Here is a 65,781-nt window from a genome sequence, read left to right on the forward strand (position 1 = left end):
CTCGTCGGTGCTGCGGCAACGCTGTCCTCCCGCGAGTGCGGGAAGGACTCAGGTCTACCACTAGCACTCTGGGCTCCCCCGGCGTCTTGACAGGGTCAGCTTCCTCCAATGCACCGTTCAAGTCTCTCGGAGTCACATTTTGGGCCCTGGTCTCCTATGCGGGTGCCGCCGCTCTTGTCGGAGTGACAGTGTGAGTCGGCGTGCTACCCATTAGGTCCAGGAGCAGCTTCAGCTTAGCTGCATCAACCACATGTCCCATGATGGTGACTTGGTCGGCGGGCAGCGGTGTATCTTGTATTATTGGCATCCCGTACGCCGGTTGAATTACTCGGCGGTGGGGTCGCACAACCTGCACTGTGGACGGTATCATCTTGGCAGAATTCGGTTTCGTCAGTCACAATTGCTTCTGGCTGTTTTGACATCTTCTTAGCTTGTTGGGTGGGTTTTGTTTTTGTGTTTTTTTTTTGTTTGGGAATGAATGTGACTAGCTTCTAGTATCTTTTTCCCACAGACGGCGCCAATTGTTCCGGGTGTAATTCCGAAGCAGTTATTTGCTACCACTCGTGGCTTGTAGAATGATGTCTTTGATTGAATCCTCCTTTCGGTCTCCTGAAACAATGAACAAACTGAGGGCTCGGCTTTGTACCGAGCGAACTCACTCCGACGCTCAAGTCAGTAAACTTAAAAGGATTAAGTCGTGTGTTACTTGGCGAAGTATATATTGTAGAGAGATAAGGAAGATATTACCAGATTATGAGGTGTTTAGGTTATATTTCGGATCCTTTCCTCAATGAGGGTTGAGGAGTATTTATAGACTTTCACCTTTTGTCACGTAGTGGCCAAGTGGCCAAGTGGCTAGCAGGTGGAAAGACTGATCTACCCTCGGCCGAGGGACCCATGGCAGGCCGGCGGGCCCTGTTGACTCGCCGCCGAGGGGTCTTGGATATGAGTACGCGGGTATGTGCCCCGGCTGGCTAGTTGTCCCAGCGGAGACCCAAGAGACAGGCCGACAGGCTGCGTCGGTTAGGCTGTCTAAGTCGTTGACTTGCTGTGGATATCTTTGACCTTGCTCAATATGTTGACTCGGTCAGCGGGTGCAGAATATGCCCCATCAAAAGGATTACGCGTCATTTTTCCTAGGAGGCAAGATTCGCATATACCATATGATTGAAAATCAAATGGTTTAATAACATTAGTGGAAACTAATCTTTTGATGCGATTCTCGTTGATATGACCCAATCGCCAATGCCAAATGTATGATTTATTTGGATCACTTGATTTGAGTTTCTTCGATTGTATATTATAGATGTCTTTACTTGGATTAGAAGTTTCTAGAACATAAATATCATTAATATAAGAGCCTCGGCCTATGACCAAGTCATTTCTTGAAATAATACAACAATTGTTTTTAATGGCAAAATTAAAACCCTCTATGTCTAACATAGCAATTGAAATAATGTTCTTAGAAAGAGAAGGTACATAAAAACAATTATGCAAACACAACTCAAATCCATTTGCTAAAACAAGCACACAAGTTCCCTTGGATGTAGCCGCTACCCTAGCTCCATTCCCAAGACGGAGATCAACATCGCTCTTACTCAGCTTTTCCACGTTTCTTAGCCCCTGTAAATGATTACAAAGGTGAGAACCGTGAATCGGTATCTAATACCCACATTGTGGTGGAAGTAAAATTTATATCAATAACATAAATTTCAGAAGGAATTTTACCGAGTGGAATAACAAGTCCATCCCTAATATTTCCCAAATATATGGGGCAATTCCTCATCCAATGTCTCATGCCATGACAATAATGGCATTCATCATCAACTATGGCTCCTTTGGTAGTCCCACTAGCCATCTTGTTTCCATTGTTGAATCTTCTACCTTTCTTTCCCTTCCTTTTGAACCACTTTCCTTTAGTTGCAAGAGCTTGCTTGCTAGAACTCCCACTAGTTTCGGCATCCCTTTCTTCCAAAGATAAGGATCTCATAGATTTAGCGAGATGGTCTTCCCGAGACACATTTACAAAAGATCTAGTCATAGTAGGAGGTATGGTGAAAGTAATGAAATTAAGGTTTCCATCGGAACCGAATCCAAAATGAAGCTCTCTAGTAGTATCGAGATTGTGGTTGGAGCAAATATCGTCAAATAAGTTATGACAAGACTCAATGGTAATAGGTGTTGTTGCATTAGTAGGATCCATTGCGATATATAAACTACAAACATGGAGGTAAAGGAAATATTAACATTTGTCATTTGATCAAACTTGCAAACATTTTTAAACAAGTTTTAAACATTTATATAGTGACCTCCACCCAACTATTATAAATGATCCCGAGATCCAAATTCATATTAACTCGGGCACGGTGAGTCGATTCATCCCTTATCAATATAACTCGGTGGATTAACTCTTTAATCGATTCTACTTCTAGAACTCTTGGTCGATAAAATTACTCTAATATTTATCTTTAGCCCGGAACACATACGACTATGGTCACGAATACTTCCGTTGAGCTCAATCCAAATTTCGATGTAATAACTTCTTACTACCCACTTACCCAACGTAACAAGTTTAGCACCCCGGTGAGCCGAGCCTACTTCCTTATGAAATTGGGATTCATGGTTTCTACTATTTGGTAAGACTAATTCTCAATTATTATTTAGTGAGAGGTCTTGTCAATTTATTATCTATCACGTTTTGAGTGAACTAAAGCGGTGAACTACGATAATTATAATTGACACGGTCGATGACTCGATAAAATAAAATGCATGTTTAGTTATGGCGATTTAGCGATGCATGCAATCATATAAATAAATGCTAAACATAAAGCATAAAATCCTAGTATGGCCTTCCTAAAAAGAAAATTTAATTAACTATTACAAATTCGGAAACCAACTCCATTGGTCCCTTGAACTTTACATGGCATACATTCCAAGGCAACACCGTCTTGTCGGAACGCCTTTCCAAATGGCACCGTCTTCAAGGATCTCCGGAATTACAAGTAATAATTAAAAATTACATAATTTCCTATTATACATTTGTAATAAAAATTAAATCTATTAAATTACAAAACGGTGATACAAGATCACAATAATTACAACCGAATCGATATTCCCATACATTCCGGGTAATACCAACTAAAAACTAAGGCCATACTAAGTAAAATTACATAATTCAAAAATTATATAAATCAAAAATATGACAATCATAAATAAAATGCAGCATTAAAATATGTATGAACATGCTTAGTTTTATGCAAAATCGCCTTTAAAGAGCTAATATCGTATATTTTTCTCGGTTTTATGGATTTGAATGATTATTAAATATTAAAATCATGAAACATTTCATAAATCACATTTATGTTCAAGTTAATTACCCTAACCTTTTAGGACTCAAAATTTAGTCTTCATAAAAATTTCGACAATAATTCAACTTGAATTTCTAATATTGTTCATTTGGACTCAAAATATATATAATAAACTCCAAATTAAATTAAAATAATTTCAAATAATTTCAAAATTTGAAATTTAAACTCTTGAACATTCTGGAATAATTCCATGACATTCATAATGTTCAAAACTTAGGTTAAAAATTTCAAAAATCTTTCGAGAAAAACATCGTTGCGGTTTGTCGAATTTGACAAATAAAATCATTAAAGCATAAGAAAAATAATTTAATCAACTTTTCACTTTTAGATATGATAAGTGGGATAAATAAGCAACATAGGACATTTTTCTTAAGTCATGAAATATGTTTTAGCATTATAGGCTAATTTAAGTCACTATTTATTGAATTTTTACTAAAAAATTCATAAATCATGCAAAAGGAGTTCAATCCATCTAAAATTTTTACACACACTGAGTAAAAATACATGTGACAACATATAAAATTTTCATGACCTGATTCGAAATTTAACTCATATTAACCTAATAACCCATTTAAATTCAACTTTAACTTATAAAATTCAAATTTTATGCAAAATGACTTTATTTTACACGAAATTTAACATGCAATCAGTAGATTATATTTCTGAAATCATATTCAAAAGTCACTAAAAAATTCGAAGTTTAACTATTTTCCGTCCAAAATTGACATTTTTCTCATAAAGATCACATTTTAATGTCAATAATATATATAATGAACAATAAAATCCATAAATCATCCTATATGACCTAAAATCCATTTAGGACCAGAAACTTTTAACATCCAAAATTATTTCGTGATTTATCTTCATAAATCCTAAATAACAAGTTTTATTTGTTAACTAATTAACTCGGAAAAACAAACCCGATTTTGCATGGAACAACCTTGTGCTCTGATACAACTTGTTGGAATTCATTAATCTTATTTGATTACATATTGAATATGTGAATAATTTATTTAGTCATAAAATTAATTCAAGATCTTATGCATGCAAAACAAATACAAGAGTAAGGAGAAAATCGGTTCCTTACATTTGATATTTCGGATATATGGGCACTAGTAAGGTCACCTACCTTAGCTAGTTCTTGAGCTTTCCTTATGGATAAATAAGATTCAAGTGTTGAATCTCTCCCCAAGGATTGTACCAAGATAATACCCTTAATAGTTTAAATTAATATGAGACTAGTATTAATAAAAACTACCTTAAAAATTGACACAAAACAATTGTATTATGCTCTTGAATATTTCGGTCAAGAGGGAGGATTTTATGAGCTCTCCTTGTTCTCTCAAAAATGTAGAGTAAAAGGAACCACTAGTAAAAATATAACATGTATATTTTTACAACTTATAGAATGAAAAATATAAGAGAAAAACTCCTCTTTTTCTCTTTGGGAAACCGGGTAGCTTGGTAGGAGAGGGGCCAATGCATGAGCTTGTTTTCTTCCCAAGAATAATAGGTTTGCATGGCTATCAAAATGGGTCATCCTTGTTTTTCTTTTGAATAAATAAATTAGACAACACAAACCTAATAAAAGGGAAGTCCATTTTATTTTTGTCATTTGTTAATTGTGACATATGTGACATGTTACTTGACATGTTACATTATAATGTACTTTTTTAACATATTAAAAATCATCATATAATTAAATATGTCACATACAAAAATAATTAGTAATTCATAATTACTTGTACCAAAATGGGTCATATAATTATAAACTACAATAACTTGCATTTATAATAAATTATTCATTCTATTTTTAATTGTTTCATAAACAATAAATTAATCTAAGTAATAAAACAATTCGATTACTTAGACCGAATCTTATTTAATCAAATTACAATAAGACACGTAATTTTACTCACAAAATCACTCGTCAATTTTAAGGAATTTAATTAACCCGTATCGTCATACGATTAATTAAATAATCAATTAAGAGCATTACCCTATAGGTATGACCTTAGGGGATCAACTGGTCACCACCGTCGTACGACAGTAATGTCAAACTCTAGTCAGCCAATCATTACCGATATGTGTGGACCAGTTGACTAAGAAATATTACTTTCCCTCATGTATTCTTAATATGAGATTTAAACATGTGATCTCAATATGATCAACAATGTGATCGCATTATTGCCGGGGACACTCCAACACTACCGACTCAACTCCCTCCCGGGCTCATGACTCGGACTCTCCTATACAATACTCTAAGACCCTAGGAACGCGCGCCATCCCCAAGGTAGTCGATTAATGCTAGGAGTCAATAAGCATACGATAAATTCCCGGCCTTCCCAACCCTTTTCCCAAAGGTGAAGGTCAAACTTGTTCCCAAAGGCACCCTCTTTAGATTCTCCCTCCCGGGTTCAGCCCAAATAGGCCAAGGATGTAAATGGGTGGTCAACCTAGGACCTAACCAATTCCCATTGGTGGACAAGGGTCATCAATCAACCAAGCTCCCAAATTACAACATTAACAAAACAATTCCAAAGGTAAACCCCACCAATATTCCTTTAATGACTAATTTAAATGGAATCAATCATGTTAATCACTCATGTAAGTGCCCAATCGCACCCTAACAAGGGTACTACTCACTAATCATGGCTATTTTAGCAAGACTACAAATAAAGGAGGCAACTTTAACCATAAACATGATGATTAATTGATTTATACTACTAAGCATGTAATTGGCAACAATGAGATGATATTAAACTAATCAAACTTTAATCAAAACGAAATTAGGCAAAAAGATGGTAACTTTAACTTCAAGCAAAACAAATATTCAAAAATAGAAGAAACATAAAGAGAAGAAAATGAAATCAAAAACTAAAACAAGAGAAAAATAAGAAATGATAAAGGAAATATATCAACAATTATAAGGCAAGAAAGATGATTGAATTGAATAATTAAAAAAGATGAAGAACAATGTTCAAACTTGTTCCCCAAATATTTCTCTACCAACTCACTTTTTGATCTAAAATCTAGTATGGAATGATTGTGTTTTCTGAAAATAGGGTTGGGTATTTATACAAAAGGGTCCATTAACGAAATTACAAAGGTCGAAAATCAAAGAAAAGCCCAAAGGACCTCTATCCGGCATTGGGAACGCCGGCCGCCTCTTGGGAACACCGGATAGAGGCATGAACACCGGATGGAATCTATGAACTCCCACAAGGCTAAATTTAGCACCGGATGAAGGTTGGGAACACCGGCCTGGAGTAGATACGCCCATAGAAGTTGGGAGAATTACAAGACGGTTCTCGATTTCCGCTTTGCTCCTTGCAAAAAGGTCCCGTCTCCGTATCACCTCTCACTTTCACCTAGAAAAGTGTGAAATAATATTATAATCACGCAAGGCCGTATACAAAATGGATAAATGAAAAATCGACCATGGACTTGGCTAAATTAGCTAAAGAGTGTAACATAATGAAGACAAAGTGAAGGGTTTAAGGCCAAAAATGTAGGGTGATAACATAGTTATCAAATCTCTCCACACTAAACCCTTACTCGTCCTCGAGTAAGTCCAAAATCAAATTGCAAGGTAATACTACGGTTAAATATCAAAAGTGTGTGCACAATATAAGCACCACTTAATTATTCAACTACATAATCCGATCGAGAATTAGCGCACTCTACGCCCTTTCAACTCACGTAGTTGTGCTTATGAGGTAAAGCACGACTCGTAAGGCAAGTAAGGTCTTGCAAGGAAAATGCAATGCATCCATCATGTAAGCACACAAGAAAGTAATAGAATGCATCTAACAAAAAAGATGGTCCACTTTCCTCATCTAAGTGGCCGAGTTTTGATCTCAAAAATATGGTCTAGGTCGGGAAATACCGTCTCAGAGTCTCAATGGAGGTGCCAACCCCCTAAGCGCGGCCCAGGCAACCCTAATGTGTCCAATAAAGCTCAAGAAACGGATTCTAGAGCGGGAAAGAGGAAATAGGGACTAGACCTCCAAGAATTACAAAACCAACACAAGATTCAACCAAGATACCCATGACTAAGGGGACCTAAGTCAACGACATCCTCACGGTTTTCACTCGTCTCTCATTTGAATTTCGGGTATTTTTGTACAAAAAGTAACCAAAACACTCTCCTCTTACGACTCGTGAGAACGTGCCCGCAATCTAATGTATAAGACCGTCCTATGTCCAAATGAGATGCAAAATGTAACAATGCACAAATCATGAAATAAGGGTTGTAACGGGGCTAAGGAGTAGGACGAAACGGGATTGGTGCAAGCACCGTTTGGACATGTGGAGTTCAAATCAAGAATTGTCGACACGTCACATCCCACTTCTTATTGCAACACATGAGACACGTCTATGTCCTAACATAGAATTGATTACCAAAACTATGCAAAAATTGCATAAACCCAACTTAAATTGGAAAAACTTGAAAATACTCCTCTTATTTCAACAAATGAGCAACGTCTACACCCTAACAAGAGTTCGGTTTCCCAAAATCAAGCAAAAATTGTGTAAACCCGACTCACTTTGGAAAAACATCAAATTGCCTCTTTATTTAGCAACGGCTTTTCCTACCCCTTAAAGTGATGAGGAGGGGTATTGCTTGCCTTTTTCTCTTTTTCTAAAAACAAGTATTTACAATCACAACTTCTCTCTTTTTTTTGGATTTTTCAAAACTTTTTTCATTTTTCTATATTTTTTTTTTTTCATTTCAATGTCAAAACTTCTTGTTTATATACAATGCCAAATTCCGACTTAAGTGGATATGTAAACTATCCACCATTATGACCCAATCACCTCCTAAAACACTATTACAAAACCGACCAATTCTTGATCAAGGAAAGGTGTTTATGGAATGTAGTTGATTTAGTGGGTTTGCCAAATAGAAAGGTTAAAACTCAAAGAGGGTGAATCAAAAAGGGAGATAATGGAAGGGACAAAACAAGGTTACTTGGCTATGTGAGGTTAATATGCATGTGAAAACAATTTTATTTCATAACTTGTGCACAAAAATAAAATGCAAATCATGGTCTAAGGACGGAATGACACACTTATGCGTTTAGACATAACACGTCCCGCGAGGAGACCTACTCACAATCCTAAATGAGGGTTGGGTATGAATGTACCAACCTTAGGAGGCTCTAATCCTCACATATGAGTAGCTAGGTCGAGACTTAGGTCTAGCCTACGGTCGATCAATGGTCTCACAGGGCGGCCTAGACTCGTTAGCCGGGTCCCAAATTTCCCGCGGCTAACCTATGGACACTGGTGCAAGCCACGGGGAGGGGGAAGGCACGATTGGGACTTGACTCATCCTTGGGGTATATTATTCCCAACTTTGACCACATTTATGCATATTTATATACAAACCGATGCAGATGATTCTAATCTAAGACAAACACATATGCACATGTTATAATGCATGCGGAAACTGAAATGAACATAAGATAAACATATAACTAATTGACTAAACCTAGCAGCACGTCAACACCAACACAACAAACCAAAAGTTCCCAGAAGGAACATCCAAGGCACCAAAAATCTCATCCTCCTTCAAACATACAAGATATATAAAGAAAGAACAGTAAAGGAGTAAGAGATTAGAATAAGTTTACCTAGCGAGTCTTCTAGCTCCTTTTTGCCTCAAATGGTCAATGTCTATGCCAAAAGTTAGCCAACAACAAGTGTATGTACAATGCAATATTTTTGAATTTTTTTAATTTTTAGTCATTTTTTTTGAAATTTTTCATAAATATTTACAAGTAAATATATACAAATATTAACAATATGCACAAAGTGGATATTTCCCTCCCCATACTTAATATTGACATTGTCCTCAATGGAACAAAGTATAGGGAGTGAATACGAAAAAAAATAACATATTTTTGGATTTTTCATATTTTCAAAAATTAAAAGCATATTTTTTGGATTTTAATTTTTTGAAAAAGAAATACATGTTTTTGGTATTTTCAATATTCGAAAAATAAGAACATATTTGTTGTTTTGAAATTTAATGTTCTCTCCCCACACTTTTTTATTTACATCGTCCAAAGAGGAACCCATGTAGGGATTAAACCAAATTAAAAGACATGTTTTTGAAATTTTTTCGTTTTTTCAATTTTTTTTTTTTTTTTTTTTGGTATTTTGATTTTTATCACATGCAATGAACGAAGTAATCTATATGCTAAATGGAGTACAATGCAAATCTATCGTATATAAATGCAACTAGATAAATTACAAATGCAAACTAACTAATGCAAAACTAGCTACATGGATGTATGTTTGGAGAGCTAATTTAAATTAACTCCTATTTGGATTTGAGGGAGTTTAGATATTGAAAGTAGAAGCAAGAGATCATGTCCAATTCATGAGTGTCTCTAAGAAGACAAATAATCATCTAAAGTGCACAAGAATTAGTCAAAGTAATCCACTTACTTGAGCCCACAAGAGTTAGCAAGACAAACGGCAAAGGATAAATAGGTTAAAAAGTTGAATTTTCCTAGTTGCATGTGCCGTCCACTATGGGGATATGTGATAAAATATTAAATAAATCACTAAAAAACTACCTAGTCTGCCAGCTATAAGTATTCATTTCACCATTTTCCCATAGTTCTCTCTCTTCTTTTACTATTCTTTAATTATTTAACACTGAACCTAAAATTGCCTCTTCATCTTCCATCATCTTCGTTACAAAATTTTAAAAAAATAAACTCCAATTAATTCTATCTTCCGTGAAACTCCTTTCTTCTCCATCGTTGTCGGCTTCACTGTGCAGTTTCGAGAGTCGTGTCGCATAGAGCAGTATTCCAGGCGTCCTAAGTGTCGTATCCGGCGAAGTGTCGTGTCAACACCCGACACTGCACCTAACAGAAGTGTCGACGCAACACTGGTTCATGGATTAACGAAAATGTGCAAAAGCTCTATTTGCCTCTGTCATTCTATGAGTCTCTTCCTTTTTGCGTATGGCATCGCCACTCTCTTTGGCAGCATCCACTAATTCGGAAATTAATTTGAAAGCCATATTTTGACCAGGACGTTTTTGGGTTGCCCCTAATAACCAACGAACGGCAAGTGCTTTTCCTTGTGTGGATCCTATTTCAATGAGAACTTGATAAGTCGATCCGCTCGGCATTGCATCATTTAAATCTCCTAAAAGAGGCATTGGAGGACTTTGAACATGCTGTAAAACTTGACCTGGATAATAAAGAAGCTAGTTGTGAGCTCCTTATTATGATTGACAAATTAGTATTGAATCCTAATGGGAAGCAAGTTTCACATCCTTTTGACACTTTGGGCACTGCAAAAAAAAAGGTAAGAAACCTGTATTTAGTAATATTGTGGTTGAAAAGCATGTTGCACCTTCAGCTTCATATAATACCGCATCAATGATGAATGGTGCGGCAGTTTCTGACCAACATGGGATCGATAATATTTCAGACATGACCATGATTTCTACGGATTCCGGCCACAGTTGTGAGGCTAAGCAAGATTCTATGCATTCCAACAACATTTCTGACAACAAATGTGAGGTTAACCCACCTTTGTAAGCGGAGGGTAACACCACAAAACCTTCTAATTATACCTTCTCCAACAAAAAACAGGTTCAAAATAAATTATGTCTTTCCTCCCAAAACTATGAGAATCTGTTGCTTGGGAAGGAACTACACTTTTTCCACCCTAGATCGATGGCTTTCTTGAGGGTTCGTCCCCTCGTCTCGAAAATTTTTATCCCGACTGGAACTCTCCATGAAGATATACTTCAAGGGAAGCAACATCTCCCTCTTCTTTACCTTTGTCTCAAGAGCAAGTTGGGAGTTGTGAATCTACACCCGTGCGTGATTCGGTGGTCCACGAGGACGTTCTTCTCCAAATTGACAAGAAGGTACGCGTATCGTCGGACTCCTTCCTAGTTAGTAAAGCCTCATTGGTTCAATTTCAGTTTCTCGCGGTTAGGATCCAGCAAGAGTTGTAGCCGTAAAATGGATTATTCTCATAGCCGAAGTCGACTAGTTCGAGCAAGTGATAACTTGAGGAAAAGATATTTGGTTTCTATCGACCATTCAACTTTTTTTTGCAGGTTCACGAAGAATGTCGCAGCGGTTGGAAGGCATAAAAGAATTGAAGCTCACTTGATTCAGTTTGATGACCATTATCATCCGCCTTTCATTCGTCTTTCTGTTTCAATCAAGTGCAGATGTAATTTTAGTTCGTTTAGTTGGTTGTCTAGTAGTTTAAGGGACTCTAGTATTCCTACGTTTGTATTGTAACTTGTTTTATTTTAATTACAGTTCATCGTTGTCAAAATAAAAATAAAAATAAAAACTCGACATTGCATGAAAGTATGTACAATAGAGGCACTCTATCTGTATGATAGTAGCAAATGAAAAGCACTTATTTTGCTCTTCATCTATATTCTCATTTAAGAGTACAAAGTGATTTTACATCTACAATAAGTCAATAACATATCTCTTTTACGGTCCGAATTTTTTCCATTACCTTTCTCTCCATTACCTATCCATTACTTATAAATGGTTAGAATTTCGCTTGGGGTCAAAATGGAGGGATCAGATGCATTCAAGACATTTCATCTCCACCTCAATTTTTTCACCATCACAAGTAAATCTAGGCCGTCGATTTATTCTCGAAATTAAATCGCATCCATTGATAAGTAATGGAGAGGGATAGGTAATGGAGAGGATCCATTGCCGCTCTTTTGTATGCTCTACATTCATGTTTTGGTTTCTCCGTTTGGTTGGGGGAAGTTGGATTTGACTCATTCAAGTGTTTGATTGAGGACATTTTGGAATGAATTCTAATTCTACCACAACCTCTTATAATCACATATTCATCTTCCCCTAAATCCCCCCTTCCCAAATACAGTTCTAGAGTGAATTAAATAATAATTAAAACACGAATTATTATGTATGCGATTTTAATCCATTCCCTTAAGATATTTCATTTCATTTCAATCCATTCTGATCACGAATCATCTTGAAAGAGATGAGTGCCTTACTGCCTCTCCTAAAAACTTTTAAGAGTAAATACTCTCTCTCACAAGCTCTTATTTAGAGGTTGTTTGGTTCAGAGCGTTGGAATGGATTGGAATGAAGTGTGATACTATAGAGGTATGGAGTTAGAACCCTATACTTGCTCATATGTGTTTGGTTCGATCCTGAAATAGATAGAGTAGTAGTAATAAGGTGGAATGAAGTTTAGAAAATTCGGGTATAAATGGGTATGAGATTTCAAAGGGTTGGAATAGAGTTAGAATCCATTACAAAACCTCCAACCAAACGCTAAAATAAATCGAATCCATTTCAATTCATTTCAAAAATTCTATTCAAACATTTCCTACCAATAACTCTGTTTTTACTGAGCCATGAGAGGCCTAACAAGCCTAAAAGCCCAACTTGATTGTTTCAAATCCAAAACACAAATTGTCAAAAGCCCATTAAGCATCTTTAACCCTTGTATATAAATCAAATAAAAAAATTAAAGCAAAAGAAATAGAGAGGATCCAAACTCGCAATTATTTTTCCCTTTCTCTTCTTTTCAACAAATCTTAGGTGGTAGGAGTATCTTTCAATTTCCATCCACCACCACAACCACCACCCCCACCTCACTTTCCAATTTCTTCTTTCATTTGACTTCAAATCCATTTTACCAAAAAAGGATTAAATTAACACATAAATAGTAGTTATGTTGTTTGTCACTCTCAGGTGAAAGTTTTAAGCTTGCAAGGAGGATATTTACAAGGTCTGTCATGAATCATGATGACTTGATGAGTCCCTCGCAGATCACATGTCTCTTTTTTTTTTTTTTTTTTTTTGCAATTTCTATGATATCTGCTTTTTTTCTTATAAATATTGTTTTTTCTAGCTCATATTATTAGTTTAATTGTTAAGTTCTCTATGTTATTAATTTAAAAATCACGCATTCGCACGAGATCTACATTAGTTAGACCAAGAAAAACTTAGGGGTGTTTGGTTCTAAGTATTTGAATGGAGTGTGATATGGTAGAGCCGTAGAGGTATGGAGTTAGAACCCCATATTTATTTGTAGTTGTTTGGTTCGATTCTATAATAGAAAGAGTAGTAGTAATTGGGTAGAGTGGAGTTAGAAACAGTAATGTGCATCTTTTTTAAGCTGATTAATCCCAAATAAGTAGTTTTGTATATGGGCCACAAATATATGAGGTAAAAGGATTCCATTATGGATAGTTTGGCGTGAATTGGAGGGAGTAATTATCGATATCTAAGTTTGGTTTTGGAGATGCATTGTGGGAACAGGTCAATTAGCTGGATGAGCTACTTTGGTTGTCTCAGACTCTTTGGATTTAAATGGTCCTAGATGGAGCTCAGATCTTATTGTCTGGTGGCTTTATAGCAATGAATATATGGAAGTTTAATACACAGTAGAATGTATTGTCTTCTTTTAAAAATATTGGTCAAATTGTTATTTGTTTACTTTTCCCATTTTAGTTGTTTCATTCATTTGTTTACTTTTCTATATTGAAAAGACTTTTGATTAGTAATTTAATAGTCCAATTGCATTATTTCCCGCTTGTCATCCAATACCACTCTACCAACAAATGTCCTCTTACCCCTTCTTGTTCTTTGTGTCAAAAGTAAAGGTAAACAATTGGTCGGCACAGACCATCTAGCAAGTGAGACGGTAACTTAAGAAATGACATTGTGTGAATAATGTGTTTTTGGACGAGTCTTATGTGAAGGAGTGATCTTATTGTTCATTGACATTGGATCCTTCTACTTTTTGGTTCTTACTCACCACCATAATGAAGCCATCTTCCCAAACTTGTTTACTTCCATTATCAATGTCCAATGTTAAGAGGCGGGCACGAGTATGTAAGGTAATATGAAGAATCAGAGTAACATAGTTGGTTATGGTTACACCTTTATTGCTCTAGTGGGTTAAGATGACTTTAATACGTGCCTAGGTAAGAACGTAGCTAAGATTTGAAGTTAGATGACGTTTCCAATTGTTCAACATTTTACGCGTGAATGTTTTAGGTGTAAAGGTAGCTATAATAGCATATTTTGATATTGACAGGTTTCAAATCCAGATCATGAGTACCATACGTTTTTCAGTGGCTACTTAGCTAACATGTGCATTCTATTTCTGTGGAAATCAAACAAGGTGGTGCAGAGAATTTGGCTATAGCTGAGAAGTATACAGGCAGCATTTCCTGAATATTGGGATTTGGGAAGCCATCAAGTTAACTAGGCTACACTTTCATACACTGAAATGCACAAGCCAAAGAAAAGAAACCTTCCTTCACCCGAAAAGTCAGTGAGTTGGTCAACACATCTTGACGGCTGCCTACCTGGACTTGTTATACCTCTTGGCTCGCGATTCCAAGCTGATGTGTCGGAATGGGAATGCCCGTCCAATGAAGCAAGCTCAACTAGCTATCCAGATACTTCAAAGTGGTTAGGTACAAAATTCTGGCCGCTTAAAGACGAAAATACCCTACAAGAAGGAGATCAAGTTGGCAAAGGAAGACCTGATTCTTGTACATGTCCTGCTCGCGGATCTGCTCAATGCATAAAAAAACATGTGTCCGAAGCAAGAAAGAGGTTACAGTTCGAACTGGGACCTACTTATAAGAGTTGGAAGTTCGATGAAATGGGTGAAGACGTTGGCAAGTCGTGGACGCCAAAGCAGAAAGCGACTTTTGATCATCTTGTAAAGAATAATCCATTGTCAGAGGATAAGAGTTTTCTTAAACCGGCTGAGAGATATTTCCACTCTAAGACGAGGAAAGATATTGTTAGTTATTATCTCAATGTTTATGTTCCTAATCGCATAAGAATGCTAACTAAACCAGGATGCAAAGTTGTGGATAGTGACGATGACCAGGTTGTGGAAGCGACTAACACCGTGAATCCTTTGAAAAGGCCGCGACCTAATCATGTCGATATTACACAACTTGTGAGGTCTCATTACCTGACTGGGAAAAGATGATATAGTTAAACCATTTTTCTGTTTCCAAATTTAAGGTTTGTGCATTTCAGAGCTTCAGACGGTTCCTCTGTTTGTTTTCCTTTTTTTTTTTCCTGTATCGTCGATGATGACAATACTACCCCAATGACAAAGTGAGGTCGTTTCGGACAAGGTAATGAAAAGTGATGTACTTTTTGTCGATAAGTGCTTAATAACCACTAATTTACCGTATTAAAAGAAGGGTAATGTTAAATACAGTTCATTGGGTTGTATTCTAGATTTCTAAAATACCAATACCAATACAGGTGCTATAGTTTGCTGGGATCATTTTCTGACATTCGGTTTCTCATGTTAAGACCGACCATATATGCTCACAGCAAACCAACCCGAATGACCGTGTTTGTCAGGTCTACGTGTTAGCAGAAGCGTAAAGACAGGCATCGATTTGGCGAAAACAAAAGATAACCACTTAAAACAGTTCATGTAAGGAAATCATCTGACCTACATATTGACGCTGTTATTCTAAATGCAAAATGCTCCAAAAATATAAGACATTATAATCTTAAGAGAAACTTGAAACAAACTACAAGTGTCTTTACAAAAAGGATGATACACTGATACCGGAAGGCGGAAACCCCTTGATCGCGTCTAAACTTAAAAAATTATGCCTACATTCAGTACAACTTCAGCACACTTCTAGCCAACGAATGCGATTTCTTCAACCTACTTTTTCCTAACCTATTTCTCCTTCGGCTCCTCAGAGGCGTCAAGTAGAATCGCAGCAAGCCATTGTCGACATTATTAGGAGTCGGTGAATACCTACCACTTCGACTCCTTTCTAAAACGCCGTCATCTAGTCTTCTTTTCACAATGGACATGGAATCCGTTCTAGTGGTAGTTCCATTAGTTGATCCAACAACACTAGAAGAGCCACGAGAGCTCGAAGTACTATAGCTTCGTACTAGACCTCCCTTATTACCATTCCTGATCATTTCATCGGGTCTTGGACCGTCTCCTCTCGTGAGTTCCTCTTCCTCTTCCTCTTCGTCTCCAAATTTATCCCTTTTTCTCCTATTTAGTGAACCCCAAAAGTTCCACAACTTGCTCCACTGACGACATTTCTTCTCATCCTTCCCGACACTACTACTAGACACAGACCCAAGATCCTTAGAAGCCGTCTCATAGCTCTCCGAGCTGTCATCCTTCAAAGAATTCAACCTCCATTCATTCAATTCCTTCTCAGTAATAAGCAATTTAGTCCCATTGAAAAGACCAATAGCAGCAGTCGGAGACACCTTAGCATTCGACAACAAACCTTTATCCTCCGACATCACCACCACATCCGTCTTAACTGAACTACAACGATCAAACCCATCTCTTCGCCTAACTGACGAATCCTTCTCATCCCCCCCATTACTCATCCTAACCTTCCCTTCACCCAAAACCCGATCATCAAACCCATAAACCGTAGCCATAGCATTCTCTATAACCGAAACAACAGGAGCATTCCCATTCCCACGATTAGACAACGCCCTCCCACCACCGCCACCAACCAAATACCCATCCCAAGACGCCCTAGGGGCGTCAACAAACTCGCTCTTACTCTCATCAGCCGACCCCCTACCTATATCAATCGAAAACCTAGGGTCCGAATCACACGACTTCCTCCCAAATGCACCACAATCAATCGAAGCACGACCTAACACGACACTACCTCCCCTAGTGTCTGTATCACACGACCGCCTTCCAAAACCGTAATCGCCTACCTCCGATTGAGTATAACTCAATCTCCTCCCTCTCAAATCCTCCACCCTCAACTCCCCCAAACTCTTATCACCATTACCATTACAATTAGAAGGTCTAGTAGAGCTACTACATTCCTGTTTTTTCCGCCATTTTCGCAATTTCTTACTAAAGACAGAAGCTGCACCTAAGAAACTACCGGCAATATCCTTGAAATCCTTTCTATTATTAGAAACACTAGTAGATTTCAACTCAAGATCTATAAACTCTTTCATAGTCTTTCCTTCCTCAAATTCATTAATTTCACCTTCATTTTTCCCCAAATCCGAAACCCTAGGAATCGCAACTATCGCTTCCGGGACACTCTCATCATCATCCTCATCCTCGTCCTCGTCACCTTCATCATCAACCTCAGGAACAGGCCACGTCATCACAACATTCTTCGATCCAATCACCTCATCACCACTACCATTATCATCCTTCTCTTGATCAAACAAAGCCGAAAGCGAACCGGCACAACCTCCGACATCACAAGATCGACGACCAGGCGCTAAAACGACGTCGTCACGGTTCTTCCCCGAGAAAGTCTTACACCGCCGTAACTCCGGCGCGGCGGCACTTGCGGCGGATAATGTGGAGGATGACGTGGAGGGAGCGAGGAAAGAGAGGCGTTCGTGAAGACAAGGAGCGCAAAGTCCGGTAGTTGTCGGAATGTCGGGGTGGCGGCGGCATGAAGTAAGACGGCGAGGTTTAGGGTTTTGCGACATTTTTCCGGTGAGGGTAATTTGGTAATTTTACATTTAGGAGGAATATACAAGGAAGAGTGTGTGTGTGGTAAGAGTGGATGCGTTAATATGTGTGAATGTTTATGGGGAAAATGAGAATGGAAAAAACAGTAAAGATTTGGGAGTGAAAAAAGGGAGAGTGATGTAGTTGGAAGAGTGACTGCATTGGATTCGTCACTGTCAATTTTTTTACTAGATTCGGTCTGTCGATGTTTTGTAGACGACAACAACTTGCACATGTTGTTATGAGAAATCGTCTCTCGCTAAGTTATGGAATATACTCGGTGGTGAGTAATTCAGTATGATACTTCTGTATTATTTTATAAATGTTATACACTCGTTTATTTCAAACTATTTATCTACTTTTTAAAGTCAAACTAGTTAAATACGGAATATTGATCTGGATTAATTTATAAAATTTTATTGTAAAACTAATATATACATTGTGTTCTACAAATAAATTTCGGAAAATTATAATTTTAATAAAAAAATAATATATAATTGGAGTAAATGAGGTGGAATTGTTGTTTTATACTCCCTCTTATTCTCCAAGTTCTTCCACAATTATTTTTGAGGAAAATTTAGTGGTATGATGATATGTGGATGTGAATGAAAGTAAAAGAGAGAATGTGGGATCGTAAATAATTTTAACCACATATGATAGACAAATAAAGAAAGTGGAAAATCTTTGTGACTTTACCGTTTTACAAAATGTGGAAGATCTTAGAGAATATGAATGAGTAGTCCATAAAACGTCAAATGGGTAGATTGTACTCATTGTAGTACTGGATTGGAGAGATCGAGTAATAACTAAGTAATACACCGTCTCTTAAGATACATACTCCCTCCATTCAACTCCACTTTACAAGTTTCTTTTATCACGTTTGTCAACGTAGCTTTTACACGATAAATATCATTTGCTGCGTATTTGCAAAAATTATAAAAGTTAGATATTTTTAATGTACTCTTAAAGACGAATCAAATAAGATCTCACATAAATATATTTTCGCTTATGTATCGAGAGAAAATTAAAGTTGAACGTCCATTTGTAAATAGTGCGCAAAATAGAAAGTTGCAAAGTGGAGTTGAATGGAGGGAGTATAGTTTACATACTACTCTAGTACTCTGTATTTGTTAGTCATTTGTTCATATTTTTCTTATTTGAGTTCCACTTATGTAATTATGTCTCAATTTGTTGGTTCTTGTCCCAGAAGCTAGCGTACAAAAACATCAACCGAAATAGAATAAATTACTTGTCGGTCTCTCATAAAAACGAACATATTCATCTTAAGCTTAAAATAAGTTGAATTGTACCCTATTTAACGAAATACCAAATACTATTACATCATCTAATTATTAGACAATTTTAAGTTTAAGACACATATATCCGTCTCAAACCAGTATTAATTTATTCAAAGGAGGAATAAGAGTCCAAGAGTGTGTTTGTTTATCAGTGGAGTCATGTCTGAGTTATTTGCTGTTATGATGTTATTACACGGAGTAATGGTGTAGCACGTACAAGTACTACAAGTTAGTTTTTCCGTGTGACTTTGGTGTTTGTATTTTAGAATCATAGTGCATCGGTCCCATATTCATTTGTCTGGATTTAATAACTCAATAAATCCATACATAGAGATTTACAGAAAAGTATTGATTTACGCAGTAATTACCTATTTATGTGACTCATTTATAATAGGAGTAATAGTTTACTCAGTAGCTTACCCTACTTGGTATTAGGATTGACCCTAAGCATGTATCATGTTAAAGGCAAAAGTTTTTGACACAATGGTGTAAAATGTTTAAAATGGTCACATTTGATCATAAAAATGGTTCAATTAGTTTCACTATAGACGGATATATCCGTCTAAAGTGAAAGATGGGTCAAATATAATAAAGTGGTTACATTTTTGGGCCCCACTATACAACTTGTTGCTTGTCTTATGTTTAAAGTGGATGGATATTTGATCCGTCTATAACTATAGACGGATATCTCCCGTCTATAAAGAGAATTTGTAAAAATGGTTATATAAGGCCCCTTTAAAACCTTCAGATGGAATAGACCGTCTAAAAGACTGAAATGAGAATTTGTGATCTATTGTTTTGTCTCGTACCGACTCGTTGTATAAAAAGTGTTAAAAAAAACTCGTATAAAAAGTATTTGAGAAAAAAATTAAGTAAAGCAGCTTTAAATAAATACTCCCTCCAGTCACTATATTATTCCCATTTGATATGGGCACAATACTTAAGAAAAAGTATTAAAATATGAGTAAAAGAGTTGTGTGATGTTGGTGAAAGGAGAGAGGGATGAATTATTCGTAGTTAAATAAAGAATTGTGGGGCCAAAACATAAAGAAAAGTAATACGTAAAATAGGAGTAAAAGAGGTGTGAGATTTGGTGATAGGAGAGGGGAATGAATAAAATAAGAGTAAAAGTTTCTAAAAATAGAAAGGGGAACATTATAGTGACTGGGAGGGAGTATAGAATATCGAGTATATAACATGTGTAGATAGTAGGAATCGAACCCCATATGGCCATATCCCTTAGACAATACTTCACAGTTCACACTACTACCAACTATGTCATGGTAACTTGGCGTTATATCTATATGATGAGTTGGTAGTTGCTACTAGAGTGGAGTTTGGCCAGGTATGGGCCGAGCTCAAGCCATCACACCTTGAACTAGTCCCATGGAAATAAGCAGACAAGGTCACGTATATTTGAAAATCTCTTATTGCGTACTAGTATAGATCCCGCGCGAATGCGATTTTTTAGATAGGAATATTAAAAAAGGGATGTGCTTTTTCACATACGACTTTTACAATATTACCCTTGTCATTTTTATTCCCTCACCCAATTAATTTTCTTCTCTCTTCCCTCATCTCCCTTCACCAGTTCAGTTCACCATTTCCGGGTCACATCCGCCGATCAATCCCCGGCAAACGTTGCTCCAAACAAACTACGAAGTATTAAAAAATGCATGAACAATAATCAAGCAACAAAATTAAATTCATTAGTGTACGTTCAAAGGCTAAGCAATCATCCATTTCGTTAAGAAGCGGTTCATAATCAATATCAGTACATATGTTCATCGTCATCATCATCGTTACTGTCGTCGTCGGAGCAAACATCGCTCTGGACGAACTAAAAAAAAAAAAAAAAAAAAAAAAAAAAAAAAAAAACATAACAGCAACATAGGAACGATGCACTCCCGTCATCTTCCTTCCCCACCATGACACCAACACCATCCCTGTCCGAACCAACACCCAGACCAACCACTCTATCCTCTAGCCGTTCGACCACCCACTGCAGTCCAGCAGTACCCCCAACCGACAACCCGAATCCGACGCAAACCAATCGCAGCACTCCGTATTTAAGCCGTCCTCTCACAATTCACATTGCACCACCGTCATCGTACCACCCCTAGCCACCGCGCCCAGAGCAGCCGTCAACCACCGTTCTTTCCATCACCCATAAACCCTAATTAATAATAATTGTTTTGCATATTAATTTCACTAAAAATTAAACCTAATAATTTTAATAAGACGTGTACTTAATAATTGCTAAAAACGAAAATTACTTCACTAGTGAAAAAATTACAATTCATTATTCAAGTTTTTAGATTAATTAGATTGGATTTTAGGGAATTTGTATACCTAAGAGAGAAATTTGATAATGATTAGGGAAAAGGGTATATTATGGAAATTTTATGAAAAAATGTATGCAAAAGAGTAAAATCCGTATGTGAAAAAGTAATTCCGTTAAAAAAATAACAATTATACAACTGATATTTAACTCAATTTGAAATTTAATTGTAAAATTTATTATTATTAATGTTTTGCATTATCCGCGGGAAAAGGGAAAGTTCATAAATATAATATAATGAAAGCCCAATTACAGATATGATATAATAAAAGCCCAATTACACATCTTATATAATGAAAGCCTAATTATAACCACATTCATTTAGGCGGGAAAATTTGGGAGATTTATTATTCTTTTAGTATAAGGGGAATGTCTTTTAACACATTTGAGGATTGTAGTTTACCTGAATCATCAATATATATTATTTAAAGTGTCTGATAAACAACATATTTAAATTAGTAGATTTGAGTCCAAAGTTCACAATTGTTATTTTTACTCTTCCAAATTAAAAAAAAAAAAAAAAAAAAATCACGAAAGTATGAAAAAGACAATTTTCTCTTCCGTAAATTTTTCAACCTTTTATAGCTTCGTATTAAGGAAAATTAATTGTTATTGAACATGTTAGTCAAACCTCTCAACCAAATACTAAAATACATCATTTATAATGGGTGTTGCTCTTTCATGTACATGATTTACTTAATCATGGACATAATTTCCCATTTTATCCCTCTCATTTTAACACTTTCTTTTACTTTTCTCTCTTCAACTTCCTCTCTTTACCTCTCAACCACCACCCCTTCTGCTAACCACCACCATTCCCCCATCGAACACCACCCTACTTCCACCAACCCCCTTCCCTCCGCAACCACCATGTGTAAATTATGATAGGCGATAATCGTCATTTACATCAAACATATTCCAATCTGACATCAAAAACATGGACCCATTAAATTTCATATTCATTAACGCCAAACACAATAAATCTATGTTACCAAATTTTACAATACATTTGGACAGGAGGATGAAATACAACAATCCCATTACACGGACAAAAGTGAATGAAATCTAAACTCAGTTCAGTAGCATAACCCTAATTCTTACGTTACCATGAAATTCTTACGTTAACCCTAATTAAATTAGTATTGAATTGATATAATTTCAGAAAATTGATCAATAATTAATAAAGAACATAATTATTACTTGTTCAATATGAAAATTAAGATTTATATCATTGATTAATTAGTACGAATTTCGTTGATTTCTAGGGTAAGCGAATAAGAGAGAACTTATTTTTATTTTTTGGGAGAAGGGTATGTTATGGAAAAGTTATGGAAAAAAGTACATGATTGAGTAAAACATGTACATGAAAGAGCAACTACGTTTATAATTTGCTTGTATAATCCGACCTCGCCAATAATAATCTACTGAATACCAAATACAATCCTAATCCTAATCCCCTTATACTAAAAGAGTAAAATATTACTAAAATGTTCCCGCCTAAATGATTTATTCTATAATTAGACTTCACTATATCATATCTACAAATAGGTCACACTTTCCAAACAATAAATATCTCTATTCCGTTTTAAAAGGATATAATATATTTTTCAATTTGCATCCCCCCTACTACTAAGAGAATAAAAACTCTTAGTAGTTTTCCCGCCTAAAAAAATAAGCTCTCGAAACTATATATGGAAACAATATTACATTTATATTTACCTATTTTACAAGAAACAATTATTATCCCTAATTTATTAGTATACAATCATTTCCATAAATGTTATCCTTCACCAGTTACACTCTAAAATTACCCAAATATTCTTTTTATAGTATTATCCTTCATCAGTTAGACTCTAAATATGGTTTTCTAAATGACGTAACAAATTTTTATGTATTTTTTTATTAAAAATAAAAAATAAAAATAAAAAATATTAGTTAATTATTTGTAAATTGTCTTTTTAAATGAGTAGTACTCCATACTGTTTTTACCTATTTCCGTTATAAGGTAATACGCATTTTAATTAGATCTTACATTGCTTAATTTTATTTTATGTCATATTATAACGATATAACATTATAGTGTTATTTTTAACAGTAAAGTAAAAAACAGTTTCAGACAAAAATAACTCAACTTAAAGTGTCTTTTGATGGTAATAAACTTTCATTTTCTACCTCTTACTAAGATTATACAGTATTTAGTACTCCATACATTATAACATTAAACTCCAAGGATAGTTAATTTATACAATTAATTTAATAAGAAAATTTCTTTATAAAACAAATCTAAAAAATACCGTGCTGTAGCACGGGAACTATACTAGTAGACTATTAATAAGATATTCTGATTTTGTCAAAAATGAAATTGCACTAATTATACGTATGATATGATAAATTATTTTACTGTTATTATTTTTAAAACTTAACATGATGGCTATGTATAGTTATTGATAAGGTTATTTTTAGTCGTTGGCCTATCAAAATAAATCATATTCTCAACTAACTAGTAGCTAGCAGTAAGAAAGGGTCGAATCCACAGGGAGACGGTAATTAATTATTTGCTACTCCCTCCATACCACACCAATGGTAACATTGAGAATCTTGGCACTATTCATGGTCGTAGGGAATCTTCGATATTATTCTTAATCTATAAGACAAAATATAGTCATGTGAGATCTTGTTTGTCTTAAAGGAAACCGATTCCTTGAAGGTTGTTTGGTTGATTTCTATAAACTAATTGCGATAAAAGTAAGGATTATTTCACAAGAATAATCCATCCTATTGGTGTCCCACTTATATTAATCCAACCTTCATATTAACTCACAATAATACTAAACTAAGGGTTTTAAGAGAGTTCTAGGGTAAAAAAAGACGTAAGTTCTAGTTATGACGTGATTAGGGTATTTATAATAAAGATAAACCGACTTAAGGAAATCGCGCCGAAATTGCCAGCTCGATGTATACTCGATCGAGCCTGGGTACACTCGATCGAGTACACACCCACTCGATCGAGTGTACTCAGACTTGATCGAGTATTCTCCTATTTTAGCTCTTTTCTTCGTGTTGTCTTCTTCACTTCTCTTCCTTTTTTCTTCTAGATTCTCGTGTCATGCTCCGTGTATTCCTTCATGCCTACTCCGCGGTGCTCATTTGATCCATTTACTCCATAAATGCGTCTTTCCTACATTAAACACCAAATAGCGGAAGTAACAACATTCTAGCATAAAAGGCATATAATTAATATAAACTAGCACGGAAACTGTACCGTATCAAAAGTGACTAAGGGGAGGCATAAATATGTATATAATTATGACTCATTAGTTATTTAGCAAACATTTTCATTCTAAATAATTATATTATTCTATCTTTTGATACAAACTTATGTAGTATTCATGGATATTTTTACTTCTAAAATGAAAAAAATTACGAATTATATATATTTTTTCGTCCACTTTCACTTAATATATCTATTCCTTCTCCATACTATGCGAACATTTAAATTTTGGTTAATTTTGTTATTTAACGAATACGGAGTACATAAGTATAATTATTACAATGCACATCTTATCTAATTGTATTACTAATGTCATTACTTCACGCTTATATTATACCTTTAGTGATTATGATGATATAACTACAATATTTATTTTGAAATAAAGTGAACAAAATGGTTTCAGTAAAACCGACAATTTTATTAGGAGAAAAAGTGTTGAACCTTCTCTATTTCACCTCTTAATATAATTTTTTTTTCAAGTTATAATGTTACTCACCTATTATAATTGGTTTCTATCTCTAAATATAAAATATTACTAATAGTAAATTTCATAGTTAAATTTCAAATGAAGTTAAAACAGTAGTGTAATTGTTAAATTTTCTAATATTTTTGTCTAAAAAATCGCGCATTTGCGCGGATCTATACTAGTTATAAATTAACCAAATAGTTTGTTGTCTTCTAGGGTTGGTTGGTGTACTAATTATATACCTAATCCGTCCATCTCTCAACACTAATCTTTAATTTTTTTTGGGTGAGTGTCTTAATCTTTAAGAGTACTTAATTGAGTATGATAAAAACACCTAATTCATCAAAAACAACGAAAATGAATGATTGATTTTACGATCACATCAATATTATTGAAGAGTGAAGCGAAGATAATGGAAAGAGCCCAACAACTTGTAGCACTAAGTGAGGAAGAGTCCGAAAGCGTGTCTCGGGTCGCGGTCAACCCGCACGAGTTTCAAGTAGGACCCAGTTTCTATGAGGATTTTGCACTCCGTGGCATTCGGGTCAATCGGGTTGAACCCGGGATCATATTTTGCTCCTTCAAAGTGCCCCCTCGTTTGATTGTAAGATCTCGTTAATATTTATTTCAACTTTTTTTTCTATGTTTAATTAAAATACATCTGATATATGAAAATGCGGTATAAAATTGAAGTGAACATAGGAGTACCTCTAGAAGGACCGTATCCTTACACTTAAACTTTTATAATACGGAGTATTTCATTTGTTGGATTGTCTTAAGGGGTAAGGTGTAAGGGGGACGGTCTCTTATAGGACACAAGAATTTTCTTATTTTTTCATTGGATGGGAGGAACTGAGGAAGTAACATATTGACCCCAAATTATTTGCTCAATCAAGTTCCTTTAGTTTCAATTAGTTTCTTAGCCCCACGCGTTCTGTATGTTGCAATTAAATCAATTAATACACTATGTTCATCTACAGTTCAATTTTTTGCAATAAACAAAATAATTTATGTCGTGACTCTGTCTTGTCTATTTGTAATCTAGAGTTTATGTCACAGTAAGTGGACTATATATCTGATGTAGTAAATCAGATGATATAGTTTTTGAGCATTAAGATAAAGTTTTTGAATTTTATTTTAAAAATTATGAGTTTTGTTAGAAAATTTTTGAGTTCATTGTTTTAAACATAAAATTAAAAAAATTACAATATAAATCAAAAATATTACATATAAGCTCAGAAAAATTTGAGTTTTGACGTCAAAAAACTAACATGTAAGTTTTAAACTTTATAAAGCTCGAAAAAAATACACAAAAACTCAAATATATATGGAGTCTGATGTAATACATCCGATGTATAATCCTTTTTCTCGTTTATGTCATCCTATACTCCGTATTTAGGAATCGTTTGGTTACTCTCTACACACACGGGAACTTCCATTGATGTGAATTGCAAAATGGGTAAGTTGTTTTGTAATCTCAGTTCACATGAATTACAACCTCCCTGAACTCTAATTCCCCTTAATGAATGGAGGAAGTTGGTTACCTAATTCCCAGGTAAATGAGATTGCCTACATGAATTACAATTCTTTTACGCAATCAAACAACATTTTCTATTTCACGTGAATTCTAAAATCACGTAATGTGTAACTTCCTAGGCATTGCAAATTCTCGCTTGCAACCAAATGACTCACAATTATGAAAACTACCGGTGGCTGGGACGTATTATCTCAAGCTAATTATTGAGTAGTATTGGATTACTAATGATCATGATTTATTCTTCACGTACAGTACACCCGAGTTTAAATTAGTCTTATTTCACTAAAACGATATTTTCCTCGCTTTAACACGATATTTCACTTTATAATCTTAGTGTTTCAAGGATTCTCGTATACGGCAAAAATAAGGGGAGTTAAATATGTACATGACCTTGGTTTTGTATTTTGGAATGATCAAAAATTTTATTCCAGTGTGTTAAAATTGCTAAAATTCATTGAATGAATGTTATTTCACAATATCAACTAACACGTCCAAATTAGCGACATTTATCTCCCTTAATACAAGGAAAAAATACTTGCAAATTTTTGAAGTTTAAATTCTAGTTGTATCCTCATAAGTTGTAGGCTAAATATGAACATGTTGTGGCAGGATAGAGATGGAAATTTGGCAGCTGGTGCAATTGCAAACCTCGTTGATATCGTTGGCAATGCCTTGATTTACAAAGTTAACAAACCTATGAATGTGTCCGTTAACATGTGCATCTCTTACCTGTCCAATGCCAAGCTTGATGTGAGTCCCTTGTGTTAGCTACAACACAAATTCTCATTTGAAACGCGTTTAAGCTTTGTTAACGTCTTACAACCGATTTAAATAATGGTAAAAAAATAAAAAGTGGTTGTGAAATGTTACAAGTATCTTTTCGTCACAAGTAACTAAGTAAGAATAGTTGTGGTCGCAAAACCCAAGTCTAACCATGTTCTATTTAGTTTACTATCGGCAGCAAACAAATATTACTTTGATCTCTTTCGTAGTTCAGATGTACACGTTATCATATGCTTGATTCATCGTATATGTAAATTTAAGACATCTTGAACTTTATCCTCATGACATTCTTTATGATTTTTTTAAATTAAGCTAAACATGTATACATTTTATCTATGTCGACTTTGCGAAAATTGTATTTGATTTTGAAACATCTATACTTTGACAGGATGAGTTGGAGGTGACATCGAGACTCTTAGGCAAAATTGGAGCGGTATCCGGGACTTCCGTCATCATTAAGAACAAAGCATCAGGAGACATTGTTGCTGAAGGACGACATTCATTATTTAGCAAACTTTAAAGCGTTAACTAGCAAAACTTGTATGTGACCGTATTGAAAGCAAGCAAAGAAAATTCACAATACTTACTTGTGACGGTTATAAGTTTTGGCCGCACTGACAACCGAGTTAATGTGACTATCACAAGTGAGACTTGTTGAAGAAAATTAACGAAGCTTGTGGTTGGAAGCAATTTTTGTTGACTAGCACTCCCTAAATAAACTTATGTGATACTTCGTACAAGACTTGTAGCAGTAGCAAAATAACAATATGTTCTATGAGACTCCATAAAACTAAGCTATACTAAGAATCACAATTCAAAATCCAACATACAGGAAGAAATATGATCTTTACAAATCCTTACTTATACAAAACATAATCCACATATATAAAATATTTACGGATTTAAAGTGCGCAGACCAGTGAGACCATTACACATACCTCCTTAAAATCTCCCTTTCTTTCAGTCATTTATTTAGCTATTTTATTTTGGTATCCCAGTGAATTCTTTACGTAGGAAGGATTGATTTAACACTTATTAAAGTATATACGTTAAGTAGCATCTAGCATTGTTAAACAAGATGTTTAGGCCCGTAAGTTTGGAGTCTAGTGGTTAAAATTTGGGTAAAATTCCCAGGAAACCCAAGTTCAAGTCTTCCCAAGAGCAAAAAATTTGTGGAGCATTCTTGGCTTGAGTCCATGCCTAATAGACTTCGAGCATGTCATTCTCGGGTGGCTTACCTAGTTATACGTGGTTTGCAGACTATCACGTACAACCAAGAGTTTATCCAGTACACATCAAAAATAGCGACTGCGGATTCCCTCGTAACCCCAAAAAAAAAGAGATGTTTAGAGATACACCTAGCTCAACCCCTCATGATTCAAGATAACCTTTTTTACAATCACTATATTGTTTAGTGGAGTATTACTTTTCCCTTAAATAATGTCAAAAAAGCCCCAAAATAATCGAGCATTTGAACCTCACAAGGTGGGATTGTGAGTGGAATAAAATTGCATATTTGTGTGTTGCGGATATAATAAAAGAGGATTATGTTCATCAATATTTGTCAAATATATAAAATAATTCTCATGTGTGATGTGTCCATCTATGACTTAAAATTCTCATGTGTGATGTGTCCATTTGTGACATAACTGTTACTTGAAAATCTTAATTTTTAAAATACGTTTGTACTCATTATAGTATTATGGAAAAATTGATAAAAATAATCCCACCTTTTACCTCTCTTCCTAAAATGATCCCACCTTTTGTTATTCTCAAAATAATTCCACCTTTATATACTATCTTCTTAAAATGAGCTCTATGTAAATGTTACCTATAATATCAGGTCAAGTGAGTGTTTTCTCTCCCTTAAAAAAAGGGGGAATAAACGAGTGTTTGCATTAATCATTCTTACATTCTACACTACAACTAATCCACCATGTTCACGCCGGCATAGAATCGAGCGCATGAAGACCAAAAAATAGACCCTGAACGGCTGCACTAATCATTCTACCATAAGTAGCCACAATTATTGAGCAGCCTAAACAATTTATCATATCACCAAGAACAACTCATAACTCGGTTATTTCCATTTTCCTCACTTAACCTTAATCTACAATTCCAATAATATTTTTATTGCGTCCTGTAACGATTGTGTTGCGGTCTTGTGGACCCTTCTTTCTCCATTGAATTCTGCAATTTCAATTTCCCAATAGCAGAAGATGGGATTCACTCCGGAAATTAATGATAATATCCCTTCTGCTAGAATCGGAATCGGAAACGGTCCCGGAATAATAAGTTTGTATTGGACAGAGGAGAAGGACGAAGTAAAGTATATGGGAAAGATTGATGATCTGGTCCATTGGGTTTGCTATTACATTTATTGATTTATACAAGAATTCACCTAAACAATAGCTAAATATTAAAGCCAAAGATTACAATTTACAAGAGTATAATACTAAGAACTACTTATAGTTAACATGCTAAACATAGGAGATATGGAGAGATTGGAGAGCAACGGTCCACTTGTCTAATAACTTTTTCATTAATTCCTCTTGAATTTGATAATTTTTTATTCTAATTGTTACAATCTACTTCTATCAAACTCTGCAAATTTTATGATCTTTCAATGTTCTTTTCAGAAGATAGATAAGAGGGAGAGAAAATAAGACGTAAAGGAGGGCAAATGACGATGGTGGTTGTGGTGGTCTGGTGGAAGGTGTAAAGAGGAATAATTAAGTGGTAAACTGGTAATGTCAAAGGAGAAATGTGGGAGAAGCAACAAAATTGAAGAAACAAATGATCAGGGCATGTAAACATGAATAGCGGTAAGTAAAGAAGAATGATTTAAATTAAAATAAAAGTAAAAAAATAAAAGTAACTGGTTACTCAGGTCATCAGTCATATGACTTATTTAAAGAAGATGCGCTACAAAGGTGAGACTATTTTGAGATTAATAAAAGGTCGGATTATTTTAGGAAGAGTGGTAAAAGGTCGGATTATTCTTGTCAATTATTCCTATTATTATTACTACTTACTTTCCTTTTGCATTAAACTAGAAAAACAAATAATAATTATAATATTAACAATTTTTTGATAATTTTAACTGAAATTTAACAAGTCGAGTTTGATACAACTAATTCAATAATGTCACGCAAACAAAGTGACTTAATGAAAGAGTAGGTTTCCTAGGAGTCTAGGACACTTATTGAAAGTTAATAATCTAAACATCACAAAACTCGATAAAAAAAATGTTGATACAAACGAGAATTTAAGGTTAATACGGCGTTTTAAATGAAAATTTCTTTGAGTTTGCTTCATTCCCATGAGCAGGGATCGAACCCCTCGCCGCGGGTGCTCTCACGAAGAGGTAAACGGTTGGCCAAAGAGTTTGTTTCATTCCCATGAGGGGGGATCGAACCCCTGACCTCATGGTTAAGGGATGAGATGAGCAACCACCACACCAAACCCATTTGATTTTAAATGAAAATTTCTAAATATCATACTATCCAATACTCTAATAGGTACTAAAAACATAAAAATAGGTGCCGAATCATCATATCATCATATATATTTCTTTAATGCAATAGCCAAATGTGCTGAGGTGGCATCATAATTTTTCATCTAGAGTTGATGTGGCGGTTAAATAAAACACAACTAAATAAGGAAAAAACAAAGACTAATTGAAACTTGCCTTTAATAAAAAATTATTACTAAATATTATATTCAATCCTTATGTTCAATGATCTTTAATGCGTTATAAATGTCTCATTTTATGATATATTAAAATCTATTTTGAAATACATTTTAGTTGAATTTATAAGACTTATGAATTACGACTAAAATTATAATTAAAAAAGGATTAACACGTGATTTTCAAAATATCTTTTACGAAATTATTATTTTCTTTTCCGAAAATTAGCTAAAATTATTTTGAAAAATACTAAGTAACTTTTTTTTTAAAATAAACGAAATTTTAGCTAGCCGTAGCCTATTTTGAAAAGATTTCAACTACATTAAAATGTTACAGTATAAGACATAATTATTTTATGATCCCTATACCATTACTCAAAGTATATTATTGGACACGGGTAAAGGAAAAACTGTAACGCATATAAATTACATGTGACAAAATACTTTATATTAAAAAAAACATAAATACCTTATTGGGTTCTTATATATTTGAGACAAATCAAGTTAATATAATAAAATATTTATAAATAGATAAAGTAAACAATCGGTAAGTTGGGATAAAAAAGATTAATTGGTGAATTTGGTAAGCATTTACAATAAAAGAAAAATTCTTAGGTGTACCTAGGATATGACGTTATCATACACTTCAACCAATAAGAATATTATAATTATAAACATTAACATCCATTGTCTTAATAAATGAGCGGTCTCATTGTTTAGGGCGTACAAAAACATAGTAGACTTAGGGGACGTTTGGTTCGTTAAGGAAATTGAAGTTCCAAGAAAATAAGAGTTCCCATGATTTTGTAAATCACATGAAATGGAAGAATGTTGTTTTGTTGGAATGTAGGAAGTTAATTACACAGGAATTCACACTTACCTAGGGAGGGGGGTGTCTAGGTAAGCAACTTCTCACATCATGAAGGAATTGGAGTTCCTATGGAACTTCAATTCATGTGATTTGGGGCAAACAAACAACTCTCCCATTTTGCAAATCCCATAAATTGCAATTCATGTGTTTTAGAATGGGTAACCAAACGACTCCTTATACACATAAGAAACTTTGTGAGTAAAAAATCGAGAATATAAATAAGTGACATATTGTGTGGGTCACGAACATGCTGAAAAAATAATTTCAATATCAAAATATTACTCCCTCCAAATTAAAGTGTTTGCCCCATTTCATTAAAATACAAGACTCATATAATAGAGAAATAGGGCAAACACTTTAATTTGGAGAGAGTAGTTTTTATGAATATTAATAATTAAATGCAATCTTTTATATTAAATATTTTAAAACAAGCCCGTGAATTTTCACGGGTTTAAACCTAGTTAACTAATAAAGGTCCAACGTAATCAACAAAATATAATCGACAGAAAAAATAATCTATCAATAATTTAGGGACTTGCTAAATCCCGCGCAACATTTTACTCAATCCCGCGCTAATTTTCCTTCTTTCCCAACTTTACCTCTCTCATTTAACCACCCAACTCTAAAATAATTTAGAATAGAGAGAGGGAAAGACATTGTGCGACGGCAACAACGCAAGGACGAAACCCATGCCACCGGCAGCGGCGCGGTCCCACAGGTCGCCGGCGATGGCGCTGTCCCACAGGCCACCGACGACAGTGCGGGCCTACATGAGATCCATTGACGACGATGACTTCAAGTCATAGACCACTAGCGACTACTCGAGGCCGCATACCACCACTGTTCGACGCGCGAAAAATGAGGAGAGGAGTTAGGTCGGCTGGGGACGGGGGCGAATTCGACGATAGTTGGGCCCACAGATCACCGGGGACGACTCGAGGGCATATAATATCAGTTCGACGCACGGGGATTGGAAAGGTGTAGATACCTCATTTCTGCACCTCCCGCAAACCACCCGGTGATGATTGGGCCGCATGTTTGGTACGCGGAACGATTTGTGACAATTCGTAAGTTTATCGTCAAGTGATTGCTCAAACATTGATGTCTACCTCTTAATTGTCATCTACGCGCCGATACGGTCGTTTTGACAGTAATTAGAGTACATTTGGAGTCCGGGCCTAAAACCGTCTTCATTTTCTGATAACTGCTAAATCCCGAGTCAGAATGTTCTGGAATATTCCGGATATTTCTATTCCATATTTTATAAATCTTTCACAATCTTTTATTCTTTGGTAAAGAATTTCCCGTAATATTCATACAAAATATTAAGGAAAATAAGATTAATCCGTTATTCCATAAACCAAACACGGAAATCTTTCTTCCGCAGGAGGAAACCACCTGGGAACAGACGCAGCAGGTGCTGCGCCTCTTCCAAGAGACGCAGTGACTGCTGCGCCTCTTCCCAGGTCCTTTTCTGCGTATTTTTCGTATCTTTTCATATCTTTTCGAGATTCACTTCCAAAGTTTCTCCGAAAACCTTATTCCTTCACGTGATTAGTATAAATAGGAGGCTTCGCTCCTCATATTTCTCACGCGAGTGTCCGCCCTTCTCTTCTCTCTTTGCATTCTAGACCACGTTTTTACTTTTTGGCGTCTACGTGCTTGAACATTCGACCACGTAAGCTCGGATCCTTCTGAGTACCAGCCTCGTTTGCATGACCGACCAATTTGACCAACTCCACATCAATCAACTTAATTAATCTTAATCGTTTTCCTCTTACGAGGGCACTTTCGTTACATTCGAGTCGAGCATCACTAATCATAAACTTAGTTCATCTCGTTTCGTCAAACGTGTAAGTCTGAGGGTGTAAATCCTTCTTTATTTATTGTTATTTACTTTTTGTATCATTAATGTAAGGTTTATGTCGAAAATACTTCTTAAAACCGATTTATAAAACCACGCTTTGAAACCCTTTTTACGGATTACCAGAAGATGACCGTCGAGAAAGGACGCAGCAACTGCTGCGCCTCTTCGAAGGGACGCAGCACCTGCTGCGCCTCTTCGTGAGGCTGCCGCAGTTCCTGCTTCCTTTCTTCTTCCTTCGTCCTCTGTCAATTCGTCGTTCGTTATTTGTTTTCGTTTGTTCTTCAATTCTTTGACATAATAGCACAATAATTTAACATGTATATTATTTATCATCATTAATACGTATAATTCATCATTAAATACTGACTTAAATCCCAAGTAATCCAATATTTGCGGGTTTTCGTCCTTAAAATCAATCCGGGTTGTAGAGATTCAATTCTTCATATTGAGTTTCTGGAATTCGACCTTTGATATATTTCCATCTGTCTATTCGTCATTAATTCGTCATTAATTTGTCATATTTAACCTATTTAGTTCACCTATGTCACTAATCAATCTTTCATTCATGTAATTAATTCGTTTACGTTCGTCTCATCCATGTTTTATTGCTTTTATGACTCATTTGCATGTAATTAATCTGTTATATCACTTCTATCCGAGTCGAATATCATAATTGATCCTTAAATTCACCAATTAACATTAACGATTTGCGCTCCGGCCCAGAACTCACCCTTGAAAGACGCAAAGAATCGCCGCGCCTCTTCAGAGGCGCAGACTCACGCTACTGTTCCAGTTGATTTTGCCTCTCGAACTTACGTTCTGCCTTGACCTAGTTTAATTAGCTTACGTATTTAATTAACTATTAATCGTATTATCGCCTAATTCCTGTTCGCTTATTTGTTTATTTTGTTCTTTTTCAAATTATCCGTTTTGGAAGTATTTTCGACATAAATCAATTGAATCCATTGTAATTATTGTAATTTTTATTATTGTATTTTATTGTATTTCTTTTATTGTATCATTTGTATGCCTTCACATATAATTGAGCTTAAATCCCTACTTTGACATTTATTGTATGCTAAATTAATTGTTCACCGACTTAGTCTAATTCTTCACATGTTAGGATTAAAACTTGGATGTTGCATTGCATGCATATAATCGACAATACATCGAGTATAGATAACTTCCCTAATCATTAGTAGAGGCCGCTATCGAGGCGGGCGGGATTAGGTGTTCGATCAAAAGAGCTTCCTAATACGTACCCTCACCCCTTACTCCAGATCTCTGTGAACATCCGTGTTCATTGGCATCCACGAGAGTCATTCTAGACATAGAATGCTAAGGGTGACGAGTTCTTGGTGTTCATGTCACTACTTTGTGTCTTGACATGGCACGAGGTATTCGAACGGTTTCCAATTTTCCACAATAAATTGGTGGCGACTCCACAAATGCAAACGCTTGTTCCCAAGCGCCCCCGTGGCCCCATGTCCACAGTTTGGCGACTCCGCTGGGGATAATACACTTACGTGTAGCCAAAAGGGTGAAACTTGAACAAGGTTAGGGAATAGTTTGTACAAGACAATTGTCGGTTTTCATAACTCGGTCTTCCTAGACCGTTTTATTTGGCCTTCCTAGGCCCAACCCAACCCATTCGACCAATCGTACCGTTTAAACGGTCATAATTATTATTTGGGCCTAAGGATGGATAGCGATTGACGTCATCCATACCATGGTACTTACTCTTGTTTGTATCAAGGACTTTCACTACTTGAGGAAATGGACTAGGAATCGGTCTTACTCTTGTTTGGTACGAGCCTCTCCACAGACTTCGGGTTTGATTGTTCGGTATGGCAACCCACCCTTTAAACCAAAACCCTTTTAAATGCACTCAGCATCCCGTTATAATGTTTGTATAAATGTTTGTACCTTACGTGATCACCATTTCTAAACGAAACCATGACGATTTTTGTAAAATCAAAATCCCTTTTAAAATGTAAATATCGAAAAAGGCCAATGATTAGCGCAAAACCGAGTCAAAACTCTGTCTATTTGTCGAGTCAAATTTCGGGCCCAAGCCCATTTCAAAACCTCACTTCGAGTCCACTCCTACAACTACACTAAACTTGACTAGGACCAACGTTTTTCAAATCTTGGCATTTCTTCAAAAGCTCACTGACACAAGTGGCACACACCCACTTCACGAGTCAAAACATATCCTCCTTAGTAAGTGTGCTAGAATGGTCGATCGTGTTTTGATTCGTCGTCGATCTCTTATCCAGTTTCCAAGATGCCGTAAACAAGTGACGTGAACTTCAATCAACTCCAAGATGGTAATGATCGAATCCTAACCGCGCTAGCTCAACTCCAAACTACCCAAGACCAAGTGTATGATCGCCTTGACACCATCGAGGGCCGGATCTATGCCGTAGAAGCAAGGTTGCCTCCTCGAGAAAGTGAAATCGTGGATGACTTCGTGAATGATTTCAGGGACGAAAACCCTCCCATGGGTATGACTGCAGCTCAGCAACGACTCCAATACTTAGAGAAGCAATTGATGTATCTTAAAGGGGATGGCATTTACAGGGAGAATAATCGCAAGTATGAGGCTGTGAGTTCCAAGTTGCCAACCAACTTCAACATAACGGATATCCCTAAATTCAAGGGGTATGAAAACCCTTTGAACCACATCCGTGCTTTCAAGGACTATATGTCTATCAAAGGCTTCAAACCCGAGATGTTCTTAAGGATCTTTTTTTCATCTCTTGACACCATCCCAAAGTAATGGTTCTACTCTCTAGAACACAAGAAGATTGCTACTTGGGAAGACGCCGCGGTCGAGTTTGCTAAGCAATATGCGAATAATGCTGAGATCCAAGTTAACATGCGCACTTTGGAGGTTCTTACCCAAAATGACAAAGAAGGTTTCACCGACTTCCTAAGTAGGTGGAGGAAGACTAGTACCCAACTAGTTGAACGCCCGGATGAGGCTACCTTCGTGGAGAAATTCGTGGACAACTTAAAACCCATCTATGCCAATCATTTGAGGCACCAAAACATTAAACCTTCCAAGGACTTAACCGTACTAGGAACAAGGATCGAAGATGACATCCGTAAAGGGCTATTGTCCAAAATGGTAGGTCGAGGATATCAAGGCTCAACAAGTCGTTCTTACGGCTCCACTAGCAAGACCGATGAAGTTAACCTCCTCGAGCCATCCAAGAAGAGTGCCCCACCAAGGAAATTTACAAATCTTGGGGACACTTACTCCAATACTCTAAAAAGGCTAATGAAACAAGACAAACTCCAACCCATAGGACCTACGCCCGAACCTGAAAAGAAGTCCAAGTTCTGGGACGAGAACTCATACTGCGAATATCATAGGGGTAAGGGGCATGACACAGAAAAATGCTACATATTGAAAAATGTGCTTCAAGACATGATCGAGGATGGTCGACTACCAATACCGCCGGGAGGTAAGCCCAACAACACTCAGAATCCTCGTGGAATTCTAGTGATCACAAGTGAAGAATCTACCTTAGATTGTTCAGACCTCATTTCTCCAGTCGAAGACAAGATCCACGCGATCAAGAATAAAGGGTTCTACTCTACCATTTCCCCTACCATTGCCGACTTCATCGCATGGGCAAGAAGTGTGGATAGGCAAGTTTGAGAATTGGAAAATGTGGTGACAACTTTACATGACCCCAATACATCACCTAAAGAACATGCGCCACTAATCTTTTCTCAAAATGCCACTATGCAAGAAATAGTCGTCGTGGTTGATAAACTAGTCGACCAAATCACACAATTAGAGGACGAGATCATGAGAATGAGGGAACTAACTACAATCAATGGAGTATGGGTCGATGACGATGAAGACGAGTATCTCATTGAACACTCCCTAGCCAAGGAAATAGTCCAAAATGGTGAAGACCAAGATGTGGACCACCTAACTCGTTCGGGGCGTCCATATCAAAGTACTACTCAAAATGGCCCAACCAACGTTATCACACCAAATGATAATGAAGATGACTCTACTGATCATTTGCTCAAGCAATTACTGAGAAGACAAAGGTGATCTTTCGGTCGGCAATTAGTAGCAAGCTCATTCCCACATCGCCAAGCTTTACTGCAAGCTTTGGCCAAGCTAAATGTAGCACATAACTCCACACCCGACGATGTAGTCAACTTGGTCTTCCAAGAATCACCGAAGCTAAGTAATCTTATTACTTTCTCAGATGAAGATTTGCCACCCTTTGGCGCTAGTCACAACTTGGCTCTTTACATCACTGTCATTTTCTTAAAGAAGAATGTGCCAATGACCTTGGTAGATGATGGCTTTGCGGTCAACGTCATACCTTTGAAAACGGCATACAAACTAGGCATGAAAGAGTCGGATTGGACCCCTACCAATCAAGGTGTTCGTGCATATGATGGTACACGACGAAAGGTCGTAGGACTCGTTAACCTAACCATAGCCACATGGCCAATTGAGCGAAAGGTTAACTTCCAAATAGTGGACATCGAAGCTTCCTTCAACATACTTCTGGGAAGACCTTGGATTCACGCTTCCAAAGCGGTAACATCCACCCTTCACCAAAAGATCAAAATTCCACTAAATGGCAAAGTGGTGACGATCACTTCGTCGCCCATCAAGGCTATAATCGAAAAGAAGTCAAATAATCAAGTCCTTGCGGATCCACTACTTGAACTTGGGGGCTTTCAAAGCATAAGTGTCATAGAAAGCGAATTGGCACCCCTATACTACGATCCCTACTCCAACTTGGTGGTAAACCACATACTCAAATCCCAGGGATACTTCCCTGGAATGCCTTTGACCCTGTCCGAAGAAACACCTTCGCACCCTACAATGAAGACAACTCAAAAAGGATACCACTTGGCCTAGGATACAAACCCACTAAAGAGGAAGTTCTCGAGATGCTCGCTCAAGTTCAAAACCGTAAGCATGTAGGAGTCCAGATGCGACCATATTTCCCTACCCTAAATGGATACTTTGTTAGGGAACGAAGTCAAGAACTCTTTCACGGATTTCCCGAACCTTGGCAACACCTCGGAAGGAAGCTAGCCGGAATCGAGATCTTTCACGATTGCTACTTCATTCCTCCAGAAATGTTTCCTACCGTCAAAGCACGTCAAGCACCTTGCTTAGACGAACAAGCTGTTAGTCTACTGTTTGGAGAAGATCGATTTGTTAGAGCCGCGCAGGATGATATCATTACCATGATACTTCAAGACAACCACTTCAACCCTACCGCGTTAATCACAGAAACAAACGCGAATCAGCCGAAAGGATGGAGAAAATCAATCAAGTGGACCAACAATCAAGGAAGACTCTTCAAGCTCACCACTGGAGAAGGAGAGATGTTCAAAGGAGAACCAGAAGACGATGAATTCGAGTCAGAGTCGGAGTCGGAGTCAGAGTCGGAGTCTAGAGAAGTCACTAAGGAGTCTCCTCCTGTCGTCACCCCCATTCCCTTTATTTCTCCTAGCTTAGCCTCAAATAGTAATAGTAGTTCGGGAAATGCCCCAACAACTGTCCCTTTACCGCCGCTGACCACAGATCAGATGGCTTCTTTGTTTCAACTTTTCTCAAACTTTAATATGAATAAATCAGGTTCTGCTTACTCTTTGTGTTATCTTGAATGCAATTCTGTTTATGATAATACTGAGGATGACCCAGACCCATACTCAATTGAGATACCTCCCTACATAGCCAAGGAAATACTACAAGAGGGGGAAGGGGGATCAGTAATAGAGAACACTGAACCCATCAACGTAGGAACCGAACTAGAACCCCAAGAACTTAGGATAGGGACAACCCTGAACCCCACCGAAAGGGCCAGTTTCATAGACCTCCTACACGAGTTTAAAGACGTTTTCGCTTGGTCTTACAAAGACATGCCCGGAATCGACAAGGATATCGCCGAACATAGAATCCCAATTAAGCCAGGTTTCAAGCCCGTAAAACAGAAGCTTCGTCGAATGAGGACAGAATGGGCTCTCAAGATTAAGGAAGAAGTCGATAAGCAATTCAAAGCCGGGTTCATCAAAGTTTCCGAGTACTCTGACTGGGTAGCCAACATAGTACCCGTACCCAAAAAGGATGGGAGAATCCGTGTTTGTGTTGATTTTAGAGACTTAAACAAAGCAAGTCCTAAAGATGACTTTCCTCTACCACATATCGACATATTGGTGGACAATACCGCAAATCACGCGTTACTATCCTTCATGGATGGGTACGCGGGTTACAACCAAATCAAGATGGCCATAGAAGACATGCATAAGACCGCCTTTGTCACTCAATGGGGAACCTATTGCTATACGGTTATGCCGTTTGGGTTAATCAATGCCGGAGCTACATATCAACGCACCGCAACCACACTCCTACATGACATGATGCACAAAGAAGTTGAGGTGTACGTAGACGACATGATTGTCAAATCCAAGGATAGAGAGGGTCATATTGCGAACCTTCGCAAATTCTTCTTAAGGCTACGAAAGTACAACATGAGGCTCAATCCTCAGAAGTGCGCATTCGGAGTAACATCTGGCAAACTCCTGGGATACGTCGTTAGCCAACGAGGTATAGAAATAGACCCTTCCAAAATCAAAGCTCTTATCAAAATGCCGCAACCTCAAACGGAGAAAGAAGTCAGAGGATTCCTGGGAAAAGTGCAATATATAAGTCGATTCATATCAAAACTCACCATGATCTGTGAACCTATCTTCAAAAAGCTCAAGAAAACAGATCACACCATGTGGGATGATGACTGTCAAAAGGCGTTCGACCGAATCAAGGAGATATTAGCTAAACCACCCGTGCTCATGCCACCTCAACGAGATCAACCTCTTGGTTTATATCTCACAGTGACCGAAACAGCCATGGGCGCCATGCTAGCTCAAACCATAGGAATAGAGGAAAGGGCTATCTACTACCTTAGTAAGAAGTTCTTGAAGTACGAGTGCAAATACTCACAACTCGAAAAGACATGCCTCGCTCTTGTGTGGGCAACGAAGAAGCTACGCCATTACATGCTTAGATACTCCGTCAAAATATACTCCAAAATGGATCCGGTCAAATACCTCTTCGAGAAACCCGTCCTCAACGGACGATTAGCAAGATGGACATTGATGCTCTCAGAGTTCGATCTCAAATACGTGCCCCTGAAAGTTATAAAAGGGCGCGCCGTTGCCGAATTCTTTGCAGAAAACCCCATCAATGATGCACAAACAATAGATACGTGGTCATTTCCAGACGAGGATATACTCCAAACCGATGTGGACTCCTGGGACCTCTACTTTGATGGAGCATCAAACTTAAGAGGATTTGGAATAGGAGTGTTACTCATTTCTCCTGAAGGTGAGCATACACCGATCTCTGTCAAACTCGACTTCGAGGTGACGAACAATGCTGCAGAATACGAAACTTGTCTCATTGGACTACAGGCGGTAGTAAGCTTAGGCATTAAAAACCTCCGAGTGCATGGAGATTCGTCCCTGATCATCAATCAAGTTACGGGATCTTGGAAAATCCGAAGTGAAAGCTTAGCACCTTATCAAGCCAGAATAGACCAAGTCGCCCAATTCTTTGATCACGTGACCTATCTACACCTACCTCGGGAAGAAAATTTATTTGCGGATGCTCTTGCAAAACTCGCATCTTTGATTAATATGCCAGATGACATGGTAGAAATGCCTTTGTGTATCGAACGACGATCAGAGCCAGCTTATGTCCACCAAATCACCGATGAAGAGGAAATCACAGAGGAGCCTTGGTTCCAAGCAATCCTAAATTTCAAACTCAACGGTACCTATCCACCGGATATGGACAAAAGGGGACAACGCGTTATACGCCTACTAGCTTCCCAATACGTTCTCATGCAATGAGAGTTATACAAAAGAACACCTCTTGGTGTAATCCTACGTTGTCTCGATCATTCACAGGCGTGGAAAGTAATGGAAGAAGTTCATGATGGAGAATGCGGTCCTCACATGAGTGGGCCCATGATGGCGAAGAAAATCACACGTTTGGGGTATTATTAGACCACAATGGAATCCGATTGCATCAAATACGTAAGACATTGCCACAACTGCCAAATCTTCGGGAATGTACAGCATGTCCCTCCTTCATTGCTCTATACGATGACATCTCCTTGGCCATTTTATGCCTGGGGAATTGATATAATCGAGAAGACAACTCCGGCCGGAACAGGAGGTCACTGTTTCATATTGGTGGCAATCGGCTATTTCACCAAATGGGTAGAAGCAGCTTCCTACACTAGTCTCACAGCTAAAAACGTGGCAAGGTTCATACAAAACAACATCATCTGTCGATACGGTTGCCCACATGAGATCATTAGTGATAATGGATCACATTTCCAAGCCGAGACTGAGCAATTTCTAGTCAAGTACAAAATTAGGCATCACCACTCTTCGCCATATAGACCACAAACTAATGGCGCGGTAGAGGCGGCAAACAAGAACGTTGTCACAATTCTCAAGAAAATGATTGACAACTATCGAGATTGGCCAAGCAAAATACCCTTTGCTTTGTGGGGATATTGCACATCAGTTAGGACGCCCACTGGGGCCACCCCTTTCTATTTGACCTACGGCATGGAAGCTGTACAGCCAGTCGAGTTAGAAATACTATCATTGCGTATCTTACTCGAAAGTCAAATCCCGGAAGCCGATTAGAAGAGGGATAGATACGAAGAACTCATCATCCTGGATGAACGTAGGCTACGCGCCTTACATAATGTCCAAACATATAAAGCACGTAGCAAACGAGCCTTCAACAAAAGGGTCAAGCCAAGGAACATCAAGGAAGGAGATTTGGTACTCAGGTCGGTTAGAGCTCTTTTACCTGTCGATCCACGGGGAAAATTCAAACCTAATTGGGCTGGGCCATTTCTAGTCAAGTCCATACTTCCAGGGAGTGCGGTTAGAATCACAGACCTAGATGGGAATGAATTTGTCAACCCGATAAACCTTGACCAACTAAAGCGGTATTATGCCTAGAATAAAACGCGCCTCGCGTAACCTCACGTGCCGCTCTTGTGGCACTAAATAAACGGCCCCCGGCTAAGCTGAAATAAGTTAATGTCACTCTGCTCTTGCATTTTGACAATTTGTCATCCTCATATCATCAAATAAACTAAATTGCACCTTAAGAGTAAGTAAAAAACTCATGCTTATCTTCTAAGTTCATTACAAGCTCTTGCTTAGAATAATTATTCTTTTACATTTACTCGAACTACGCGCAAGGGTTTGATTTTATTTTTAAATGAATACGTAGGCAATCCTTCACATGATACAACCCATTAATTTCAAAATGTAAATAGAAGGACATCTGCAATTGCATTTGGAATTCGACAAGAATAATAAATAGAAAATCACAACGGTTTCATAACCAATTAACCTCTTTTATTTCATTCATTTATAATAATAATAATACGTTACATAATAATAATAATAATGCTAAAACAAAAATAAAAATAGGCTAGGATTCTAAAACCCCACCTTCTTATTACAATAATAATAATAATAAATAATAATAAAGACTTGGGCTATTCCTCCATCTTCCATTTGCCCTTGTCATTTTTGTTATATTTCTTGTCACGACCTCGAGCCGGACGCTCCTGCGCCACTTCGGACCTAATCACCAACGGTCTTTCTCGAGGCCTAGCCTTCCCATTCTTGCCAATCACTTTGTCCACGACAGGAGAGGTCTTCGGTTTCTTTGAAGGATGAACAACTCGAAACCCGGCTTCTTCCTCTCCCTCAGTCAGATGCTTCTCTTTCTCCTTTTTCCACTTCGCGCACCTTGTAGTCAACGGGCTCGCGCTTCCTCAATCTCTCACGCTCCTCTGGAGTAGTGGCTTTCCTCCACCGCAGATAAGAGTCCGACACCCATAAGGCACTAACAGAAGAGTTCAAGAACCACACGTTCCTTTGAGCCCATTTAATGGCCCACTCCCTTCAGCTCCCAGTAGTAAGCGCTACTAGCGATCTGGGGACGAGTGTCAAGCTTCGGGATCATCTCGCTTCAGTCCAACCTGTCTCATCAACCTCTCCGGAAGATGCATACCATGAATTCCAAGCCGGGATGCGCACGGATCGGGTAGGATCCAAGGAAGATACTCCAGTGACAGATTTGAGATGCCACCACGGTACAACCCATCTAATCAAGGGGCCATCGTCACTCTTCAGTTTGTTTTCCCAGTAATTGCAGACCCGAGTGAAGTCCACCATGTAAAACCTTATCCTCATTGCAATCGAGCGAGCATGATAAGAAGGAACATGAACTGGGGACTCGATCAATCGAAGGCGCTCCATAAGCCAGACCTACCAAAAGCGGGTATTAGAAAAAAAAAACGACGGGAAAAAAAAAAACGAAACAAAAAGAAAGAAAAAAGAAAGAGAGAAAAAGAAAAGTGTTCTTTTACCTGCAGAATAACGGGACTTCCCAAATAAGGTAGGTCGCGATTGGCTTTCCTGTTATCCAAACCCAATAAGATCTCTCCTAAGCATAAACAGGCTGGGCTCCTGCGCAGTTTCATTTGTTCAACTAGGCCCAGGAGACGGGGATCACCTCTCAAATCCTCATCAACATGCCCTTGAAGGACATATACATGTAACAAGCAAAACCCAAAAGCCCTTCGCCTGGAAACATAAGAGACGGTGGGGTCGGCCTTGTTAATGAATCGGTCAATAAAGTCCAATATTCGCACTCCTTTCGAGGTCACTAGACGGTCCACCTCAATTCTTGTCAATCCAAGCAAGTCTCTAAATTTATTCTTATACCCTTGTGAAGTAGAAGGAATAGCAGGCAAGTGTTCTGGGTCCCACCCACCGATCGCGGCAATTTCTTCAGGAAACGGGCAAATGTCACCTCCGGGGAAAGCAAAAACATGATAATTCAGGTCCCAATAATCAAGACAAGCATCTAGGAATGGTTTGACCACCTTGATAAAGCTTCAAGCTCAACAATGATCCAAGATTATAAGCACCCATGTCGTGTTTCTCCATGTTGGAAAACTCGTTGGTCCACTCTTTTAGACGAATCTCTAAAGTATTCATGATGAAGGATTATTTTGAGGACTTTATGTAATAAGACGAGGAAGAGACGGAAGAATTGTGTGAATAAAACCTCTATCGACGTCTCTATTTATACTAAAATCTGTTTCCTAAAATCCGCCAGGACGGAAACACCGGGGAACAGGCGCAACACCTGTTGCGCCTCTTCAAAGGGACGCAGCTCCTGCTGCGCCTCTTCCTCAGCTTTGTTTATGTGAATTTCCGCTTTGGATCTTTCCTAAATTCCTTAACGAATAATTTCCTATTCATACGGGTTATTATTTTGGTAAATACGTGAAAATTACCATAGTTCGTGTTTCCTAATTTCGCGGATGCGCATTTCGAGGCAATATCAGCTTTTTTCGTCATTTTAACACACTTACATATTTCTTTCTATTTTCTTCCTTTTTAGGAAATCAAACTTATGTGCTTCTTTTTATTTATTTCTTTTTTCGGGAATCATTTCGCTCCCGTCCCACGTTACATTTCTAACTTATAGATTTCTATTTTTTTTCATTTTTTTGGGGGTAACCCTCCCTACCGTCCGGTCATTTCCGGCAAATTTTTTTGCATCTTTTGCATTTCTTTGCATGTTTTGCACTTTTGAGTCAGTCGTTTTGCGCTAATTTAGGCCATACATCATCAAATGTATGTTTTACGTGAACTTCTATGTAAATTTCGGCAGCATGACGGCGTAAACCATCATCTACCAAACCTGTTCAAAGCTAACCTGCAGGTACAAGCAACACAACCCAGCAGCAAAGGCACTCAGGCCATCATATACAACCAAAAAAGGGATATGTACAACAAACTGGGGGCTCGAGTCCCAAGCAAAATCCAAAATGTCCAAAATGTAGGTCCTAAAATGTACAAATGTGCAAGATACAGCCAACAAAAACAAACAACAACAAAGCTATTACTGGTCGCCGCCTAACTCCGCAACTCTCGCCTCGAGAGCATCAACCTCGACGTCGCGAACCTCGAGCTCCCTCAGCAAACGAGCTGTCTCCTCCCGAGACTGGGCAAGCTCTCGCTACAGCTCACGCTCCCTCTGCAAGTAACAAAATTGGCTCGTGTCAATCATTTCAAACAATCATAAGAAAATAAGAAAATTTAAAAATGACGAAAGGTTCATACCTGACGACCTCGACTGCCGACAAGTGCCTCGACGGCAGTAGCTCGCAGCCGGTTGGCCACCCTCCATAACGCCACAAACCGGGACGGCGCAACCTGCATTTTCAAAAAAAGAAGTTCTTAATAATTGGATAAGTTCAATCAAACGTGTTCTTACACAAAAATCATACAAATTAGCGGCTCTCCAAATCAGATGTTGCCACTCCTCCAAGCCTGCACCAGGGCGCCGAACGCTCCCCGCTCGATCATGGCCCGCTCCTCCGCCGACAGCCTCTCGTAGCACTCCATAGCCGTCGTGCAGCCCGAGAACGATCTGATGTTCCCAGCCTCCTATTGTGATTTGAAACAAAAGCTATCTTTAGTTTGAATGAAATTGGAAAAGAAATTGGAGCAAATGAAACGAAAGAATATGAGTGATGAGTAATGAATTCAAGGTTACCAAGCTCTTCACCATCCTATAGGACAGGTGACCCTCCGCAGCCCAAAGCAAGTGCCTGCTGTCCCAGGTCTCAGCCCACGCAGGTGCTCCCCTCAGCTGGCGACCTCCTCGCCCCACGTTGGCCCGTCTTGGGGCCTCCTCCTTCTCAGCAACCTCCTCCTCGAGGATCTCGTCTCGCAACCTCCCGGCCGCCCTAGCGCAAGCAAAAGCCTCCTCGAGAGCACGAGAAGCGTCAACAGCAGTGTCTATCTCCATGGGAGCTCTCCCAGAAGTAGAAGCCTCGTCACCTACAAAATTAAGGCATATTTAGGCCGCGTCAAGTGACGACAAGCCTTGATTAGGGGATTTCCGAGTTTTTAGAAGCCCGAAGTCGCTCTTTTCTCGCCATATTTGGCCGTATTCCCACAAACCCGATCACTCATGTGGTAATTTGGGTTAAGTCAAGCCTAAGTTGAAGCCTAGTCATGGTTTCGAGTCGAAATTTCGGCAGCATTTCGTTATAACGACGATTATGCCCTAGAAAAGTGTCCTGAAAAAGCCGTCACAAACCAAAATTCCGAGATGGTAAGAAGTTTACCCATCATTCAAGGATTCCAAATGTCAATTTTCATCACAAATGGGCAAGCCAAAGGCCATTTTCGAAGCAATTTACGATTTAGCTGTGAAACCGTCTCAATTTCACTCAAATGCTCAAAACTCATCAAAATTCGAAACAAATACATGGTTATAATCCTTATACTACAAGTTAGCCATTTACATGGTCAATTTTACAAGGCAAGATCATTTGGGGGAAAAGCCCCAAATTTTCGACATTTTAGGGTTGAAAACCCTAAATTTTGTCGATCCAATTCGTCCATTATAGAAGATTAATGCAAGAATGATATACATACCTCAATTAGTCATGGCGAATGCAAGCTTTTGGATCAAATTTTGGCGGAAATGGTTGAAGTTTGAGAGAGAAATTGATGAATTGTGTTTCGAAACAAATGAGGTGAACTCCCTGTTTCATCGCGTTTTTACGCAGAAAAGACACCTCCAGGAATAGACGCAGCAGGTGTTGCGTCTCTTCCAAGAGACGCAGCTCTTGCTGCGCCTCTTCCTTAGCTTCCCTTCATACGAATTTTCAAAAATTCGTTATGAGTTCGTTATTTGTGGGGCCATCTTTGGTGCGCCTCTTCCCCGATGCTATTTTATATTTTTCGGTCCGTTTGACGATAATTCTTCGTGCAGACCCGCATTTCTAAGCCAACTACAGACTGTTATACATTATTTATTGCTTCCAAGACCTTGCTTGTCACAACGAGCAGGTATTCTTTGACAGGTGTTTCGACACGCCTTCATTATATTCCCCCAGCGAGAGTAAGCGGATAGACAATCCCTCTCGAGACATGTAGATAAATTCCTGATAAGGTTTTCCCCAACGTGAGTTCGCGACATACAATTGTCCTTCTCGAGTTATTCTGAAGTTTGTTTGAAGACGACCCAAGCAGATTTCTCCCAGCAGTTCCCGCCTGTGTCCTGCTACCCACAATATTTCCTGTTTCCCCACGGAGTGCGATAAAGGTGTCGTTCTCCAGAGGTTCCCAGACCGGCAGGGTTCTAACACTCAAGCCTTAGTTACCCCTTAGTTTGAAATTATATTTTGGGCCTCCTTCCCATTGATGCTTTCCTTTAGGGTCCCACACCCTAGCACAGTCCTTACTTATCTTTTAGGTCTTAACCTTAGCTCCTACGCTTACCCCTAGCTCCTATGCACCTCCGGAAACGTCTCTCAAGAAGTTTCAGGTATGGTCTCTTCTTATGGCTGGCGAGCCTCCTTACGTAGTCTAATGGACTTTAAACGACCCTCCCCGATAGTCGACAGACTCTAAAATGTTCCCGACGACAGGTCCTTGGTTCAGACCCCTTGAACCGCCTCGCGTCGTCATAGTCGCCAGGTTGTAATCTTCGATTGACCTGATGGCTATACTTTGACTTTCGCCTTGTCCAAGCCTCAGTCAAAGTAGGGGCTCTGTAGATACCTCATTTCTGCACCTCCCGCAAACCACCCGGTGATGATTGGGCCGCATGTTTGGTACGCGGAACGATTTGTGACAATTCGTAAGTTTATCGTCAAGTGATTGCTCAAACATTGATGTCTACCTCTTAATTGTCATCTACGCGCCGATACGGTCGTTTTGACAGTAATTAGAGTACATTTGGAGTCCGGGCCTAAAACCGTCTTCATTTTCTGATAACTGCTAAATCCCGAGTCAGAATGTTCTGGAATATTCCGGATATTTCTATTCCATATTTTATAAATCTTTCACAATCTTTTATTCTTTGGTAAAGAATTTCCCGTAATATTCATACAAAATATTAAGGAAAATAAGATTAATCCGTTATTCCATAAACCAAACACGGAAATCTTTCTTCCGCAGGAGGAAACCACTGGGAACACGCACGCAGCGAGTCTTTGCGCCTCTTCCAAGAGACGCAGTTGATCGCGCGCCTCTTCCCAGTCCTTTCTGCGTATTTTGCGTATCTTTTCATATCTTTTCGAGATTCACTTCCAAAGTTTCTCCGAAAACCTTATTCCTTCACGTGATTAGTATAAATAGGAGGCTTCGCTCCTCATATTTCTCACGCGAGTGTCCGCCCTTCTCTTCTCTCTTTGCATTCTAGACCACGTTTTTACTTTTTGGCGTCTACGTGCTTGAACATTCGACCACGTAAGCTCGGATCCTTCTGAGTACCAGCCTCGTTTGCATGACCGACCAATTTGACCAACTCCACATCAATCAACTTAATTATTCTTAATCGTTTTCCTCTTACGAGGGCACTTTCGTTACATTCGAGTTGAGCATCACTAATCATAAACTTAGTTCATCTCCTTTCGTCAAACGTGTAAGTCTGAGGGTGTAAATCCTTCTTTATTTATTGTTATTTACTTTTTGTATCATTAATGTAAGGTTTATGTCGAAAATACTTCTTAAAACCGATTTATAAAACCACGCTTTGAAACCCTTTTTACGGATTACCAGAAGATGGCCGTCGAGAAAGGACGCAGCAATCGCCGCGCCTCTTGAAGGACGCAGCACCTCTCGCGCCTCTTCGTGAAGCCGCCAGATTCTCGCTTCCTTTCTTCTTCCTTCGTCCTCTGTCAATTCGTCGTTCGTTATTTGTTTTCGTTTGTTCTTCAATTCTTTGACATAATAGCACAATAATTTCACATATATATTATTTATCATCATTAATACGTATAATTCATCATTAAATCCCGACTTAAATCCCAAGTAATCCAATATTTGCGGGTTTTCGTCATTAAAATCAATCCGGGTTGTAGAGATTCAATTCTTTCATATTGAGTTTCTGGAATTCGACCTTTGATATATTTCCATCTGTCTATTCGTCATTAATTCGTCATTAATTTGTCATATTTAACCTATTTAGTTCACCTATGTCACTAATCAATCTTTCATTCATGTAATTAATTCGTTTACGTTCGTCTCATCCATGTTTTATTGCTTTTATGACTCATTTGCATGTAATTAATCTGTTAAATCACTTCCATCCGAGTCGAATATCATAATTGATCCTTAAATTCACCAATTAACATTAACGATTTGCAGTTCCGGCTTCACAGCCAGAACTCACCATTGGAACAGACGCAGCAACTGCTGCGCCTGTTCCAGAGGGCGCAGCTCTGCTTCGCCTGTTCGAGAGGGCGCATGTAACACCCCCATACTCCAAGTGCCTTACCAGGACCACTCAGGTATGAAGACATTACCATCTCGGTTACCCGAGGCATGATATTCATAAGACAATAACGAAACAACTTTAAAAGTAAATAAAGTTTAAAGTGATTACATAGCAATTCCAAACTGATAAAAAGAAAATACAAGATCCTCAGACGGTCTACTGCTAAAACTATCAAAACTATAAAACATCGATCGACACACAAATGGAAGACTTCTAAGCCACGTGATGACTCATCCGGCTATCCCATACGCGTCATATCATACTGCTCAATAACTGCTCACCACTCCCGAATGGATCACCACAGTTTTTAAAACATTTAAACGAGGTCGATTACTAATCACACAACTCAATATATATCAACAATAAGATAAAAGACGACTTAACCGTCACACACAACCACACCAATTCCAACAATCTCAATCACCGATCGTCCTTTGGACCACCCGCCGATGGGGGACCGCAACCGTACCCACCAAATCCCCGCTCCACATAGTGAGCGATAACCATGTCCATTAATGTGCACATCCCTTCTGTGGCGGGTTCCACAGAAGGCGAAACTAGGGCGTGAAGCCACTCCCGCAAGTGACCCCACTCAGCCGAGGCCACGCCTCGCGAACCATAGACAACGATCACAACCACAATCACAATACAATTACTATATCAAACAACCAAACACAACACATCAACCAATATCCCATTATGGGACTAATACTGAGTAGGAAATCCTACTTAGAACAGCAACACAATCAGACGGTCTCAACAGCTGTATCACAAATCCTTTTCTACGAATCCTCCTCCTAACTTATAATCACATAATTACTAACAATCACAAAACTAACACAAAACCCCCAATCCCAAAATTAGGGTTTAACGAAACTTGACGAAATACTATAAAATTGGTATGTAGATCTTACCCTCGACGCAAGGATCACAAAGGTATAAAGAACGATGGAATCCGACCTCTCAAGCTCCGGGATTTGTCAACAACACGGATGAATGCGAAGAACGTAACTTGAATCTCCCTTTTAATGTTATTAGGTTTGTAAAAGTGTATTATGAAAGTGACGGAAAGATTTATATATTAATCCGTGTTATTAATAAAACCCGTCGAATTATCACCCGCTAACCGAGCTACTCAATCGAGTAGCTAAGGTACTCGATCGAGTGCCCCCTTACTCGATCGAGTATCCTAGTTACTCGATCGAGTACCCAACAGGTCAGAAACTATTTTAAAACGCAACTCACCCTTACTCGACAGAGTAAGGCCTACTCGATAGAGTACCCAAAGACTCATAAATACGGAGTATTACAGTCTTCCCTCCTTAAAAAGAACTTCGTCCCCGAAGTTCAACCCATACATAAAAACAAACATACTAACTCGGTCAAGACGCAACAAAGCTACTAAGAACTCAAAACAAAACCTCAACTTACAGAACATGAAACCATGAACTCTTAACACCAACTCTACCAACTAGATAAACATCAAACGGAATGTTACATTCTACCACCCTTAAAAGGAACTTCGTCCTCGAAGTTTACTTACACTCATAAACATCATCATGCCACTATCAAAACTCTCGAACTCCTAAACATCACACTACTACAAGCACGGCCATGGTGTGGACAGCGGGCCGCCCACGGGGGCGCTTGGTGAAGGGGCTCGAAAACAAGCGTTTGCATTTTGTATGGAGTCGCCACCAATTTTTATGGGAAATTGGAACCGTTCGAATACCTCGTGTCATGTCAAGACACAAAGTAGTGACATGAACACTAAGCAATCATTACCCTTAGCATTCTATGTCTAGAATGACTCTCGCGGATGCCAATGAACACGGGTGCTCACGGAGATCTGGAGTAAGGGGTGAGGGTACGTATTAGGAAGCTCTTTTGATCGAACACCTAATCCCGCCCGCCTCGATAGCGGCCTCTACTAATGATTAGGGAGTTTATTCGTACTTGATATACCGTCGGCCATATGCATGCAATGCAACATCCATTGTTTTAATCCTAGCATGTGAGAATTAGACTAAGTCGGTTGACATGTAATTTAGCATACAATTAATGTCGAAGTTGGAATTTAAGATCGATTTACATGTGAAAACATACAAATGATACAAAATACAATAATAATAAATTACAATGATTGAAATTACATTAATTACAAGGGAACAGGCGATTTGTGTCGAAAATACCGCTAAAACGGATGATTTGATAAAAAAGAATAAAAGAATAAAAACAAAGAAATACGAACAAGTCAGAAGGTGATAATACGACTAATAGTTAGTTAATACGCTTACTAATTAAACTAGGTCAAGGCAGAAAAGGAGTTCAGGGACAGAATTCACCCTGGAACAGGCGCAGCAGGCACTGCGCCCTTTGGAAGAGGCGCAGCAGTTGCTGCGTCTGTTCCAAGGGTGAGTTCTGGCTGTGAAGCCGGAACTGCAAATCGTTAATGTTAATTGTTAATTTTAGGGATTGATTACGATATTAGACTCGGATGAAAGTGGTTAATGAATTATTTACATATGATTGAGGTCATAAAACAGTAAAACATGGATGAGACGGAAATAAGACGGATTAATTATGTGAAGGGTCGATATTAATGAATGATTAATTAAACTAACTAACTAAACGAATTAATAAACTAAACATGATGAATTGACGAATTATTGAACAAGCAGGTGAAAATATATCAACAATGAATCCCAGAAACTCAATATGAACGAATTGAACTTCTAAAACCCGAATTGAATTTAATGACGAAAACCCGCAAATATTGATTATTAGGGATTTGAGTCGGATTTATGACGAATTAAACATGTTAATGATGATGGATAATATACATATGAATTATATGCTATCATGTGAGAGAATTAACAGACGAACAAAACAAAAGAAATAAATTTGAGACGAACTACAGAGGACGGAGGAAGAAGAAAAGAAGCAGGAACTGCGGCAGCCTCACGAAGAGGCGCAGCAGGTGCTGCGCTCCTTCGAAGAGGCGCAGCGGTTGCTGCGTCTTTTCTCGACGTCTGTCTACTGGAAATCCGCAAAAAAAGGTTTTAAAGACGGTTTTAGAAATCGGTTTTAAATGGTGTTTTCGACACAAACCTTACAATTGTTATACAATAATAAAAATACAATAAATAAAAGAGAGATTAATACACCCTCAGACTTACATGTTGACGGAACGAGAAGAACTAAGAAGATCGATTAGTGATGCTCGACGCGAAATGCAAGGAAAGAGAATGCCCTCGTAAGAGGAAAACGATTTAACAAGTTGATTAGATTGATTGAGTGTAGTGGTCAAATTGGTCGGTCATGCAACGGAGAGGCTGGTACCCGGAAAGATCCGAGCTTACGTGGTCGGAAGTCCAAGCACGTAGGCGCCAATTAGTAAGAACGAAGTCTAGAATGCAAAGGGAGAAGAGAAGGGCGGACACTCGCGTGAGAAATATGAGGAACGAAAGCTCCTATTTATACTAATCACGTGAAGGAATAGGGTTTCGGAGACTCTTTGGAAGTGAATCTCGGAAAGATATAAAAAAGATACGTAAATCATGCAAAGAAGGGCCTGGGAAGAGGCGCAGCAGCCACTGCGTCTCTTGGAAGAGGCGCAGACTGCCTTGCGTCTATTCCCGTGAGGTTTCCTCTGTTTAAGAAAGATTTCCGCGTTTGAGTTATGGTAGGACGGAAATAATTCGATTATCTTTTGAATATTACGGGATATTATTTGCCAAAAGATAAAATTTGAGAAATATGGAATAGAAATATCGGAACATTCGAACATTCGACTCGGGATTTAACGGCTATCGAGAAAATGGAGACGGTTTTTGACCGGACTCGAATGTACTCTAATTATCGCCAAAACGACCGTATCGGCACGTAGATGACAACTAAGAGGTTGACATTAATATTTGAGCAATCACTTGACGATAATCTTATTTAATCTGTCACTAATCGCCGCGTATCAAACATGCGGCCCAATCATCACCGGGTGGCTTGCGAGGGGTGCGTAAACGAGGTGTCTCTGAGCCCCCACTTTGACCGAGGCTTGGACAAGGCGAAAGTCAAAGTATAGCCATCAGGTCAATCGAAGATTACAACCTGACGACTATGGCGACGCGAGGCGGCTCAAGGGGTTCTGAGCCAAGGACCTATCGTCGGGAACATTTTAGAGTCTGTCGACTATCGGGGAGGGTCGTTTAAAGTCCATTAGACTACGTAAGGAGGCTCGCCAGCCATAAGAAGCGACCATACCTGAGATTTAATCGAACTTCGCGGGGAACAAGAGATATATTGAAAACAGCAGGACGTCGGTAGAAACTGCTGGGGATCCGCTTGCGTCGGTCTCAAGCGAACTCTGGCGAAATCTGGAGGTTGAATCTGCTTGCGTTGGCCTCAAGCGGACTCGGGGTTGGAGAATATGCCGACGACTAGGAACATCTTGATCGTCGTGGGGGAAACCTTGAATGAGCAGTACTGCAAAATACTACTGCGCTGGGGATAGACGACTAGGAACATCTTGATCGTCGCAGAAAGAAAGTCTTGAATGAGCAGTACTGCAAAATACTACTGCGCTGGACATAAAAATTGAGCAATACTGCGAAATACTGCTGCGCGGGATAAAATGAATTCGGACAATATCTTGCGAAAATCGCCGGCTGTTGGATAAAACGTGGGCGGAACGAAAGAAAATCGTCGAAACGGACCAAAAGAACATAATAGCATTGAAGAAGAGGCGCACCAAAGATGGGCCCACGAATAACGAACTCATAACGGATTTTTGAAAACCCGCAAGGAGGGAACAAAAGGAAGAGGCGCAAGAAGAGCGCGTCTCTTGGAAGAGGCGCACACTGCCGCGTCTGTTCAATTTGGCAATTCTGCGTAAAAACGCGAAATCAGAAGGTTTATGTTCATTTTATTCGAAACATAAATCACTCCATTCTCTCTCAAATCTTCACCATTTTCGTCGAGGTTGGATTCAAAAGCTTGCTTAAAATATGACTAATCGAGGTATGTGCTTTAATCTTGCATTAATCTTCCATATTTGTTGAATTTTGAGCCGCGAACATTAGGGTTTTCGACCCTTTTGATCGAAAATTTGGGGCTTTTCCCCCAAATGGATTTGTCTTGCCAAATTGATGCTAGAAATGGATAATAGGTAATGTTAGGAACATAACCATGTATTTACTTTGAATTTTCATCGAGTTTTGAGCCCTTGAGCGAATTTTGAGACGGTTTCACAGCTAGATCGTAAATGGCTTCGAAAATGGCCTTAGGATTGCCCATTTGTGATGAAACTTGATATTTGGGACCCTTGGATGATGGGTAAACTTTCTACCATCTTGGAATTTTGGTTTGTGACAACTTTTCAGGACACTTTTTAGGGCATAAACGCCATTACAGCGAAATGCTGCCGAATTTTCGGCTCGAACCCGAGACTAGGCTTTGACTCGGACTTGACTTGACTCAGTTCATCACATGAGTGATTGAATTGGTGGGAATATGGCCAAGGATGGCCAGAAATGGGGAATTCCCGGGGCCTTGAAGGCTCGAAAACTTCTTAACAAAGGCTTGTCGTCATGGGACGCGGCCTGGATTTGCTTTAATGTTTGCAGGTGACGATGCTTCTACTTCTGGGAGAGATCCCATGGACATAGACGCCGCTGTTGTTGAGGAGGCTTTGGAGCAGGCCTTCACCGCTGCGGTGATGGCTGCTGCGGACGAGGTTCCCGAGGAGGAGGCTGCTGAGGAGGAGGAGATTCCGCGACGGGCCCACCTCGGCCGAGGAGGTCGTCAGCTGAGAGGTGCTCCTGCGTGGGCTGAGACCTGGGAGAGTAGGCACCTTGTGTGGGCTGCAGAGGGTCACTTGTCTTACAGGACGGTGAAGAGCTTGGTAAATAGGAATTCCCTAACTCATTACCTATCCTTTTCTATTTTTGTTCAAATTTCTTTCAAATTTACTCAAAACTAAAGATAGCTTTGTTTCAAATCATAATAGGAGGCCGGGAACATCCGGTCATTCTCGGGGTATACGACAGCGATGGAGCACTACGAGCGGCTGTCGGAGGAGGAGAGAGCCATGATCGAGCGTGGAGCGTTCGGTCCTCTGGTTCAGGTCTGGAGGGACATCGTGAAGAGGAAGTTGCGGGCCAACCTTAGCCTGGTCCGCGCTTTCTTGGATCGATTCTGGGATACGACTTCCACGTTTCACCTGCCTTTTGGTGAGGTGGGAGTCACCTTGGAGGACTACGGCATGATTTCTGGTCTGCCGTGCGGGACTGAGGAGATGGTGTGGCCGGAGACTGGCATGAGGGCGGATTCGGCCGAGGCGAGGAGGTTGATCGGCTGGAACTTGTCGCCGAAGGCTGTTGCGGTGCCGGGTTTGGTACCCAGTACCTATGTTCGAGACTACTTCGCGGGGAAGACCCCGGCTTCGGTGGTGATCGATGGGAGGGAGACGGCTCCTCCTCCCTGTACAGCTGAGCAGAGGGCTCGTCTATGGCTTTGGTGGTTCTTGTCTTCGATTTACCTCGGAGACAAGGGTGAGAGGCTGTCGACGAAGCTTATCCCCTTTCTTTCTGACCTGAGCTCCCTAGGGCGTTGGGACTGGGTCACTGCTGGTTTTGCGGTCCTCATCCGCTTTATGAGGGCCATGGTTCGTCCGGAGTTGATGGAGAAGGGGACTTCTCCGGCGCCGCTGTCGGACCAGACTCTTGTTGGAGGTATGAACCGTCCTTTAGACCAAAGTAAATTCCTTTCTTTTATCAAAGATCGAAAGATCGTCATTGACTATTCTCGTTTTGCGGGCGTGGGTGTACTCTTACTTTAGGGCCTCGCGCCCAAGAGGACGGAGCGTTGGAGAGGACCTACCCGTGGTGAGGGATTGGGTCATGTGCCGGACGAAGAGCAAGCGCTCTTCTCACAATGTCTACCGGCGGGATGTGAACGCTCTTCAGCTGAGCAGCGTGAGTATCCCATTTGTATTCATTCGCACTTTCTTATACTTTGTTTTAAATTGATCATAGGAATGACCTTTGCCTTGATATTGTCGCAGTGGGTGCCCAGACCTTGGGCGGAGTACGCTGGAGCGCCTCCTTTTGTTGCTGAGGTCCTTCGACCTAGGAGCTCGAGTCATTTCTTTGTTGTGGACGTCGATGGGTCTGTGTGGTATCTGGGCGAGCGGTTAGCTCGTCAGTGCTTCCGGGGCGCGTTGACGGTTCCCGTCGATCCTCCTAGGACGATGTTTAGGGAGCCTTCTGAGGCTGAGAGGGAGGCGGACTTGGCTGGTGCTAGTGGCGAGGACCTTCTTCTCCCTGACGAGGATTATTCGGCATTCCTTTACGGAAGGTTGGCGTACTGGCCAGTAGTGGTGAGTATCTTTTGTCTTCTTGTTGGATTTTGATTTTTCGAGAATTGCGACGGAAGATCATCGATTAACGAGAGCCATTTGTTTTTGCAGGAGGTTGAGGCGGCGGGCATCGAGCCCCCAGAGTATCCCGAGACCTTCGAGTACACTGACGCTACTGGGAGGACGACGATCTCCGAGCTGCGTGACTTTGACGTGGCTGTGACGGATGCTGGCCTAGATGACTGGCAGCATCTGATTCGGAGGGTGAGTTCCTATTTTGCATAGTTTTCGTGTAAGAACACATTTGATTGAATTTGTTCAATTTTGCTGAGAATTACTTTTGAAATGCAGGTCGCGCCATCTCGGTTCGTGGCATTATGGAGGGTGGCCAACCGGCTGCGAGCTACCGCCATCGAGGCACTCATCGGTGGTCGGGGTCGTCAGGTATGAACCTCATTTGTTTTTTTTTTTCTTGATTTTTGATTTTTTCAGTTTTGTTTGGATTGATTGACATGAGCCAATTTATTATTGTCCACAGGCTGATCGTGAGCTGGAGCGAGAGTTGACCCAGTCTCGGGAGGAGACGGCTCGTTTGTCGAGGGAGCTCGAGTTTCGGGACGCCGAGATTGCCGCTCTTACGGCTAGGGTTGCCGAGCTGGAGGGTGCACAGCAGTAGTCTGCGTGGTTTTGATTTTGAACATTTTTGGACTTGTTTTGGGGCGCAAGCCCCCAGTTTTCTTGGATTTTTGGACCTGTTTGGGGCGAAGCCCCCAGTTGTACATTTGGACTTGTTTGGGGCGAAGCCCCCAGTTTGCTTGTACATTTGCTTTTTTTGTTGTATATACGACTACCGAGTGCCTTTTCTTTGTTGGGTTGTGTTGGTTGTACCTGCAGGTTAGCTTTTGAACAGGTTTGGTAGACAACGGTTTATGCCGTCATGCTGCCGAAATTTACATAGAAAATCACGCAACACATACATTTTATATACACATAGGGCCTTTAATTAGCGCAAAATGAGACTCAAAAGGAACGTGAAAATGCAAAAATTTTGCCGGAAATGACCGGACGGTAGGGAGGGTTACCCCCGAAAAAAAAGAAAAAGAGAAATCTGTAAGTTAGAAAATGGAAAAAAAAAAAAAAAAAAAAAAAATTAAGCAAATGAAATGACTAAGTAAAATGTTGAAATAAAAAGGAATTAAAATGAAAATTAAATATAAAAGTGTGAGAAAAATGGCGGAAAATGTCGATGTCGCCTCGAAATGCGTGTCCGCGGATTAAGGAAACCTGAAGCATGGTAAATTTCTCGGATTTACCAAAATAAAGTCCCGTAGGAATAGGAAATTATTTGTTTATAGAATTAGGAAAGATCCAAACACGGAAATCACGGAAGTGAGGCTGGGGAAGAGGCGCAGCATGAGCTGCGTCCCTTTGAAGAGGCGCAGCAGGTGCCGCGCCTGTTCCCCAGCAGGTCGGTTCTGACGGATTTTTGGAAACATCAATTAGTATAAATAGAAGCGTCGCCGAAGCTTTAAATCAAATAATTCTTCCGTCTCTCCTTCGTCGCCTCACATAAAAACTCCCAATAAATTTTCAAGAGAAAATTATCATCATGGATACTTTGGAGATTCGCTTGAAGGAATGGACTAATGAGTTTTCGAACATTGAGAAGCACGATATGGGTGCTTATAACCTTGGGTCTTTATTGAGTTTGAAACTCATTAAGGTTGTAAAACCGTTCTTGGATGCTTGCCTTGATTATTGGGACCCAAATTATCATGTTTTTGCGTTCCCAGGAGTTGATATTTGTCCTTTTCCGGAGGAAATTGTCGCTATTGGCGGGTGGGACCCGAACATCTACCGCCATCCCTTCTCTTTCGCTCAAGGGTATAAGAGCAAGTTTAGAGATTTGCTTGGACTTACTAGACTGGAGGTGGATCGCTTAGTTACTCCGAAAGGCGTGAGGATGTTAGATTTTATAGATCGATTCATCAACGGGGGCCGACCCTACTGTCTCTCTCATGTTGCTAGGAGGAGAGCATTTGGCTTTGTTTCTTTGCATGTATATGTCTTCCAGGGACATGTTGATGAAGATTTGAGAGGCGATCCTCGTCTTCTGGGTCTTATTGAGCAAATGGAGTCGCGCAGAGCCCACTTGTCTATGCCAGGGAGATCATTTTGGGTTTGGATAATAGGAAATCCAACCGTGATCTGCCGTTCTTGGGAAGTCCCGTTATCCTACAGGTAAAAACACCCTTCTTTCTTTCTTTTTTTTTTTTTCTTTTTCGTTTTCGTTTTTTTTTTTTTTTTTTTTTTTTTTTTTTTTTTTTTTTTTTTTTTTTTTTTTTTTTTTTCGTTTTTTTTTTTCTTTTTTTCGTTTTCGTTTTTTTTTTCTTTTGTTTTTTTTTGCGGGTGTCTAATACCTGTTTTTTGGTAGGTTTGGCTTATGGAATGGCTCTGATTGCTCGAGCCCCCAGTTCATGCACTTTCCTATCATGCCCGTATGATTTCGATGAGGACACTACAGTATATGGTGGACTTCACCCGGGTCTGCGACTATTGGAAGAACAAGTCTGAAGACCGATGATGGCCCGCCGATCGGTGGATCGTTCCGTGGTGGCACCTCAAGTCTCACATCGAGTGTCTTCTTTGGATCCTACTAGGTCCGTGCGCATTCCTGGATTGGAGTTTATGGTATGCATCTTCCCGAGAGATTGATGAGACAAGTCGGGTTGAAGCAGATGATCCCTAGGCTTGACACCGTTCCATGCAGATCGCTATGGCGCTTACTACGTAAAGTCAAGAGAGTGGGCTATGAAATGGGCCCAAAGAAACATGTGGTTCTTGAACTTCTCCTCCAACGCCTTGTGGGTGTCGGACTCTTATCTGAGGTGGAGGAAGGCCGCAACTTCGGAAGAGCGCGAAAGAGGCGAGGAAGCGCGAGCCCGTTGACTACAAGGTGCGAGAGGGAGAGAAAGAGAAGGAGAAGCATCTGACAGAAGGAGAAGAAGAAGCCGGGTTCCAAGTCATTCATCCTTCGAAGAAATCGAAGACTACTCCTGTCGCAGAGGTGGTGGTTGGCAAGAATGGGAGAGTCAGGCCTCGAGAAAGACCGTTGGTGATTAGGTCTGAAGTGGTGCAAGAGCGCCCGGCTCGAGGTCGTGACAAGAAATATGACAAGAACGACAAGGGCAAGGGAAAGATGGAGGAATAGCCCGAGTCTTATTTATTATTTAATTATTATTATTATTGTTGTAATAAGGAGGGATTTTTAGAATCCTAGCCTAATCTATTTTTATTATTTGTCGTATTATTATTATTAGAAATTGAATGAAATAAAAAGGTTAAATGGTTATGAAACCGTTGTGATTTTCTTTAATTATTCTTGTCGAATTTCATATGCAATGCAAATGTCCTTCTATTTACATTTTAAATATAATGGTGGGTTGAATCCCGTGAAGGATTGCCTACGTATTCACTTAGAGAAAGCGAAATCAAACCCTTGCGCGTAGTTCGAGTAAATGTAAAAGAATAACTGTTCGAAGCAAGAGCTTGTAATGAACATAGAAAATAAGCATGAGCTTTTGCTTACTCGGGAGGTGCGAATTTAGTTTGTTTGATGATATGAGGATGACAAGTTTGCCAAGATGCAAGAGCATAGTGACATTCAAATGGGCCAGGGGCCGTTTATTTAGTGCCACAAGAGCGACACTTAGGTTTATGCGAGGCGCGTTTTTGTCCTATTCTAGGCATAGTATCGTTTCAGTTGGTCGAGATTTGTGGGGTTTGAGAACTCATTCCCGTCTAGGTCTGTGATTCTAACCGCACCCCCTGGGATTATTGATTTGACCAGATATGGTCCGGCCCAGTTAGGCTTGAATTTTCCCCTTGGGTCGATTGCAAAAGAGCTCGACCGATTTGAGTACTAAGTCTCCTTCTTTGATGTTTCTTGGCCTAACCCTTTTGTTGAAAGCTCGTTTGATACGTGCTTGATATGTCTGGACATTATGTAAGGCACGAAGCCTACGTTTATCCAGGAGGATGAGTTCTTCGTATCTATCTTTCTTCCAATCGGCTTCTGGGATTTGGCTTTCTAGCAGAATACGCAAGGATGGTATTTCTAGCTCGACTGGTTGTACGGCTTCCATGCCGTAAGTCAAATAGAAAGGAGTAGCCCCAGTGGGCGTCCTAACTGATGTACGATACCCCCACAAAGCGAAGGGTATTTTGCTTGGCCAATCTCTATAATTGTCAGTCATTTTCTTGAGGATTGTGACGACATTCTTGTTAGCCGCCTCTACCGCGCCGTTAGTCTGTGGTCGATAGGGCGAGGAGTGATGATGCTTGATCTTGTACTTGGCTAGCAATTGTTCGGTTTCGGCTTGGAAGTGGGACCCATTATCGCTAATGATTTCATGTGGGCAACCATATCGGCAGATGATGTTGTTTTGTATGAATTTGGCTACATTTTTGGCCGTGAGAGCGGTGTAGGAAGCCGCTTCTACCCACTTGGTGAAGTAGTCAATTGCTACTAGGATGAAACAGTGACCTCCTGTTCCGGCCGGGGTTATTTTCCCGATTATGTCTGATGGGGCATATTCTGCACCGCTGACCAAGTCAACATATTGAGCAAAGTCAAGGGTATCCACAGCAAAGTCAAACGACTTAGACAGTCTAGCCGATGGAGCCCATCGTCCTGTCACCTGGGTCTCGGCAGACAACTAGCTGCCGGGACACAATCCGCGTACTCATATCCAAGACCCTCGGCGAGCCTGGCCACAGTCCATCGGCCGAGGGTACAACGGTCTTTTCACCTGATAGCCACTTGGCCACTTGGCCACTACGTGACAAAAGGTGAATGCCTATAAATACTCCTCAACCTTCATTGAGGAAAGGATCCACAAATTGACCTAATAACCACTATTCATCTGGTAATATCTTCCTTATCTCTCTACAATATACTCTTAGCCAAGTTACAACAACTTCTCTCTAAGTTCACTGACTTGAGCGTCGGAGTGAGTACGCTCGGCCAAAGCCGAGCCTCGCTTGTTCATCGTTTCAGGAGACCGCAAGGAGGATTCAAGCAAGGACATCATTCTACTAGCTACGAGTGGTAACAAACATCTGCTCTGGAATTACACCCGGAACAATTGGCGCCGTCTGTGGGATACTTGGAACAATTCCCCATGCGGAGAATGGCCAAGGAGATGTCATCGTATAGAGCAACGAAGGAGGGACATGTTGTACGTTCCCGAAGATTTGACAGTTATGGCAATGTCTCACATATTTGATGCAGTCGGATTCCATTGTGGTCCAATAGTAACCTAGACGTGTGATTTTCTTTGCCATCATAGGTCCACTCATGTGAGGACCGCATTCTCCGTCGTGGACTTCTTCCATCACTTTTCGTGCCTGTGAATGATCAAGGCAACGTAGGACTACACCAAGAGGTGTTCTTTTGTACAATTCTCCTTGCATTAGGATGTATTGGGAAGCTAGTAGGCGTATAGCGCGTTGTCCCCTTTTGTCCATATCTGGCGGATAGGTACCATTGAGCTTGAAATTCAGGATTGCTTGGAACCAGGGCTCCTGTGCGATTTCTTCTTCATCGGTAATTTGATGGACATAAGCCGGCTCCGACCGTCGTTCGATACATAAAGGCATTTCCATCATGTAATCCGGCATGTTTATCAAAGATGCAAGTTTCGCAAGAGCGTCTGCAAATTGATTTTCTTCTCGAGGTAGGTGTAAGTAGGTTACGTGATCAAAGAATTGAGCGACTTGGTCTATTCTAGCCTGATAGGGTGCTAGGCTTTCACTTCGGATTTTCCAGGATCCCGTAACTTGGTTGATGATTAGTGACGAATCCCCGTGCACTCGGAGGTTTTTGATGCCTAAGCTTACTGCCGCTCGTAGTCCAATCAGACAAGCCTCATATTCTGCGGCGTTGTTTGTCACCTCGAAGTCGAGTTTGACAGCAATCGGTGTATGCTCACCTTCAGGAGAAATGAGCAACACTCCTATCCCAAATCCTCTTAGGTTTGATGCTCCATCGAAGTATAGGTCCCAGGAGTCTACATCTGTTTGAAGTATATCCTCGTCGGGAAATGACCAAGTATCTATGGTTTGTGCGTCGTTGATGGGATTTTCTGCGAAGAATTCGGCGACGGCGCGACCCTTTATAACTTTCAGTGGCACATATTTGAGGTCAAATTCGAGAGCATCATGGTCCATCTTGCACAAAGCGTCCGTTGAGGACGGGTTTCTCGGAGAGGTATTTGACTGGATCCATTTTGGAGAATATCTTGACGGAGTAGCTAAGCATGTAGTGACGTAGCTTTTTCGTTGCCCACACAAGAGCGAGGCATGTCTTTTCGAGTTGGGAGTATTTGCACTCGTATTCCAAGAACTTCTTACTTAGGTAGTAAATAGCTCTTTCTTCACTTCCTACGGTTTGAGCTAACATGGCGCCCATGGCGGTTTCGGTTACCGTGAGATACAAACCAAGAGGTTGATCTTGTTGTGGTGGCATGAGCACTGGTGGTTTAGCCAATATCTCCTTGATTCTGTCGAACGCCTTTTGACAATCGTCGTCCCACATGGTGTGGTCTGTTTTCTTGAGTTTCTTGAAGATAGGCTCGCAAATCATCGTAAGTTTCGATATGAATCGACTTATGTATTGCACTTTTCCCAGGAATCCCTCGACTTCCTTTTCGTTTGAGGTTGTGGCATTTCGATCAGAGCTTTGATTTTGGAAGGATCTATTTCTATGCCTCGTTGGCTAACGACGTATCCTAGGAGTTTGCCAGATGTCACCCCAAATGTGCACTTTTGAGGGTTGAGTCTCATGTTGTACTTCCGTAGCCTTGCGAAGAACTTGCGAAGGTTCGCAATATGTCCCTCTCTTTCTTTGGATTTGACGATCATGTCATCTACATATACCTCGACTTCTTTATGCATCATGTCATGTAGGAGTGTAGTCGCGGTGCGTTGGTACGTAGCTCCGGCGTTGATCAATCCGAACGGCATTACTGTATAGCAATAGGTTCCCCATTGGGTGATGAACGCGGTCTTATGCATGTCTTCCATGGCCATTTTGATTTGGTTATAACCCGCATATCCATCCATGAAGGATAGTAATGCGTGGTCTGCAGTATTGTCCACTAATATGTCGATGTGAGGTAGAGGGAAGTCGTCTTTTGGGCTTGCTTTGTTTAAGTCCCTAAAGTCAACACAAACTCGGATTCTCCCATCCTTTTTGGGCACGGGTACTATGTTGGCTACCCAGTCAGAATACTCGGAAACTTTGATGAACCCGGCTTTGAATTGTTTGTCAACTTCTTCCTTAATCTTTAGAGCCCACTCTGTTCTCATTCGTCAAGCTTCTGCATTTGCGGAGGTTTGAAACCTGGTTTAATCGGGATCCTATGTTCGGCGATATCCCTGTCGATTCCTGGCATGTCTTTGTAGGACCCAGCGAAAACGTCTTTGAATTCATTTAGGAGGTCTATGAAATCGGCCCGTTCGGTAGAGCTCAAGGTAGTCCCTATCCTAAGTTCTTTGGGTTCTAGTTCGGTTCCTACATTGATGGGTTCGGTGTCCTCATTACAGTCCCCTTCCCCTTCCCGTAGTATTTCTTTGGCTACGTAGGGAGGTATTTCGGTCAAGTCCGGGTCTTGGTCATCTCTCGATATCATCATAAACAGAATTGCACTCAAGATAACGCAAAGAGTAAGCGTAACCCGATTTATTCATATTAAGATTCGAGTAAAGTTGAAACAAAGAAGCCAACTGATCCATGGTCGGTGGCGGTAGGGACGATAATTAGGGCATTTCCCGAACTACTGTGGCTACTTGAAAACAAGCTAGGAGAAACGAAGGGAGTGGGGATGACGACAGGAGTAGACTCTCTAATGACTTCTCTAGACTTTGACTCTGACTCCGACTCCGACTCTGATTCTGATTCGAACTCGTCGTCTTCTGGTTCTTCTTTGAACATCTCTC

General features: G+C 39.5%; 3 protein-coding genes and 1 long non-coding RNA gene across 4 annotated transcripts; 3 read left to right on the top strand and 1 right to left on the bottom strand.

Annotated features, from left to right (window-relative positions):
• The first annotated feature begins 12,788 nt into the window (after positions 1-12,788).
• On the top strand, positions 12,789-15,434 carry LOC141622909 (uncharacterized). The gene is made up of 2 exons (XR_012533138.1): positions 12,789-13,148; positions 14,463-15,434. It is a non-coding gene; the product is annotated as an uncharacterized LOC141622909 (long non-coding RNA).
• A 366-nt stretch (positions 15,435-15,800) lies between these two features.
• LOC141622908 (protein OCTOPUS-like) lies at positions 15,801-18,098 on the bottom strand. Its single transcript, XM_074438934.1, has one exon. The coding sequence runs from the start codon at positions 17,864-17,866 to the stop codon at positions 16,031-16,033; it is 1,836 nt and encodes a 611-aa protein (XP_074295035.1). The 5' UTR covers positions 17,867-18,098; the 3' UTR covers positions 15,801-16,030.
• Positions 18,099-25,421: 7,323 nt separating this feature from the next.
• LOC141621224 (uncharacterized) lies at positions 25,422-28,183 on the top strand. Its single transcript, XM_074437879.1, has 3 exons — positions 25,422-25,868; positions 27,411-27,551; positions 27,973-28,183. The coding sequence occupies exons 1-3, from the start codon at positions 25,626-25,628 to the stop codon at positions 28,102-28,104; spliced, it is 516 nt and encodes a 171-aa protein (XP_074293980.1). The 5' UTR covers positions 25,422-25,625; the 3' UTR covers positions 28,105-28,183.
• A 1,620-nt stretch (positions 28,184-29,803) lies between these two features.
• LOC141616895 (uncharacterized) lies at positions 29,804-58,596 on the top strand. Its single transcript, XM_074434051.1, has 4 exons — positions 29,804-29,947; positions 57,892-58,044; positions 58,132-58,224; positions 58,319-58,596. Exons 1-4 carry the CDS (start codon positions 29,804-29,806, stop codon positions 58,454-58,456), a joined length of 528 nt encoding a protein of 175 aa, XP_074290152.1. The 3' UTR covers positions 58,457-58,596.
• The last annotated feature ends 7,185 nt before the right edge of the window (positions 58,597-65,781 follow it).

The sequence above is a fragment of the Silene latifolia genome, chromosome X (assembly GCF_048544455.1).
Source record: "Silene latifolia isolate original U9 population chromosome X, ASM4854445v1, whole genome shotgun sequence".
In the NCBI taxonomy this organism is placed as follows: Eukaryota; Viridiplantae; Streptophyta; class Magnoliopsida; order Caryophyllales; family Caryophyllaceae; genus Silene; species Silene latifolia.

Coding starts and splice junctions, on each gene's coding strand:
- LOC141622908 (XM_074438934.1), bottom strand. CDS start 17,866: ATGTCGCAAAACCCTAAACCTCGCCGTCTTACTTCATGCCGCCGCCAC.
- LOC141621224 (XM_074437879.1), top strand. CDS start 25,626: ATGATTGATTTTACGATCACATCAATATTATTGAAGAGTGAAGCGAAG. Junction 25,869..27,410: donor AAGTGCCCCCTCGTTTGATT/GTAAGATCTCGT, acceptor ATGTTGTGGCAG/GATAGAGATGGAAATTTGGC. Junction 27,552..27,972: donor TGTCCAATGCCAAGCTTGAT/GTGAGTCCCTTG, acceptor ATACTTTGACAG/GATGAGTTGGAGGTGACATC.
- LOC141616895 (XM_074434051.1), top strand. CDS start 29,804: ATGGGATTCACTCCGGAAATTAATGATAATATCCCTTCTGCTAGAATC. Junction 29,948..57,891: donor TTGATGATCTGGTCCATTGG/GTTTGCTATTAC, acceptor TTGTTTTTGCAG/GAGGTTGAGGCGGCGGGCAT. Junction 58,225..58,318: donor TCGGTGGTCGGGGTCGTCAG/GTATGAACCTCA, acceptor TATTGTCCACAG/GCTGATCGTGAGCTGGAGCG.